A 65,558-nucleotide genomic window follows, 5' to 3' on the forward strand; every position below is an offset into this window, starting at 1 on the left:
GAAAGGCACTAATCTAAATAACTTTGGAAATGAGTGGAGAGGGTAAGATTAAAGGCACAGGGACCTGGACATCAACACTGTTCTCTGCTGGGTGAAGTTTCCTGGGGACTATGGGTAATGATTCTGTACAAACATGCTGAAATTGAACAGCTGAGTCCACAGATGGTGAGTAGTAGGGGCCACCATTCTCCCTGTTGAAGTAGGAGGGTACAGAAGCAAGGGAAGGATGCTGGAATGATCTATGGGTGATGGATTTGAGTTGGAGGCACCTGTGTGAACTCATGGTTCACTTACTATATAGAGATACTAACAATTATAGTAGAAGTATTTAGAGAAACATGGATATACACTGGTTAGTATACCTGCATGCATTTCCCTGCTCTGTCATCTTCTCTGGTTGGTAGTCTGGGTTTTTGGAGCCTGGGTTGGCCCTTCATATCTGAGGATGAGCCTGCAACTGGCCTTCTGTGGGCCAGCTGCCTGCAGGGCCAGGGGTGGATATAAATAGAAATAGGCATTTGCTTTTGAGGGCTTGGGGGTCCTGCCACTGAACTGGCAGTCACTTAGGCTCCTGGATTCACCAGGGACTTCCAGAGTGAAACAGTACATTCATGAGCTTCCCGGAGTAGTGATGATGATAATAACCCTGAAAGAATACCTCACCTTTGTATTGTGCTGTATAATTTCCATATTTAATTTTCTCATTTGATCTTCCTAATCATCCTCTGATACAGGATGGGTTTGAAGTCGTCTTGCTTTAGGAGAGTTTCCAGGTGTCTCCTGGGGGAGTCAATGGCTGAATTTTGCATAGTAACCCAACCCTTAATAACTGAGTTTAAGATAATCATGGAGATAGATATGACATATGTTTTAGTTTAGATTCGGTTGTCATAGTTCACATCATGCTCCCTATTATTACAGTTTCTTTCGCTATATGCTACATTTTCTTATCTGGGGGGAAGCGACACTTGGAAACGCCTAAAACAAGGTGACTTCAAAAGTTGAAAATTAAAGACAAAGGTAGACTGAGAAAGACAGAAATAAACAAAAGCAAAGGTTACCGTCTTAATTTTAAACAAGGTGGAATAATACCAAACTATCCAACCCATAGTGAAGATGTAAACATTGAGTACATCTGCATCACATAATGTGGAGAAGTCATTCATAAAGCAAAAACTGTGAGAACTGAAGGGGGAAATAGATCAAAACATATTATTACTAACAAAGCTCACTTCAGTCACTGACAGAGCAAGGAAGCAAAGAGTGAGCCATTACAGAAGTTCTAAATAATACATTTAAAATGTATAAATTGAGGGAGTTCCTGCTGTGGCGCAGTGGAAACGAATCCAGCTAGTATCCATGAGGATGCTGCTTCAATCCCTGGCCTCACTCAGTGGGTTGGGGATCCAGCATTGCTGTGAGCTGTGGTGTAGGTTGCAGACTCAGATGCATTTCCACTGAGCCACGATGGGAACACCTAGACATTCTAAGTGGGTATGTAGTGGAATTTGATTACGGTTTTAATCAACATGCCTCTGGGCATCAGTGTTTTACTAGCAGAAATTTGGAAACCACCTCTATCTCCATTCATGGAGTCTCATTAAATGAACTATGGTCATCTGTACAATGGAATATTATGCAACCGTGAAATAGAATAAAACAACTACATGTGCATATACATATATCACTAAATATTTAATTAAAAAAACAGCTTTATAGATAGTGATATGGAGTGATCCTCCAAAGGTCTTGTGGATGGTGAAAAAAATAATGTATAAGATAATGTATATAGAATGTTGCCATTGTGTTTAAAAAAATAAGAGACTACTCTGATCTACTTTTCTTTTTTAAATTATTTTTTTAAATTTTAAATGATTTTTATTTTTTCCGTTATAGCTGGTTTACAGTGTTCCGTCAAATTTCTACTGTACAGAAAGCTGCCCCAAATCACACATACATATATATATTCTTTACTTTTATTTTCATAGTCTATCTTTGAAGGGACGAGTGAGAAACTGATGAGACTGGTGTCTTCAGCCAGGGTAGCTGGCTGGTATCTTTGGAGCATTGCGAAATTTTGTACTATTGTGTGTATTTCTTGTTTAGAACAATAAATTAAGCCATTTCTTTCTTTCTTTTTTTATCTTTTTGCCTTTTCTAGGGCTGCTCCTGTGGCATATGGAGGTTCCCAGGCTAGGGGTCTAATCGGAGCTGCAGCTGCTGGCCCATGCTAGAGCCACAGCAACACGGGATCCGAGCCGTGTCTGCAATCTACACCACAGCTCACAGCAATGCCGGATCCTTAACCCACTGAGCAAGGCCAGGGATCAAACCTGCAACCTCAGGGTTCCTAGTCAGATTGGTTAACCACTGAGCCACGACGGGAACTCCTAAGCCATTTCTTTAACAGTAAACAAAGTGCCACTCCCACGACCTCCTGGGTGGTCTGATGCCATTCTGCACTCCTGGGTCGCTCTGACTTATAAGGACTTCTTGGCATCCATTTCCCCGTGGACAGTGTGACTATGGGGGTCCTATGTCACTCATCCCAGTACAGGGTGTAGATTCAAAACATAGGTTTTAGAGCCAGACTCTCTGGGTCTACCTCCAGCTCTGTGACCTTAGGGAGGTAACCAAACCTTTCTGCACCTCAATTTCCCATCTTTAAAGTGGGAATAGGAGTTCCCATTGTGGCTCAGGGGTAACAAACCCAATTAGCATCCATGAGGACGTAGGTTCCATCCCTGGCTTTGCTCAGTGGGTTAAGGATCTGGCATTGCCATGAGCTGTGGTGTAGCTGCAGATGCAGCTCGGCTCGGATCTGGCATTGCTGTGGCTGTGGCCTGGGCTGGCAGCTACAGTTCCGATTGGACCCCTAGCCTGGGAACTTCCATCTGCTGTGGGTGCAGGCCCCCCCAAACAAATTAAAGTGTGGATAATAGCATTTACCCACCTTATAGGGTTCTCGTAAGGATTAAGTAAGGTAACTCTCAGAACTGACACCTGGCATAATAAGCTCTGAATGACTATCGGCTCATGGTAACGTTTGTTTTCAGGCACAGGTAATAATATAATAATAGAGGGCCTGGCCCATCTTGGCACTTGGTGTGCATCTATTTATTCCTTGGCATTTTCAAGGAATAAATAGATGCACACCTCCCTGGGTGCTAACAAAGCTGTCTTTCGTTTTGCTTAGCTGGCATATAATTCTGGATGATTCAAGTTGTCTGTTAATGTGACATTCCTGACATGATAAAGGAGCTGGTTATTTCAGTAGAAACCAGGAGGCATGCCCGTTTGTGCCAACCCTAAAAATATTTTTGTTTATCTCAGGGATCCAGATAGCTCCAGGGAAATAATGGGATCTCAGAACGAGGCTTAGTTACCAGACTTTCAGATGGAGAGGCCAGCCTTTATCTGATCACAAAATAGCACCTGAAATGCCAGCAACCCAAATGCAGCATAAATGGATTTTTCTTAAGTACCCTTCACCATGGAGTTTCCCTTCATTGAACTCCTCTTTGTCAGGAAATATTATTTTGGTATGCTGAATTGAAATCCAACTTCTTGCTGAAATCCAGTCTAGTGGAGAAAATGTTAGATCAGCATTAGAGAATTCCTACTTTCTGGGTGACCTTGGTGAAGTCATTTCATTCATAGTGCTGCGGTTTTGTTCTGCCCTCTGTCAAGTCATGAGAAAACCACAAACATATAAACCAAACCTGTACTCCCTGACATCACAAGGGTATTGTGAGGTTAAGTCAAGGTTGGGCTGGAAACTGCCCAGATAAAACCGCTGTGAGAGGAGTTCCCGCTGTGGTGCAGGGTTAAGGGCCTGGTGTTGTCTTGGCAGTTTGAGTCATTGCTGAGGCTTGGGTTTTATCCCTGGCCTGGGAACGTCCACATGCCACAAGTGTGGGAAAAAACAAAAGAAAACAACAACAACAACAAAACACTGTAGAAATGTAGAGCTAATTCTACGAACAGGCCGAGTACCTACTATGTGCCATGGCTTATACTTGCATCTGGGGACTTAAAAGTGAATGAGAATCATGTTAAATAATTTTTGCAAGAACATCTAAGTCATTTGACAAATATTGACAGAGCCCCCAGCTATGTTTCAGGCACTGTTTTAGGGCTTGGTTTATATCAATGATGAGACTCCACCAGTGTTCATTCTTTTGCTTTCCAGGTAACTTGGATGCTGGCGGATTCTTGGGGACTGTCAAAAAGAAACAGAAGAAAGGGAGTTCCCATTGTGGCACAGTGGAAATGAATCTGACTAGTATCCATGAGGTTGAGGGTTTGATCCCCGGCCTCATTCAGTGGGTCAGGGATCCGGCATTTGTCATGAGCTGTGGTGTAGGTCACAGCTGCAGCTTCGATCCCACATTGCTGTGTCTGTGGTGTAGTTCGGCAGCTGAAGCTTGGATTCAACCTCTAGCCTAGGAACTTCCATATGCCATGGGTGAGGACCTAAAAAGAAAGAAAAAAAAGAAAAAGAAAAAAAAGAAATAGAAGAAAGCCTGAGTTCTTTCTTTCTGAGACTCAGGTTTCAAGTTTCTCATCTTCTAACATAGGCAATAACATCTATGCATTGTATCAACATTATTGTGTAATTCTGGAAAGAAAGAAGCAGGGTTTTTCTGTAACAATGTATGACTCTGCTCTCATCTGGACCCTGCAAATCAATCAGCAATTAGGAGGCACTGTGTTCCTCAGACGGCAGTGCCCCAAAGTTAGTGATTTCCCCACTCACCCTTGTCCCAGAGCAGCTCATTTCACTCCCCTCCCACCTAACACAATGAAATGAAAACCCCCAAACTATGGACAAAACCCATTTTCCCTTCCCACCACCTTTCTCTCTCATCTCTCCATCCTAGCAACTCGTCCCGGAAGCCTCACCCATTGGGAGGTAAAAGCTAGCCGCTAGGATAGTATTCGTGCATCCTTGCAAGCATCTCGTGCACCAGGTGAGGAAGCAGAGGCCCAGAGAGTAGAGTGCCTTGCCTAGGTGACACAGCCAGAGAGGAGAGAGGAGGGCCTGAACCCCATTGGCCTGCCTGACAGGTAGGTGCCACCCCCAGTAGCTCACATTTTGTCCACCATGGCCCCGTGTCCCTCCTGGAAAAGGGAGCTGCAGGAAGCACTCGTTGCCCGGTGAATTCAGCTCTGCTGTGGCTGGGCACTCTGAGCTGGACCCCATCTGGGTCTCCTGTCTGGGATTTCCAGGGTAGGAGAATTTCGAAGAGTGGAAAGTCAGTTTCTCATTGCCAGTCAGGACTCGGGGTTGCCAGCCTCAGACCCAGACTCTGGTCTACATGGGCAAGAAAGAATTTATCAGAAGGATCTCAGGAGCTGCCTGAATCAGTGGGAAGACCAGAGAATCAGGCTTGGAAAATGCACTGGGGGAAATGGGGGGTGGGATGAAACTGGAATCACGGTCAAGGCCCAGGCTGGTGAACCCTTGATGCACTACCACTAGGGGTGGTGCAATCTCCAGACTGCCACCAGATTCTTTTGCACCATCGCTGGCTTTGGATTCATAACATCAGGCAAGAGCCCGGCGTTGGCCAAACTTTGGCCACACGCCCTATCTGCCAGGGCTTGGGAGGAGAGGGAGGAAATGTCAGCTTCCTCTGAAATAAGAAAAGAATTCAGAATCTGGGCAGCTCCCCAAATGAACAAATATCCTTTGCCTCTGTTAAACATACCATCACGACAGATTCCACTTGGAAAAGGTACATGCAAAGCGTAGAACCTAAGGTTTCATATTCAGCTGGGGTATGTCCAGCCTGGGGATACTGATAGGCTCATCTTGGTCTGAAGAGGGCCCTGCTCTCCAGCCTGAATCAGGGAAGCTCCCAGGCAGCATGGGGGTCCTTGAACCCCACATCCCTGGCAGCATTTCAGAAAATCGGGGCAGCAGCCCACTGTGAGCATCGGGCTAGGACTCACAGGACCTTGGTCCTAGTTTCAGATCGGTTCCTAATTCACAACTTGGCTTTGACGTTTCATGGGCCTCATTTCATGATTGGCGATCTGCCACCAGTCTCTATGCACAGAACTCACAGCTAAGTAACTGGGGTTGGGGAGCGGCTCTGGATGCCACTGCCACCTCCAGTTTGTCTCCTAAGTCTATGACTGTACCTGAAATCCCTGCCACTGCTGCAGTTGCCTGGGAACAGAGTCTATATCACAAAGGCTTTCCTTGGGGGGTAAAGTAGAGAGGAGAGGCTACTGTTTTCCTCCAGCTTGAAACCAGTGTCTGAAATGATCTCTGAGATTTATTTCTGCTTGATGCATACCTTTTAAGTCCTCAGATCTGATACGGGACAAGTGAGGTTTAATAGGATGGGGTGGAGGAAACCTCAGGTTCAGAGTGAGGTCTATTCAGTGCTGTACTGGCAGGGGACAAGCCTGGGATACATGGGAACAGCAGGGATATTGGATTCTCAGGCTGCTCAGAGGACAGCTAGAGAGTGAAGTGCAAACCTCTTGTTATGGGGTATCCATACCAGGTGCTTTTATTTATTTATTTATTTTTTGTCTTTTTGCCATTTCTTGGGCCACTCCCACGGCACATGGAGCTTCCCAGGCTAGGTTCGAATTGGAGCTGTAGCTGCTAGCCTACGCCAGAACCAGAGCAACGCAGGATCCGAGCCACGTCTGCGACCCACACCACAGCTCATGGCAATGCCGGATCGTTAACCCACTGAGCAAGGCCAGGGATTGAACCCGCAACCTCATGGTTCCTAGTCGGATTCGTTAACTACTGCGCCACTACGGGAACTCCTTTTTTTTTTTTTTTTCAATTGTGCTGCTTACCATTTTGTCAGGGCAGCAAAGCAACATCTCCTCTTGGAATCTAGAAGCAGATTACGGCTCAGCTTTTCAGCCCAGAGGAAGGAACAGTTTCCCTCTGCTTCCATCTCTTGGTCACCGGTACCATCAAGCTTTTGCTGAGATGCCTGAGATGCAAGGCCTCCCCCCCTTCCCCTTCCTTCCTTCCTTCCTTCCTCTTTCTTTCTCTCTTTCCCTCTCTTTTTTTTTAACTTGTCATCTCAAAAGCCACAAACATCTGCTGAGTGCCTACAGTAAGACATACGCTGTGTGTTTAATCTTGTATTCAATATTCCCAGCGACCCTATGAAGGTTCCTATTCCACGTATGGAAATGATGAAACAGAAGCTCAGAAAAGGTTAAGAGACTGGGTCAAGTCAGCAGGTGAGCTGGAGACAAAAATCTTTGTCTAACGACACCATATCCAGTGCCCTTTTCTAATACTTCAATATTCTTAAAATGTACCTGTGGAGATCTAATTAAGATGGGCCAAAAGTATTAATGTGTGAATATTCACAGCCTTCTCCCCTACCTCTATCACTGAAGAGAATTCTTCTTTTGAACAGGGAAAGAAGCAGAAGGATGTGTGCCATGTATTTAGAGAGGTTTGGTGGCATATTGGCCAGAAAGAGACTGAAACAGCTGAGGTAAGAAGGAATCAAAGAAGACAGAGAGGAAGATGCTAGTCCCAGAGAAATTCAAAAGATTTGATGACTGATAATTTTTTTTTTTTTGGCTGCTGGACTATATGTCATTGCCTAGGACATTTTATTGAGACTGGATCACATGGATCCTCATAGATTTACTAAGCTTTCATAATCAAGGTCAGATTCGGTCAGAGGGAAACCATGTTTCTCAGCCCAAATATTAAACTTAAGTAAAATCTGGAGTTCCGTCGTGGCTCAGTGGAAACTAATTTGACTAGCATCCACGAGGATGCAGGTTTGATCCCTGGCCTTTCTCAGTGGGTTGGGGATCCACTGTTGCCATGAGCTGTGGTGTAGGTTGCAGACAGGCTCAGGTCCCTTGTTGCTGTGGCTGTGGCCTAGGCCGGCAGCTGCAGCTCCGATTCGACCCTTAGCCTGGGAACCTCCATATGCCTTGAGTGCGGCCCTGAAAAGCAAGGGGAAAAAAAAAAAGCAAGTAAAATCCAACATTTCAAGCATTAAGGGATTGAAGACCAGCAATGTAATTTGTTCATGTAGGTAGTTTATGTCGTTTAACAGATGTCTACAATCAGATCTTCAGATTCCAAATTCAGTGCTGTTTCTCTTAGTCCATGATGGGTTTTCACATCTTTACCAATGATATTATGAAGTGAGATGTGGGGGTCTGGGAAGGACTCCACGAGAAATGGGGACAAAGTCGAGGGTGGATGATTTCTGGTGAGGATTCCATTTCTGTCTGGTCTGGTGCCCGGTCCCCATCTCACCCTCTGTCTCCTTCTGTTTCCCAGAGCAAAAAATCAAACACAACCACCCCCACCGCCTCCCCCACACTTTCCTTATCCTGGGAGAAGAATGCCCTGAACTGGTATCATTTTTCCCCAGCTTTATGCTTTGGGTCCACAGAAAGATGCTTTATGCCTTGGTATCATTCTGGCACAGTGAATGATGCAGAGAAAGGACCTTGCATCTTCCCCAGGAGCGCAAGATGGGGTGGGTACAACGATGGCCACTGTGTCTCCAGAAAAATCAAGTGGGTCATAGAATTCCAGCCTCTGCTGAAAGAGTAATGCCAAAATAGGTAGCCCACCAGAAAGTGAGAGGAGGACCTCCCAAGCCTTCTGGGACAAGCTTAGGGAAAGGGGGCTCCAGGAGGGGGAAGGGCAACCAGGTGAGTCCTTTGTAACTATGAGTGCAACTGGCCAACCTCTGGCTAGACTCCAGTGGTGTTAGGGTCGGAGATCTACACTCCGCCTGTTCATTTTATGCTGCTTTAAATTCAGAACGTTGGTTTCCAAACTTTTTTTTTAATTAAATAAATCTCTAGGCTGCCTCAGCTGACCTAAAGGAGAAAATCAGATTTTTGTCCATTCTGAGCATTATGAAGTTCTGGTTTTTCCTCCTGGTACTTAGTCTCTGGGGTGGTATTTTATGGAGAAATGGGAGAAAGAACAAGAAAAAAGCAGAACTTGGGGTGTGGGGGGGAAGGCAGGTATTGCCCAGCCTGCAGCCCCAAGTATTCCAAATGGTTTTCACCATGTCTCTCCCTCTCAGTTGTTTAGGTCTCAAATAATTGTCTTCTGAACTCAAAGGGCAGTGAGGCCCCTGAGAGGCTCAGGATGGCTTTAGCTGTCACTAGTCTTCTTGCCATGACACCCCTATTCCTTGGGCTTATGCTTCTCTTTGCCAAAACCAATATTGGGACAAAAGACAGAGGCAATACTATTTACGATTTTTAAATTTCCAGGGGCAAGGTAGAATGAATCAAACAAACTCTGCTCCCATTTTACCCTTTTGAATCCTTTTACCCTCTTTGTAGAAGGGGTTTGAACTTGCCTCACGATAAGACTCTTAAAGGTAAATGGATTTTAAAACTCAGAGAAGAGCTCTGAGAAAGTCAAGTAGTCAACAGTTATCACCCTGATCAGACATTATTTAAAGTATCCATTTATTAGCAGGTTCACTTTTAGAGCGCTGTCGCAAGCCACATTCAGGTAGCGCGTGGAGGGGTGCTGAGACAGATCTGCGTTCCCCCTGGGGGCGGGCACTCAGACCACAGGTAGCAAACGCTGGAGCTGGTATCCTGGCTGAAGTGGGGAAAAGCCACGGATCGCGGCCCTGGGAGAGGGCTGCGATCTCCCAGCCGAGGTACGCGCCTCAGCAGTTAGGGTCTGCGACTCAGTTGGGGGTTGGGGGGTTGGGGGGTGGGGCTTGGCTTTCCTTTTGCAATGGGATTCCTGGGTTCGGTAACTACATGCTTTTTGCACAGTTCTTGACGAGGGGACCCAAAGTGCTGTTAATGGGAGCTTCCCCAGCCGCACGGATAGGGTATGTATCAATGGTGGCACCCGGGGCAGTTGGTGCGTTTCAGACCCCCTGCAGCGCACCGGGCGACTCTTGAAAGGCCTCCAGTTCTGGTGATCGTATCCAATTTGATTTTTGGAAACCCACCACAGTTTCATTAGGCTTGGGGTGTGTGTGTGGTGTGTGTGTTTTCGTGCGTGTTTTGGGAGGGGTGGTCATGTGACTGTCAGTCGCTCCTATCTAGGTATCAATTAAACCCAGGCCAGCCAAGACGTAAAATCAATGAGCGAAGCGACCACGCTGCCCTGGCCTTGCAAAAGACTGCAGAGTCGGAGGCCAGGGAACTGTGAGCCCAGCGCACCAGGGAAAGAGAGGCGAGAACGCCTTTCGCCCCTGCTCGGCCACTGGGGGACGCAGTCACCTTCAGCGTAGGGGAGCGGGGAGACCAGAACCCCGCTAGCGGCTCTGGCCGCCTGGCTCCCTCCAGCGCGCAGCCTCCGCTCGTTCTCCCCGAGAGCTGCACCCGGACCCGGCACCTCGCCGAGGTCGCCCTTCCCGAGCTCTGGCGGCGCCCCCATCCCGCTCTCCCCGGCTGCAGCCTCCAGCTCGGCACCCCCTCTGCGCCTCTGCCGCGCCCCTCGCGGACCCGCCCCCTCCGTCCTCCTGGTGCGCGCAGTCGCTGCCCGTGCGCCCTGCCTCCTTGCGCGCCCCGGGCGAGCAACGATGGGGAAGCCGAACCCAATTCTCCGCCGCCGGCTTCCCGGCCCGCGTTGCTTACTGCCCGCCAGCCCGTGACGCCGCGGTGCTGGCCGAGACACAAAGACCGTGGCTGGGGCCGCCGGGGGGCCGAGGCCTCGTCCGGGGGCCGCTGCGAGTCTGAGCGCCATGCGAGCCAGTGCCAGCTGCCCGCTGCCCAGGAGGAGCCCGAGCGCCCGCCTCCTCCGGCTTGCGCTGGCCGGAGCTCTGGCTGCATCCTGGTGGGCGCCGCTCAAGTGAGGGCAGAGCCCGACCCGGAGCGGCCAAGGCCACAACCGCTCCAGCCCCCGGGGTGCAGCCGGGAGCTCGGACCCCGGGTTTCTCTGGAGGCGGGGACTGGCGGGCTCCTGAGCCTTCCCGAGGCGCGGTATTGGAGGCCGTGAGGACCACAGCCGGAACGGAGCGGGAACCGCGCGGAGCAGCGTGGACCCGGCGGCCGGGAAGCCTTGGAGGTAACTTCGGAGAGCCTGGGACAGGCGGGGGGAGGGGGGGCGGGAGCGCACGTGTGCCTGTGTGTGCCAGTGCGAGGTGTGTGCTCCGTGTGCCAGTGGCCCGCCGCACACGCGCGCAGGGTGTGAAGTCTAGGGCTGCGGGCGCGCCTCCCTGCTTCCCCTCGGCTCCGGAGCAGTGGGGGCCGCCCCGGCGCCGGGTGTCGGGGGGCGCCGTCCTCGGGGCTTTGATGGAGAAAGGTGTGTGTGTGGTGCTGGGCTGGACCAAAGCTAGTAGAGAGATCGGGGATTCTTGAAGCGAATCAAGGGGAAAGGACCATGCAGTTTGGGGCAAGTTTTCATGGCTGAAAATTCCCTTGTAGATCACAAAAACGGTCTTTGGAGGGTTAATTATGCGAACTCTGTGTGCCGAAAGCCTGACACACCAGAGGCGCAAAGTGAGCTGGAAAGCTGGACAAACCCCAGCTGGACCGCCCAGTGCATCCAATTCTTAAATTGAGATTTCCAGTCACATTGACGTGGAAGGGGATTGTTGTTCCTCCGAGGAGAAAAGGATTGTTCAACTCCACCTGCCAGGAAACACAGAAGCCAGGCCTGGCGGGCGCGGACATGCGCTCACACGCTGTCTAACTCCTGCATATGCAGCCTTCCCTACCTGTTCCGCCATCCCTCCTAAGCGAGTATTCCTCTGGGCTACCGCATCCAGCCAGAGTTAATCATTCGTCTGCTCTCCCGGAGGCGTCCCAAGCTTCCGGCGGCATTTGAGCTGCTTAACAGTAACGGAGACCAATCCAGCATTGTTTTGCAGCCTTGTTAAACAGTTGTGTACCCGGTGGGGAAGATGGTTGTATTCAGGCACTTCTTTCAATGGGAATGAAGTATCGTTTGCTGAAGACCTAAGGTGGGGGGTCCAGAGTCTCTGCGATAAACAATAGAGGTCTATCTCAGAGGCTTCCAACCCATTTCTCTTGTGAATGAGGCATTTCATTTGGGAGCAGAGACCATGCTGCTGCCCTCATGGCCTCCATCGGGGAGCTTCAGTGCCCCAGCCGGCTGTGATGTTATACACAGCAGGAAGAGTTGCCAGGAGGAGTTTGGGAGCAGTTTATGGGGTCAGCTGTGCACCCCTTTCTCCAGCAAACAAGCTGTCAACCACCACCTCTCCCAGATGGAGATGGTGGGTAAATGATCCTGCCTTCCCACCTCTGTGAGCACCAGCATCACTGGAGTATGCTCTGCAGGTAGAAGCCAGCAGACTGCTGTGGCCATAGGATGTCTTTTGGAATGAGGCCCTGGCAGCAGTATTTTGAGGACAGTTGAAATAAGAGAAGGAGGTTGAAGAGCGTGGGGTGCCTGATGCTGGAGGGAGAGTCATAAGGCCCCCTTTTCTGGCCTTTCTTCCTGTATTTCAGAGGGAGGAGGAGCAGGAGAGGGAAGGCAGAGTCTGCAGAAAGAGCAAATGTAGAGATTTTCTTAGATTTGGAGCCTGGAAGGAAAACCTTGAATGCCTGGTAAATATAAGTCTGATGTTTGTATGTGTTTGTGCGTGTCTGAGAGGTTTGTATAAATCTGAGACTGTGTGCAAAGAAATGTCAAATTGCAGCGGAAATCATAGATCAGTTTATTTGCATTTCTGATGAGTTTGGTGAGGAAGTATTGTAGACCACCTAATACGTAGAAGACCGACAAAGGTTTCTTTGTTGGCGATGTGTTCGTTTTGAAGTTTACATATATAATGCCGTTTTTTTCCTCCTGGCCAATGCTAGAGGCAAAATTGATGTGACTTTCCAGCTTCCAAAAGCCTTTGTAGCTATTATCTCTCTGATAGTCCCTCTGAAACAGTCAGTTGCTCCCAAGAGGTTAAGATGTCTGTCCTGCCTCTGTCTATCATACACAGATGGGTCTGGGGGGCTTCTCACTCAGGATTTCCAAAATCAGCCCTTTCTCAAATCCTGACAAATGCGAAGCAGAGACCAGTGTTGCAGCTCTGGCTCCGTGCCTGCTGGGCAGGGATCTGATGACCAGGAGAAGGAAGGGGAAGGCCCTGCTCTCTGTTCCTGCCAAGTGGTGATGTGTGTTCTCAAACTAGCTGGGAAAGGTTCCAGGTTCCTCTGTGGCTATGCTGCTAAAGCCCACTGATTAGCTTTCCCAGTGACATTTGGAGCTTACCTGCAGACTTGGTGTAAATTAGGATTTAAAAAAAGAGAGGGGCGTTCCCATTGTGGTTCAGCGGAAATGAACACGACTAGTATCCATGAGGACGAGGGTTCGATCCCTGGCCTCGCTCAGTGGGCTGCGGACGTAGCTCAGATCCGGTGTTGCTGTGGCTGTGGTGTAGGACCCCTAGCCTGGGAACTTCCATAGGTCTCGGGTGAGCCCTAAAAAGACAAAAAAGAAAAAGAAAAAAAAAAAAGGGAGGGGTATGGAGTTTAGGGATAGGTAGAGGTTGTTGTTGGTTAGCCTCAGGCATCCTTCTAACTCATGACGTGACCTCACTAATTTACTTAACTTTCTGCATGTTTATATAAAATGAGAACATCGGGCTAGATCATTCATTCCCCCCCCACCCCATCTCTCTCCAAGAGTAGGACTCTTTAAGTTGAATCTTATATAAAAGTTAAGTATATGGCGTTCCCGTCGTGGATCAGTGGTTAACGAATCCGACTAGGAACCATGAGGTTGTGAGTTCGATCCCTGGCCTTGCTCAGTGGGTTAAGGATCTTGCGTTGCCGTGAGCTGTGATGTAGGTGGCAGATGCAGCTCGATTCTGGTGTTGCTGTGGCTGTGGCGTAGGCCGGTGGCTACAGCTCCGATTAGACCCTTAGCCTGGGAACCTCCTTATGCCACGGGATCGGCCCAAGAAATGGCAAAAAGACAAAAAAAAAAAAAAAAAAGTTAAGTATATGAAGCAGACTAAAGGTAAGGGAGGGGCAAGGGCAGCCTGTTTCACTCCCAGGGCAACTTCTGAAGCCGCCTTTCAGCTGCCCAGAACATGGCGTGAGAAGCCCTGGAAAGCTCTTCTCTAGAATGTGTGTTTGAAATGAAATATTGGGGTTGCCTAGTTCTGTGTTAGACATGTGTCACACCCCTTTCACTGGCATCTGATCCCTCTTGATGGCTGGCTGACCTCCTCCAGTGAGGGCTCCAGGAGGACCATGACTTCTTCGGCCCTGAATCTCCTAAATCTGCCAGTGACTGGCAGGTCGGTCGGTCCTTAGTAAATGCTTGCTGAACGAATGAGGAAATGAGGGAGTAAAGGTATTTTGACCAAACAGGGACTGATGGGGGGAAGCACGACAGTGTAAATCTTAGGAGGCCAGGGACTTGGATTTATCTGTTGTTATATCTCCACTGCCTAGAACACTGCATGCAACTGGCAGATTCTGACTCACTTTGCAAGAAAACCCTTTGAACTCATTAAAGTTGTTAACCTGGAAGCCATTGCTCCAAGAAGTAATCAGCAACATGTCTATGGTGGCTATTAATCCTGTTCATGAAGATTCTGACTCTTTCTTTTTCCTTCGAACATAGAGAATTGCATTTCCCTGATCACTAGAGATTGGATGTGGCCTTGTGCCTTGCTGGGCTGGGAACTTTCAGAGTTAGCAACGGCCTCACTTTTGTGTCCTCCCTTTTCCTCTGCTCCAAGGACAGTTAAGGCTCCAGAAGGACAAGTCACGGCTCCCCTCAGCCTGGGTCCTGGACGGAAGGTGCTGTGGAGCAGAGCCCCTGGCTGACATGTTTACGTGGATAAGAAATAAACCATCGGTGTTTTAAGTGACTGGAATCTGGGGACTGTCTTGCTGCAGCATAACTGAGCCCATCCTGATAGATGCCACGTGGAAAGAGCTTAAAGTAGGGCTGATTTGGGATCAGAACACCCCAGGATAGCAGGAAAATCAGAAGTTCCTGAGATAGGGCTTCATGGGGATTGGGACCTGGGTGTGATCACCACAGTGAAGCGTGTGGTTGTCAGTGTTGCTGGTTGGAGGGTTCACTTGGGAACTCCTTTAGAGAAGGACGCATGATAACCGAAGCCTTGATGCATGAGCCATAAAATGCTGGTTTAGTAGTTCACTGGGAAGAACGTGGATCTGATAAATGCACTCACGGATCAGGGAGTAATACCTATTAGAAGCCAGAGAATAAAAAGTTATTTTGTGAGCTTGGAATTCAACGTGGGCGCATTCGTGGAGTGAGCTGATGGCCAGCATCATCTGACTGTGCTGTGCTGAGGTTTTCTTCTTTATCCAAGTTCAGGACCTACCTGCTGAACGCACTCTATACAGACACATGCTTGCCTTTTAGGACCAAGCACTTGATTTGCTGGGCAGTGTTACTGTAGGATTTTTCTGCTGCTCTGTTAGCCCATGTTCTCAGCCAGTGGGGCCTTTCATGGCAGCCTTTTCTACTGGCTTGGCCTGTGAGAACAGGGTCCTGAAAATCTCTCAGCCAAGCTGCCCTTGACCACCCGCTGTGCCTTGAATGTTCCCCTGTGTGCCTTCTGTCTGCTCTGCCCATTCTTCCTGCCTTTCCCTTCGTGTCCTGGGGAGTGGTTTTGACTTCCAGGGGCTGCGTGCTGTGATTACTCCTCTTCTGCCTCTATAGCATCCCTGGGATTTCAAGAAAGGAAAATTTTATGTAGGATGCTAAACATGCAAGTTTTATGGTGACTTAAGGAGACTTCAAGTAAACAGCTGAGAAAACAAACCAAACAAGGTCAATAGGCCAGTAGGAATGGATGGGAGTCCTTTGAGTGTGAAGGGCTTTGGAACATCATGGAAGCCTGAGGACTGACAACAGTTGTGAGAAGGCCAACCAAGGGAGACAGGGACTGGGGGCCTGTCTCCTCCGGACTTGAAGAAAATGAAAAGCCATTGGGCTTTGTGGCACAGGATGGGAAGCAGGTAGCGAGTGGGTGGAGGTGGGGTGGGTAGTTGGTGGGGGTGGGGGTGGGGGAAGGTGAATAGTGAGGGGGGGTGGGGGTGGGTTGGGATGGGTCGTGAGTGGGTGGGGATGGGGTGGGGGGTGAGTAGTGAGTAGGGGGTGGGTGGAGGTGAATAGTGAGGGGCTGGGGGTGGGGTGGGGGTGGGGTGGGTGGTGAGTGGGGATGGGTAGTGAGTGGGTGGGGATGGGTGGGTGGGGGTGAGTAGTGAGTGGGTGGGGAGGGGGTGGGGTGGGGTGGGTGGTGGGTGGGGATGGGTAGTGAGTGGGTGGAGGTGAATAGTGAGGGGGTGGGGGTGGGGTGGGTGGTGAGTGGGGATGGGTAGAGATGAATAGTGGCGGGGGTGAGTGGGGATGGGTAGTGAGTGGGTGGGGGTGGGGTTGGGGGTGGGGTGGGATGAGTAATGACTGGGGATGGGTAGGGTGAGCAATGAGTGGGTGGGGGTGGATGGGGTGCCCTCTTGTCACTCCATGGCCTGCAGACAAGCCTGCCTTCACTGGTTGCCTCCTATGCAATCTACAATGCCTGGCACAGTTTTTTTCTTAAATACAGGTGAATAGGAGCAGATACTCATCCACAGGTGATATTTTTTCATCACGTTTTATTTCTCACAGCTCCTCGTAGTTCCAGAAGGAAGGTCCACTTGGATGTCCCAGGCCACTTCAAATACACCATGTACAAAATCAGTATTACCTCCTTCCCAAAACAGTGCGGACGGGGTGGAGAGTGGGTGGTTGTGGGCAGTGGGTGAGGTGGGTAGCTGGCTATGGTCTCTCCTCTGTCCCACTGCCATGGGCTCACTTCCTGCACCGTGTTGTGACAGACCCCGTGCTGGTCTCCCTCTCCCACTGATCTGTGAGCCCCTGGAGGACGGGGGCAGTGTTGTGTTCCCAATCTTGTTCCAGTGACTGGCACAGAGCTGGCACGGGCTGGGCAGGGCCATAAGGCTGCCGTGTGAAGGAGGGAACGAGTATAGCGTGGATGATTCAGAGGGCACCCATTCTGCAGGGACGGGATGGGGGTGGCCTGGCTCTGTAGCTGCTGCCTGATGAAAAAAATTTAATGATTCAGTCCCCCATAACCTCCATCTGAGTCAGCACTATGGCCACTGGAAGGATCCTTAGCTGAAAGACAGCGTCCGGAGCTAGGGAGGGACCTTCTGTTATTTCCTGTACTTCAGTATAGGAAGGCTTAACTTGAGAAGCCCATGAGACTGTTGGATGTTATTTAAACTACCAGGGATCATCAATGCCAAGATACATCCATCTAGAATTCCCAAGCCTCTGTCAAGGCATTGACCCTACCAAAGCCTCTGGGTGATCTTTATAAATGCAGGTGTCCAGGCCCTGCCTCAGATCTGCTGAGTCAGAATGGCTGTGTCTGAGTCCGGAGCCTTCTTGTCCCCCGACATTTGCAAGAAGGTGCTTGAGGAAGGGGAGATCCCTGGCAGAGACCACGCCCCCATCCACAGGAAGGATTCAGGTCCTGGAGTGAATGGTTGGAGGACCTAGGTCAGACCGGTCCCCAGGGGCAGGGCTAAGGCCAGTGGGAATGAGCAAGAGGCTGCCTTGGGAGCTGGTGACTGTTCCATGTCTTGGGGCTTTGGTGCCCTTGAAGGCGTAGGTCAGGGCTGCTGTGAGCTCTGAGGATGAGGACATGACAGTGTGGGCTTCCATGTGTCCAGGATGTTAGAACATGTTTCAGGATTACAGTACAGGAGAGTCATTATTCAGTCACCAGTTATCATTCTCAGATGGCTAGAGGGGTCTAGCTGATAGGCTGGCAAAGCAGATCTTACTGTTATCAACGAGAGCAAAGCGTTTGCTTTCTGAGAAGGGCTGCAGCCTTTCCAGCTATGAAAAACCTTCCTTCCTTCCCTGCATGCACTGGTCGTCTGGGATCTGGACCCTCTGATAAAGATGTAGCACCCCCCCCAAGATGTCCATGTCCTAATTCCCAGAACCTGTAAATATATTGCTTTACATGGCCAAAGAGACCTTGCAGGTGTAAGGTCAGATCTTGAGATGAGGGGGTTATGCTGGGGTGTCCAGGTTGACTCAAGTAATCACAAGAGTCTATAAATGGAGAAGAGGAGACAGAAGAGTTAGAGATTAAGATGTGACCACTGGAGCAGAGCTCAGAATGATGTAATTGCTGGCTTTAAAGATGGAGATTTCCTTTAAAGATTTCCTTGATGATGAGTCAAGGAAAGCAGGCAGCCTCCTGGAGCTGGAAAATGCAAAGAAACAGATTCGCCCCTAGAGCCTCTAGAAGGAAGGCAGCCTGGCTGATGCCCTGATTTTAAAAACCCATTTAGACTTCTGGCCTCTCGAACTCTAAGATGATAAAACTGTGTGCTTTTAAGCCACTGTGTTCACAGTGATTTGTTGTAGCAGCAATAAGAAGCTAATACAGGACAATCTCTGAGATGATCCGTATTTGCCTCCTACCTGTCAGGAAGCAGCACAACTTTGAGGCACCAGAGGCATAACTGCCTGACTTCTTCTGGTGGCAGTGGACTTTCTGGGAAATTTGATCACATCTTCACCTTGGTTGGTGTTCCTTGAATTCTAAAACTCTACCCTCTCTAAAATGAACCCATGGAGCCCAAGTTCCCATCGACTGCAGTTTTGGAAATACAGTAATAAAAGTTCTAAACTGTCCGCAAAGGGCAAATAGTCACTGCGACCACATAGCCATAGCCAGTTATAAGGTGGTCACACAAAGGATCTAAACTATGCATTTACATCTATCGCTGAGATAAAAACAGTTAAAACAACACATAGAAAAATGGCATACCATTTCCCCAAATGGCATATATAGGAAGGCAAGGAGAGTTGGAAAAACTTTCCTAAATGAGAAAATGAATCGGCGGATTCTCCTTTTTCCCCTGCCTTGAACAAGAGGGTTCTTACACTCTGAGCAAACATTTCAGCTTCCCCAAAATGGTGTCTTTCTGTACCTTTACATCCAAATGGTCATTGTCATCTGGTCCAGGGCCACACCTCTTCCTGGCAAGTCAAAGGACAGGAGGGGTGATTTTAGGTGGAAAGAGGGGAAGTTGAGGGAACTCCCAGATCTCATTATTAGTTCACTCTAAAAATGGAACATGAGCAGTGCCTGAACATTAGAGAGCTATTTTTTGGATATATTTTGATAAATAACAATCATTTTGGAGCCAAATATTGTATCAGAGATGGTACACTAATAAGCAGTGTTTATTTGCACATCATATTGTGTGCAGTGCCTTCCTGGCTGGCCAAACCTGTCAGTCATGCTTTAACCTCAGGCCTTTGCACTTGCTGTTCCTTCTGCCTGGGATGCTTGCCTTCTTCCTTAGGAAAGGCAAGTAGGCACATAATTTGCTCCATTACCAATCTAGGAACTTCATTCAAATGCAGTCTTTCCCCTGAAGGCTTCTTTGAACATCTTATTTAAAATTGCACCACCTGCCCCTGGCCCCATATTTTTCTACCCCCCCATTTTTCTCCATAGCACTTTCCATCATCTACGGTACTATCCATTTTACTTGTTATTTTGCATATTATCTGTCTCCGCACTGGACTATTAGCTCATGAGGGTAGGTTTTTTTGTTTGTTTGTTTTCTTTAATATCCTGCTGTTTCTCGTAAGTAAAACTATGGCTGACACATGCCAGTTACAAAATAAATGTTTTTGAAGGAATAAATGGAAGTCTCATTTGACCTCATTAGTAATCCCAGGAGGACTTGATCTATTCCTCTTCCAGATGAGAAAACCGAAGATCAGAGATGATAATTCACTTCCCCGAGTTTCCACCGCTGGGATTTGCCTGCACATCCTTTCTCTTTTATTTTTTATTAGAAAATCACATATTCTAAACATTTAAGTAATACAGACCTAAAACAAAGGAATGGAAAAAGCACCGCAGGATAATTTTTATTTATATGAAGTATTTATATAGATAATCTTATATCATATTACAGTATGCCATTTAGTAGAATGCTTTTTCACTTAAAAACACATAATTAAAAATTGAACATGTCAATACGTGTATTTCTGCCACATGGCTTATTGATGGCTGCATGATATTTCATCGTGTTGCTGGACTACAGTTTTATGTAGCCAATTGTTAGCTACAATTTTTTTTGATAAGCAACATTAAAGAGAATGTATTCCTAGTGCTTTTTTTTTACACATGTGATTATTTCCTTTAGATAAATACATAGAAGTGTGTATATGTTATATTTAAAGAATATGCGTATTTTCAAGTTGTTATGCAAATTACTTCCTGTAAAGATCACACAAATTTCTCTCTCTCCAACAATGCCTGGGAAAACTTATTTTCCTACGTTCTCTCCAATGGTGCGTGAGTCTTCCTATGGGTTTTCAGTAGGCAAAAAACCCATAGCATTTTAGTGTTTCTTTACCTCAGAAAGAAAATAGTATTTTTATTTTTTTTCCATGTGTTCATTATAGAACAGTCAAACAAACTGCAGTTTGAATTTGCTTTCTTGGTTTTTCAGATGTTGCACTTTTTTTTTTTCTTTGACTACTGCCCCTTTGTCTCTGGGGCTGTTTATTCTTTCTCACTAGCATTTAGAGATTTCTATAAGATGCAAAAAAGTTATGCATTTTTTTTTCAATTTTTGTGATGTTTATTGACAAAGTTAAGTCATTTTCATTTATCCAAGTTAATCAATCTTTTTCTTCACAATTTCAACATTTGGACTCTTGCGTGGAAAATCTTTTTACAACCTCAGACTATCTTGCTCCTGGCTCAGATTTTCTTTTCATTTAATTTCTTATTTACTCCTGTATATGGCAAGGAATGAGAGCAAACTCAGTTTTTTACCAGTTGGTTAACCAGTTATTCTAATGATACTTAACTACTGACACACTTAAGTTTTACTGAATAAACTATTATTTTCTCATCGACTTGAAATGCCACTTTCACCATAGAGTGAATCATTTCACCTCATATAGAGAAGCATTTGGGTATGCTTCTGGTCTTTTTATTCCGTTCCATTGATTTATCTGCCAAATTATAATTATAGGAACTTTGGAGTAAGCGTTAACATTTGTCTCTCCTGATAGATTGCCATTTTGACCCAGAACTTTTAACTAATTGACATAAAACAAATAACTATTTAGAGTGTCCCTCTAACACACAGACCTCTTACCATAGAAAGGCAAAAAGGACAAAACAAAATCAACAACAAAAATCTGTCTTTTCTGTTTTCTTTGTAGTTACTCACCTTTTAGGGTCTTAGTGATGCCGGAAAGATGTGACCGGAGTCCAGGTGCTTCCGGTTCATGGCAGTCAAAGAATGACTCCTCGAACCCACGCAGGCAAAGTCTTTTTTAAAGAAAAGCAGGAGTTCCCATCGTGGCGCAGTGGTTAACGAATCCGACTAGGAACCATGAGGTTGCGGGTTGGATCCCTGCCCTTGCTCAGTGGGTTAACGATCCGGCGTTGCCGCGAGCTGTAGTGTAGGTTGCAGATGCAGCTTGGATCCTGCATTGCTGTGGCTCTGGTGTAGGCTGGTGGCTACAGCTCCGATTCGACCCCTACCCTGGGAACCTCCATATGACGCGGGAACAGCCCAAGAAATGACGAAAAGACAAAAAAAAAAAAATAATAATGATAATAAAGAAAAGCAAATAGCTCCCAGGGCTGCTGGGAGTGGGGAGAAGAGCCCCCTTCTCTATTGTCCTATAGGGGTTTTTATTCCTTAAAAATGGAGGGGTACCAACATGGGGTCCAGAAAGATGTGGTTTTCTCCCATTGGCTTGGCTCATTACCTCTCTCGGTCTTTGTCCAATAGGGTTTTGGGGGTGGAACTGTCCCGTAAGTTTGATGATTTCTTTGTCCTTCTCTTCCTTTAGACTAAGTCACCATTCCTCTCATTCCTTTTCTATTAGTTGAGGAGTGGGTTAGAGATTAAGGTCTAGGGGGGAGGTACATTTTCTACAGTAAACAGGCCTGTGGGGAATTACTTTTTTTTTTTTTTTTTTTTGGTCTTTTTGCCTTTTCTAGGGCCGCTTCCGCGGCATATGGAGGTTCCCAGACTAGGGGTCCAATCGGAGCTATAGCCCCCAGCCTACGCCAGAACCACAGCAATATGGGATTCGAGCCACATCTGAAACCTACACCACAGCTCAGGGCAACGCCAGATCCTTAACCCACTGAGCAAGGCCAGGGACCGAACCGGCAACCTCATGGTTCCTAGTCGGATTCGTTAACCACTGTGCCACGAACTCTGGGAATTACTTTTAATATAATAAAACAACGTCTGTGGGGAATTATTCTCTGAGGCCCTTAAACCATAAATGCTAATCAATAGCCATATCAAAGGATGCATCGAAGCCTATGCTCCTACACTGACTACCTGAGTTAATATTCTGCCTCGTTATTTATAAAATTTTTCTTTTGACTCCATTTTTGACAGGTCTAAGTGGGAACTCATTTTTCTAGTTTTTAACTTTCACCTTCATTTTTAATTATTACATATTTTTAAAAATGCAGAAAATACAGAAAATAACTTGAGATGTCCATGTACCACTGAGATTAAATAAGTGTTAACATTTTGTCATTTGTGCTTCAGCTTTTTTTTTTTAAAGAAAAGAATATTCTTTTAACAAAACAGGACTTTATGCCCATATCTTTCTCTATTTTTATTCTTTAAAAAAATATATTTTTAGTTTTACTCTTTTCCAGGTATTTCATTCACCGCCTTCCCATTTTAAAGCTTTCTTTTTGCTTCTGGTATTCTTCAGTTTCAATATGATATGTTTTGGTGACTATGGCTGAATTCGTTTTTCTGTGTCTTATTTGAGATTGATGTTGCTTTTTGAATTTGAGGGTTCATGTTTTTAATTCTGGAACATTCCTCAACATTATCCCTTTAATTATTGATTTTCTACCATTCTCTCTTATCTTTCCTTGAACTCCTATTAGATGTTTGTTAAAACTCCCTTGCTCTATGTCTCTTAACCTTGATCCCAATTTTTTCCTTTTTTCTTTCTTCCTTCCTTCCTTCCTTCCTTCCTTCCTTCTTTCCTTCCTTCCTTCCTTCCTTCCTTCCCTCCTTCCTTCCTTCCTTCCTTCCTTTCTTTTTTTCTTTCTTCCTTCTTTCTTCCTTCCTTCCTTCCTTTCTTCTTTCTTCCTTCCTTCCTTCCTTCTTTCCTTTCTTCCTTCCTTCCTTCCTTCCTTCCTTCCTTCCTTCCTTCCTTCCTTCCCTCCTTCCTTCCTTCCTTCCTTTCTTTCTTTTTTTCTTTCTTTTTTCTGCCATGGAGTACAGTGGCTTGATGTGGGATCTCAGTTCCCAGACAGGGATTGAACCCAAGCCACAGCAGTGTAAGTGCTGATTTCTAACCACTAGACCACCAGAGAACTCCCCTAATCTCATACTTTTAAAATCTTTTCATTTTTCTGCAGTGCATCATGCTAAATTCCCTTAAATGTGTCTTCCAGTTCACCAGTGTTCTCTTCACTTGTGTCTAACGTATTATTTGATCTGTCTGTTGTGATTTTTTACTTCCATGGTAATGTTTAATTTCTAGACGCACTATTTGGTTCTTTACCATATGTGTGTTCATTTTTCAACAGTATTCTTTAAGTTGAATCTCCAACATTTTAAAATATCTTTACCGATTTAAAATGTACTTACAGCTTTTTGAAGATTGCTGTTTCATTTTGTGTTATTCCTGAAGTTCCAATCTCCCTGACTATTTTGGGTCACTGTTGAATATTTCTTCTTGTGTGTTGTCATTTTTTAAAAATAGCATTCAAGATTATTGTGGCTTCTTTCCTCTGTAGGGTACCTTTAATTGTCCAGAGCAGTTTTGCTCTTGTTTTGCTTGTATCCAGGGATGTCACCAACATGGAACCTATTTTCGCATTAATTTCTTTTTAAAAAATTTTTCATTAAGTTGATAAGTTGACTTCCTTAAATTTCTGCTGTACAGCAAAGTGACCTTGCCAGTCATACACACACGTTCTTTTTCATTAATTTCTTAACTCTCGAGTTCTTGAACCATCTGGCAACATAAATTGAGCCCTCGCGTATTTCAGGCACTGGCCCTGTTTTGCATTCTAAGGGGGCAACTTTTTACTTCATTTAATCAAGAGCCCAGGCAGAGGCTGACAAGTCTCCTTGTTTCCTGTGCTCATGAGCAGATTTTTTTTCTCCATTTCCTACTTTCACTTAGAGAATAGTCCTGTAAAGCCCCCACCTTTATGTAGACATCCTTTCCACACCACCTCTTCTGTTCTAACTCGGTAGAAACTTCCTGCCCCAACTCCCCTGGAGCAGCTCCATGACCAGCTCTTCTGCTTACCTCTGTGATTCTCAATCCTTTCTCTGTTTCTGGCACCTGGACATTTACCTTGCTCTCTTGCAAGCTAAGCTGCACACATTATGGAAAAAAAAAAGTCATATTTTATCCAGCATTTCTAGGTGTTCCTAATGGGCGTCTTGTCCCATTTTCTAAGCTTGCCTTCTTGCCAAGTCTGGGAAATGCTGCCTGTCTTGACTTCTTAATCAAGGGCTTTGCACTAGGGTTGAGCTCTGTGGGGGATACATCTTAGCAAACAGGAGCAAAGCCCCTTCCCACCTGCCCTCTTTAGCAGTTTTCTGGAGGAAAATTGCTGTTAAGAGAGAAAAGGGTCTCCTTTCGGTTCGAAATTTATTACAGGTGACACAAAGGATGTAGAAATTCCCAGCCATAAATGTTAGATTCATAGGAGAATGCCTTCTTTTTATAGTTTCATTGAATCCATAGTTTTCACGGAATCACAGGAGCAGGCACCATCCTGGGGGAAAAAAAATCCAAAACACCAAGTCAGGCCAATACCCAGGCTGAAATTACACAAATGCTGCAGAGAAATGCTCTTCAGTCTGCTTTTCCTGAGCATGAAGTGGGAACATTGTGTCCGTACTCCGTCTCGGCACATTATTTCAGAGTTGGAAAGATCGCTCTATTATGGCATACGGGAAAGCTTTAATAGGAACACTTTATAACCGAGTTTTGCTAATCCAGTTCGAGGTTTGTTATCATTTGTTCTCATCAGATTTTGGAGTTGTTGGCGGAAGGGAAGATGAAACCTTGAAGGGGGTTGGTGGAAATGAAATTCATAGAGCTTGTCTTCTGTCCAGAGATGCATGCATGCAGCAATCCTGAAAGTTAAACCCCTAAATCGTATCTTTTTTTTTTTCTGCTCTGTTTTGATCAATATCAGATGGCCACACTTTGAGCAGTTAAAAATGCATAAGGTTATGAACATGTGGACATTCCCTTTGGCCTCATAGACTGGACAGCTACATTTGTCATGGCTGAGCATGGCATGAGAGGGACACAGAAGTGTCATGAGGTAGGGGGAAAAAACAATTCAGCATCCAGTTCCTGCCCTTCCCTAAGCTATAGACTCCTGTGCCGTGGAATCAGCCATGGCCCTGGAGCTAGAGGGGGCCAGGGTTCTCCTCCTGGCTGTGTGTATGCAGGACGTGTTGCAGAGGGAAGAGAGTGTGGATCCCAGGCTGTGCATCCTGTAGGCGAGATGCCCACCTGAGCCTCAGGCTTGGCTCCTTCGGCACCTGCTGTGTTGGTGCTCCCAGCTCCCACTTCCTGCAGAGCTGAGTCCAGATGCCTAGCCCAGATTCAGCGCCCTGCCTTCTCCAGATGCCCTCTGCTTGCCCAGCCCACCTCCCTCTCTTCATCTCCGCTCCGCTGCACCTTCACCCCTCCTGCCCTTCACTCTGGAATTGGCCTCTGCTTCCTTCCTCCAGACCATTAAACACCCTCCTGCTCTTTAGCCTTTGAGGCCATTGCAGATGATGCCTCCTTTGCAAAGCTGGCTTTTCCCATTCCCTGGGGCTCACAGTCATCTTTCTCTCCCCTGGGTTCCCATCTGCTTCTCTGGCACCTGTCAGTCACTTTGCACAGACACTTGTAAAGACAGGTTAGGCGTCAGGAGCCCTGTGTCTGGGGCCGATTCTGCCACTAACTTTCCATGTGGCTTTGAAAAGTTATGGCACTCGACCTTGTTTTTCCAGTTGGTTAAATTGAGGTGCTTGGCCTGGGTACTCCTTATGGTCTCATTGGCCCTGACCCTAATGAGTGTTTTCTTCTCCCAGACTGTGGGCTCTGCCAGGGCAGCACCCGCATCTTTTGCTGTGATACCTTGCATAATGTCCTGTGCACACCAGGGCTCAGATGACTTGTGTGGGGCTGAATCCCTGCAGAAGCGTCAGTGCCTGCAGAATGCCTGCAGAGACACGAGACACATGCACAGGATGGGTGTCAGGTAGGTGACAGGGAGGGGCCAGTCTGGGCTGAGAGGAATGTGTGATAAGGGACCTCAGAGGACACCCCCATTAAGTCTGAGTGGACAATTCCAACCTCTGGCCTTCAGGGCGTCCTCATGGAATCAGTTTATAAACTTTCCTTTTATTTAAAAAAGAGATGAATAATGAACTCTGCAAACCACTTGCTATTTTCCTTCTGAGGCATAATCCAGGCAGAGGCAGGAACTCCTGGATTTAATGAGGACCCCTGAAAGCATGTGATTGAGGACAGAGTTTTCTACAGTGGGAAGCTAAAAGTCTTTGAGGAGATTGGAAATGTAAAAGTAGAGAGGCCAAAATGCTGCTTTAGGCACCACGGTGTCTTGTCCTGTAGAATGGAGTCATTAAAAAAAAAAAAAAAAAAAAGCTTTTGTAGTCCTCCTTCATCACCTCTAGGAGGCGCTGTGAGGAATCAACCGGCAGACCACAGACTAACAGATTCCCACTGCCACAGCTGTTCTGAAAGTGACAGCTGTCATTTGGGAGACACTTCATTCAATGCTGTGCATGAGCTTGCTAGCTGACCCATTGTTACAGGTGAGGAAGGTGAGTTTGGGGGCTGTAGGTAACCTCCCGGAGGTCTCGGAGTTAGTGATGGGCGGGGCTGGAATCGGTGTGCCCCCATCACCCAGCTCAACCTCTCGCAAAACCCAGCCCCTTTGCTTTCTTTTTTACCCCTTTTTTAAAAAAATGTAAGTATAGTTGATTCACAGTGTTGTGTTTCAGGTGTACAGCAAAGTGATTCAGTCATAGATACATATATGTATACATATATATTCATATCCATGCATGTGTATATATATATTAGTTTCCAGATTCTTTTCTCTTATAGGTTATCACAAAATGTTGAGTAGATTTCCCTGTGCTATACAGTAGGCCCTTGCTGGATATCTTTTATTTTTTTGTCTTTTTAGGGCCGTACCTGCAGCAGCAGATGGAAGTTCCCAGGCTAGGGGTCGAATCAGAGCTGTAGTCGCCAGCCTGTACCACAGCCATGGCAGCACAGGATACGAACCTCATCTTCCACCCACACCACAGCTCACGGCAATGCTGGATCCTTAACCCACTGAGCGAGGCCAGGGATCGAGCCCATGTCCTCATGGATACCAGTCAGGTTTGTTAACTGCTGAGCTACGACGGGAACTCCTGGTTGTCTATTTTATACATAGCAGTGTGGATGTGTTAATCCCGAACTTGTAATGTAACCCTCGCCCCAGTTCCCCCCTTGGTAACCACAAGTTTATTTTCTATGTCTGTGTGTCTATTTCTTTTTTGTACATAAGTCCATTTATATCATTCTTAAAAAAAATTCCACATATAAGCAATATCATGGGATATTTGTCTTTCTCTGTGCAGCTCACTTCACTTAGCATCATAATCTCTTGGTCCCTCCACGTTGCTGCAAATGCTGACCCTTTACTTTCCAAAGCGGGCTTTTCAACCCCTCAGTCTGAAGGCCCACGTTTCAGAAATACCTGGGTGGTTTAAAAAAACCCTGAGATTCTAGGCTTGTTCCCAGGAATGCTGATTTAATTGATCTGGGATTGGGAGGCCAGATCTCAATATTTTTTAAACCATCCAAGGCAAGCCTCTCCTGTGTAAGAAATACTATAACCAAGGCACAGCCAGAGGCTTGCAGAGCACAGAAAAGGGAACAACTAATTCAAACTCTGGGATCCGTGGGAGGCTGGGGGGAAGAGGGCTGTTTGAGGAGGGCCCTAGAGGGGAACAGGATTTCCAGAGTGTGGGCAGTGAGAGGGCACAGGCCTCTCTGTGGGAAGCAGAAGGGACATAGGAGATGCAGGTAGGGGAGGCCTGGCCCAGGCCGTGGGGCTGAGCTGGGCGGTTGGCTGGGGACTGCTGGGGTCCCAGTGAGGTCCTGAGGGGTCTGAATTCCATGTGCCCAGCTGCCCATGAGCTCCCTGGACGGTCTCTCTGGCCCTGGGGGCCGTGGCTATTACTCAGCAGGTAGCTCCCGGGTGAGTGGGGTGGGCCGCGCCGTCCGCCTCTCGGAACTCTGTGGGGCTTTTCCTGCCCCCAGGAGGGGCTGCAGCCCTGTGTATGGTGCTGCCACCTCCAGGTAGATCCTGTGATTCAGGAGAAACCCGCTGCTTCCAGACGATGTGCTGGGGCTGGGCCTTCCAACACCAGGGCGGGTGGTTATGCTGGCACCTGGGGCTTTCGCCAAATATGTATCAGTTTGAGCGGGGAGCTTAAGGATATTCAGGGCTCTCACGGCTGAGAGCCCCATGGGAGAAGCGGTGTGGATGAGAGAGTGTGTGTATTTGCATGTGTCGGGAGGGGGGTGGGGAGTGGGAGCACGTGTACGTGTGTGAGTTGTGGGAGCGAGGATGTGTGACGGAGAGTTGTGTGTGTGATTGTGGGTCTGCGGTGTGTCTGTGTGAGTGTGTGTGTGTGAGTGCCTTTGTGTAAGGATGTGTCTCTGTGTCCATGTGAATATGTCTGAGTGGATGAGTGTGTTGTGTGAGTGTGAGTCTGTGTGTGTCTCTGCATACTTGCACCTACACGTTCCATGGCAGCTACACTCAGCCCCCAGACGTTTCGTGCTACTACTTCTTTCTTCTCTTGTCACTGAGAAAAGAGCTTGGGCTTCGGCTCTCACCAGATTTGGCTTCAGATGGGGCATCTCTCTCGCTCTCAGTGTCATTCTTCCAGCCTCATTTTCCTCATGTCGCCTCTATAGGTTGAAGAGCCTCTCTGCAGGCTGCTGTGGACCTTCTCTGGAAAGCCCCAGTGCACACAGTAGGTGGTCAGGCTGTAGTGCCTGCCCCACTCAGCCTCCCCTACCAATGCATTTCTTTCACTTGGCGGCGATGCTTTCCCTCCTCCTGGGAAACAGCTGGGTGCTCCTTCCACAGCATCCTTAGCCTGGGCTGTCGTCTACTTGGGCTCCTCCCCCAGGATCAGACCCCAGGCAGTGGATGTCACCCTCTGGATTGTGCAGTTATGTCCCTTCTCCGTTCCCCAGTTTTTTTCATCTGTAAAACAGGAGTGCCCTTCCTACACCACAGCGCTGTTTGTGTGGCCAAAAGAGCTGGCCCGCCAGAGGTCGTGTGCTAGGGGCTGGAGCCCATTACATGGCTAGAGGCCCTGGAGATCTGCTTTTCCATTGAACCTTCCCCTTTTGCTCCTTATTCCTCTCTGCCTTTTACTGGCAATTGTTGAAAATCTACATGGAGTTTCGCTACGGTGATTAATCGTCATATGCACACGTGCCAGGCATGTGTCGTGCATCCATTTGTCCCGGGGACATGGGGGAGGCACACGCCTACCCCCCAGCATTCATAATCCCCTAAATTTTGGTCCTTATAAAAAAATGGCTCGGGTTTAGCACATCGCTTATATTTCCTTTATTCACTTCAGGAAACACGGGGCTTGGTTTTTCCAAGTCCTTTTTGGACCTGGGATTGATAAAATTTTAGCCATGCCACATAGTGTCGAAAGATGAGACAGGAAAGTGGTGTCTTGGTTTGGGGGAGGCGTGGGGGGCGGGGCACAGCGTGGGGTGGGGCTGCAAATCCAGTTCTGCTTCTCGTTGCTGCCTTCAGTTCTCCAAGGCTGTTTCCCCATCTGTTGGAGAGCAATAGTAAGACTGTTAATAAGAATTCCAGAAGAGTACCTCCGAAAGGGCTTTGTTTCACCAAAACTGCAAAATAGGATGTGCATGAGTTGGAGTGGCTCTTCCCTTAATTACATTCATTTGTCCTCCACTCTGCTTTCTGTGCCTGTTTATTTCCTTGAAGATCAAGTGTGGCAGGTTGTCCCCACCTTCAATAAATCAGAACATCCTGACACACAGTGCTTCCATCTGCCGGATCGGGCGGCTGGGGCAGGGCAGGGAGAGCTGTGTGGGGAAATGTGGGCTTCCTGGTGACTTGTTCTGGGTGGGAACAGAGCCTCCTGGGGCTCCATTGCCCTTTCCACACAAGAACCTCCAAACCACTGGTCTCTGCATGTCCCTGCCGCAGACATTTGCAGAGAGACCTCATTAGTGCGTTCAGATGCCCGTTGGGAGGGCTCCCCTCAGGATGGAGAGCGAACTCATGGTCCAGAGCAGCTGAAATTTAACCCAAAGAAAAGAGACTGTTTCCCTCGAAAACAGGCTGGCTGTATGCGGGCTGAGTCGGCTTTGAAATCAATAAGTCAATCGTCAAAATGCCTTTTCTAAGCAGGCGTGACGGGGGAGGCTAACGTGTAATTGGAGGTTTCCTTATAAACCCCAGAACCTGGGTGCACGTTTATCCATGATGAGATTAACTTTTTCTTGTGAAACTGTTAAGCTTTTGGTTTGATGTTTTTAATTTTCCCATCCAGGGGTCATTAATGTAGGTTTTTCTTTCCATTTCAAAATAAGGTTAATTATTGTTTGGTGATGACAAAATAACATGTGCTCATGGTAGGAATTTTGGGAGAGAAGGGAAATTATAAAGAAAATATTAAAGTTGCCTATAAAAAATGAGAACTGTAGTTGAATAGGAAGGGGCAAGAAGGAGTTTTCTGGGGCAGGGGAACATTCTAGATCTTCGTAGGGGTTTGGGGTGTAACACAGGCATATGCATTTGCCAGAACTTCAGCAAATGCACACTTAGGTTTTGTGCATTTCACTATATATAAATCTGACATTAAAAGAGAAACTCTAAGCAATTGTTGAACTTGAGTTATTTATACGCATGGTGAAATCTTTAGGGGAAAGTGTACAGATGTTTGCAGTTTAATTTGAAATGCATTAAAAATAAGATGGCTTGATGAAAGATAGATGGATAGATATGAAATAAAGCAAATATAGTAAAATGTTAATGGTGAAATCCAGATGGTGGCTATGTGAGTGTTCACTATAAAACTCTTTGAACTTTGCTGTGTGTTTGAAAATTTGCACCATAAAATATTGAGAAACAAAGATTACTAATTCAGAAAGAAAAATCCCAATTTACACTCCAAACCTAACCACCATTAACATTTTGGTGGATTTCATTTTCTTTCCGTTTCATTTCCAAAAAATATATACTTTTATATTAAGATCTTACTATGTATACAGATTTATTTTCATATTTTCTTCATGCAGTATTGTACCACTGTTTTCTTTTGTCACAGAGTCTTCAATGTGTCATTTGATACCCAAGGTACAATTTACATGGAGTAAACTTTACACATTTTAGTGCTCAGTTCTCTGAGTTTTGACAAATGCCTACACGCACGTAACCACCATTCCCATCAAGATGTGGATGAGTTCCGTCATCCAGAACAATTTCTCTGTGTCCTTTTGCCAACACCTTGCCTTCCATCCAGCCCCTGGCAGCCGCAGGTCTGTTTTCCAGAATACCATAAAAGTGGAACCATAAAAGGTAGCCTTTTAAGTCTGGCTTCTTTCACTCAAGCGCAAACATTTGAGATTCATTCAGGTCATTGTATGTACTAGTCATTTGTTACTTTTTTTTTTGTCTTTTGTCTTTTTAGGGCCTCACCCATGGCATATGGTGTATGGAGGTTCCCAGGCTAGGAGTCAAATGGGAGCTACAGCTGCCAACCTACACCACAGCCACAGCCACGCCAGATCCGAGCTGCATCTGTTACCTACACCACAGCTCACAGCAATGCCGGATCCTTAACCCACTGAGCAGGGCCAGGGATCGAACCCACAACCTCATGGTTCCTAGTCAGATTCATTTCCGCCGCGCCACGACAGGAACTCCTCATTTTGTTCCTTTTTATTGATGAGCAGTATTCCATTGTAAAGACATACGTTAACATAACTTTAATGTGCGTAAGAAGTCATCGTATATCATAACCCATTTTATTTATTTATTCTCCTCTTATTTGTATATTTAAGATCCCCCCCGACTGTTATAAATGCCATTGTAATGAACATCTTGATGCAAAACCATTGTCATTAATAATTTCTTATTGATCCCTGGGAAAGGAATGACAGTGTTGTAAGTATTTTTAAAGCATTTACTATATTTTAAGCATTTAAAAGTTTTTCCTTGCATATCTTTACGTGGTTCATAAGCAGCCTGACTTCAAACTCCGGTGTGTTGATAATCGTCTTTTCTCCCTCTCTCTCTCTTTCAATCTCGTCACCCCATAGAACTGACTCGAAGGGTTAGTATCATCAGTGAGCCTTTGACACTCTAAATCATGGAGACCAGTCAGGACACTTCCCTCTTCTTGGTGAAGATCTTAGAGGAGCTGGACAGCAAACAAAATACAGTTTCCTACCAGGACCTGTGCAAATCCCTGTGCGCCCGCTTTGACCTGTCCCAGCTCGCCAAACTGAGAAGCGTGCTCTTCTACACGGCTTGCCTCGACCCCAATTTCCCAGCCACGTTGTTCAAAGACAAGATGAAATGCACCGTCAACAACCAGCAATCGAAGAAGATCATGGTGGCGGCAGATATCGTGACGATATTCAACCTGATCCAGATGAATGGGGGCGCCGCCAAGGAGAAGCTGCCCAGCGGCCGGCAGAAGGCGCGCAAGAAGGAGGCGTCCTTTGACTCGTGCCGCTCGGACACGGAGATCTGCGGCGCCGCCGAGTGTGAGGCCCTGGACTGCGAAATGAACGACAGGCCCTTCAGCCGGGGCTACCCGCCCCGCCAGTCGTCCAAGTGCCGGAAGATGGACTGCAAGGACTGCCCGCAGTTCGTACCTGCCTCCGAGCCCAACTTCCTGCTGGGGGTGAGCAAAGAGGGGAAGCACCGGGCGGCTTCCCTGGACAGGCTGCAGGCTCTGGCCCCGTACTCGGTGGCCAGCCCTCAGCCGTGCGAGATGCAGAGAACGTACTTCCCCATGAACATCGAGAACGAATCCATGTCCGATCAGGACTCCCTGCCCCTCGCCCAGGGCATCAAGGAGACTTTCATTGCTAACGAGGAGCCCTTCGTGGTCCAGTCCTGTGTCCAGAAAAGGAACATCTTCAAAGAGGATTTTCACAACCTGATGGCCGTGTCCCCGGGGTTGGCCGGCCCCGCTACCAAGGCAGAGGGCGAGCACGGGGAACCCCAGGGCCGCAAGGAGGCCCACAAAACGCCCTTCCCTAATCACAGCTTCGAGATGCCCTACAACAGCCAGTACCTGAATCCTGTGTACTCCCCTGTTCCTGACAAGAGGCGGGCAAAGCACGAAAGCTTAGATGACCTTCAAGCCTCCACGTATTTTGGACCCACTCCAGTGATGGGGACCCAAGAGGCCAGGCGCTGTCCAGGAAGGCCCAGCAAGCAGACTCCCTGGCCGGCTAAAAGCTGGAGCCTAAACACGGAAGAAGTCCCTGACTTTGAACGGTCCTTCTTCAATAGGAATCCCTCCGAGGAGAAGCTCCGCTATCCAAATTCCAGCAGCCAGACCCCCAGTTTCCCAACCCCAGACAGGCGCCCAGCTTACCTCACGCCACAGGACCAACAGCCAATTCTCCCTGTCGGCTATGCGGCCAAACCAAACGGACTCAAGTCTAAAGAGATCTCGTCCCCCGTTGACCTGGAGAAGCATGAACCGGTCAAAAAGTTTAAAGACAAGAGCATTAGCTGTACCAGCGGACAGCTCAGCTCAGACACCAGTAGCGTGGGCACCCAGACCGAGCAGCATGTGCTGGAGCCCAAGAAATGCAAGGACTTGTGCGCCTCCGGGCAGGGCAAGTTCAGCGACAGGCACACCATGAAGCAGTCAGATGACGATTCAGAAGTCGTCAGCGATGACATCAGCGACATTTTCCGGTTTCTCGATGACATGAGCATCAGTGGCTCGACGGGAGTGATACAGTCATCCTGCTACAACAGCACAGGGTCCTTGTCTCAGCTTCACAAGTCGGACTGTGACAGTTCACCAGAGCACAACCGAGCCAAAATCGCCAACGGGCTCCCCAGCAGCAAAGGAGAAAAGGGCAACCGGCCTGAAAATGGCCACCACTCAGAAGAGGAGTTGAAGACCAGTGTGTGCAAACTGGTGCTCAGGATTGGCGAAATTGAACGGAAGCTCGAATCGCTCTCTGGTGTCCGCGAGGAAATCTCCCAGGTCCTGGGCAAGCTCAATAAATTGGATCAGAAAATGCAGCAGCCTGAGAAGGTGAGTGTGCAGATAGATCTGAATTCCTTGACCAGCGAGGCTCCCTCCGATGAGAGCGCCTCTCCTCGGATGTTCCGGGCACACAATGGCCCCCACGGACCCAAACTGGAGAACAGTGCCGACTGGTGCTGCTCGGATGCCAGCGGAAGCAACAGTGAAAGCCTTCGTGTCCAGGCCTTAAAAAAAAGCCTCTTCACCAGGCCCTCCTCCAGGTCCCTGACGGAGGAGAACAGTGCCACGGAATCCAAAATCGCCAGCATCTCCAACTCGCCCAGGGACTGGCGCACCATCACGTACCCCAACCGTGTGGGCGTCGGCGAGGAGGAGATCAAGGACAGAGGCCCCGGAGACAGTACGGACTGGCATCGAAAATCTAAAGAGGTAATGATGTAAGCCAAGGCCGAAACCGTGCTGTAGCCCTGCTCTCTTCCAAGTGTTGAAGCAAGAGGCCTTCCCTCCGTGGGCCCGCGTTGTCAGGCTTCTCACATTAGCGCAGAAAGGACAGCAGGTGCTGGTTGTTGGTTTCGCCCAGCTGTCAGTCAGCTGGGAGGAGCCTGTGCTCCTGGGTTGCCACGGACAGGGGAAAGTGTGGTTCAGATACTGGACAGGTGGTGGAGACCCGATTTTCCTAGAATCAGGAGAGGGTCAGAGCAGACAAGTATCACGATCCAGCCTTTCTGAAAGAGCAGGATGCAGGCAAAAAGATGAGGGATGACTTGAAAGCAAGCTTCTATGTTCCTTTCACATGATTCGTGGCAAGGGGATGCTCCTTTTTAAAAGTTCAAGTCTTTTTTTTTTTTTTTTTTTTTCCTTTTAAGATCCAGAGATGATTAGTAAGAAAAGCAGATAAATCAGGAAATTGTTCACAGTTCCACCACCCCAGGATGGCAGCTCTTAATATGACGTCTTCCTTTGCTTTTGAGTTTTTTGGTACATAGTTGGGTGGGAGCTTGAGCGTTTTTGTATCTCTGTAGCCAGCATCTTTCTGTCGCTGCCAGAGTGAGTGTACACACGTGTGCTCACGGTCTTATGTCCCCCTGCAGCAAGGAGGACTGTTGCAGTAGTACTGGTGGCTTCTTTTCTTCACTCGAAGTAGGTTACAGTGAACCCTTTCTGGCCAAAGTGTTGCCATTTCAATTTGTTGCTCATCTCAATTCCCTTCTCTGACTCCAAAGGTCAGCAGACAGATTGGGGCCTCCTGAGGTCTCAGAGGACCAGTCATCAGAGGGCGTGAAGAGGGTGTGGCTGCAGACAAACACTCAGAGCCAGAGCAGGAGGCTGAGTCCCTTGAATGATGCCAAGGAGGAAAACCTTGGGAAATGGGGCCCTAAGAAAGTTGTCATGGTCCAAAGCAGGGGAAAAGGGTAACTCAGATGTGATTTTTTTTTTCTGGTTCCCATGGAACTTCTGGTACCCAGGCCAGCCACCAGTCTCTTCTCTAGTCACTTACAACACGTGGTGTTGGACAGAAACCCGGGTCAAATGTGTGCTGATGCTCAGACGAGATGCCTGGCTGTGGGCTCTCTGTTCTGGCTCCACTGTTATGTCTCTTAGCTGCCAGAGTCTCATCAGGTTTTTGGAACCAGGGTCTTAGGTAGTTTTGAAAAGTGGCTGTTTAGAGCACCCTGGTGGTTTGGGACTTCTATAGAAATATCAAGTTTTAAGGCATTCCCACTGTCACATAGTGGGATTGGTGGTGTCTCTGTAGCACCAGGACGCAGATTTGATCCCCGGTCCTGCGCAGTGGGTTAAAGGATCCGGTGTGTTGCAGCTGAGGCAAAGTTTTGGATGTGATCCCTGGTCTGGGAACTTCCTTATGCCATGGGGTGGCCAAGGAAGAAAGAAAGAAAAAAGAAATATCGACTTAAACGGAACTAGCCATGCGTTCAATCTATAAAAGGTCAAAGCCTCTAGAAACCAACAGAAATAGCCAAAAGCTTGAGAAATATCCCTTGAGATGGGCAGCTCAAAGTTCCTGGTGTTTGGGGTGAGCTGTCTTCATTTCGTCTCCTTCTGGGACCCTGTTTCTCCTTCCCGGCGTCTGGCCCTCGCCCCCTCCCGGCCGATGTGCCCCATGGTGGTGACCAACCCTGGTCCCCTCCCGAGCTTCGCTCCCAGATGTCACACTGCCGAAGGCCAGCTCCCCCAGCTGTGGCCACGTGCTGAAATTGATAGACTTTCTGTTCCTTCAAAGCCAGTCTTCCCTCTCTTGACCCCATTCTGGGGTCACCATCCTGGCGATGCTCCAAACTGGGGCCCCTCTCATCTTTGAGTTCCCTCATTGGCCCTCACCTCTGGTGTGGTTCCTCGACCCCGCGGATGTATCTTTGGTGTATGTTTCTTTCCATTTAGATCCATCCTCCCGGTCCCCCCAGTCCATCCTCCTAACACCTCCTGCTTTGGATTTGGGGGCACACTGTAACCGCTTTCTTTCTCTTACCCCCCCACCCCCCCCACCCCCAACCACTTCCATCTCATCTCCTCGACTGGACCGCTGCTACGTCCACTGTCCTAAAACTCCACCCTGGCGGTGCCCGGTACCTCCTGGCCCCAGTTCCTCCTGGGCTCTGGGGCTCAGCCCAAAGTTTCAAAAAGTTCCTCAGCCTGCCCCGTCAAGCCCTATGAACGTCATGTGCTTGTCCCCAACAGGAGGGCTCAGTGCACCCAGACTGGGTCCTGCTCCAACCTGATATGTCTCCCCATTTATCCTAAAAATACCATCCTTGGCTCCTGGTCATGCATTCAGCAAACACTGATGGAGCGTCTGGGATGGCCAGGCCCCCTCCCTCTATCAAACCTTTCTTCACGGGATTTCTCCATCACGAGTGCTTGTCCACCTCCTTTGTGTTGATCTAGGCCCCGTGTCTCCTTCCAAGGCCTCTTAACTCCTGAGCCTCCAAAAGCTTCCTGAGGAATTATTACTGGTCTCCCAGTCTTTAATCTTCTGTTCAGATACAAACTTTTATTTGAAAAATACCTTAGGAGTTCCTGCCGTGGCGCAGCGGAAATGAATCCGACAGGGAACCATGAGGTTGTAGGTTCAGTCCCTGGCCTCGCTCAGTGGGTTAAGGATCCGCCGTTGCCGTGAGCTGTGGTGTAGGTTGCAGACGTGGCTCAGATCTGGCGTGGCTGTGACTGCGGTATAAGCCGGCGGCTACAGCTCTGATTAGACCCCCTAGCCTGGGAACCTCTGTATGTTGAGGGTGCAGCCCCAGAAAAGACAAAGGACCAAAAAAATAAAATAAAAATAAAAATGAAAATAAAAATACCTTGGGTAAACATACCTACTGCCTTGCTACAACACGTACACCTCCATGGTAGGAACAGAGAGGCAGGCGTGCACAGCAGGTCCCTTTCCATCTCAGAAGCAAGAACAAGTTTAAATCCTGGCTCCACCACTTCCTGGCTGTGGGACATGGGGCTGGTCTCTTAACTTCTTGGACCTGAGTTTCCACATCCGCAGTGGGGATGATAATGTTACAAACTTGCAGTGTTCTGGAGAAGCTGAAATGAGATATCATGTGTTCAGCACTGAGCAGAGCAGTGGACACACAGTCTGCCCTCGATTAGTGGTAGTGATGCTGCCCTGTCGTTTGTATTGACGGTGCGGGCCCTGTGTGCTGCGGGAGACTCTGAGTGTTGGCAGAGGTGAGGAGCCAAATGAGTAAAATCGGTGATGCCTTTGAGAAGACACTTGGGTTTGATGGGCTAGAAAATAAGAGGGAGACTCACTTTCTCTCCTCCCCCCCTTTTTTCTTTTCTTTTGCTTTTAAGGGCTGCACCTGTGGTTTATGAAAGTTCCCAGGCTAAGAGTCGAATCAGAACTACAGCTGCCGGCCTACACCACAGCCGAAGCAACGCCAGATCCGAGCCACATCTGAGATCTACACCACAGCTCACGTCAACACCAGACCCTTTAACCCACGAAGCGAGGCCAGGGATCAAACCCACATCCTCATGGGTACTAGTTGGATTAGTTTCTGCTGTGCCATGATGGGAAGTCCTGAGCCTCACTTTCTTATTTGGGTTTGGCCAAGCTGACCGCACTTCCTCTGTGTCCGTATCTGCAGTCTTGATGGTTTGGAAGCGCTAAATGTTACCCTGTATTTGGGCAAGAGCTGACGGGTGGGGTTTGCCAGTGGGCGAGCAGAGGGTGGTGCTTCTACTCCCTAGGTCCACCCTCACCCTCACCCTCACGCAGGTTAGCTCACCAGGTGCTCTCACAGACACGCTGAGCTCACTCTCCTGACACCGAACTCAGAACTCACTCTCCTCTTGACTTATCGATACTCACCTCCCCTCCTCGTGTGCCCTTTTCCTCTCTCTCTGGCTCACACCCATGACTCCTTCTGCCCTCTGCATCACGTACGTGATCATGGCCTTGGTGTCCATCCCTTTGATGAATGTTGGAACGCCTCCTACTTGGCAGCATGACTTTTCTGGAGTGGGGGATCCAAAGGCGGTCACCGCAGTCTGGACCTTTGAGGAACTCACAGTCCAGTGAAGGAGACAGACAGACGGATGGATAGGCAGTTACAGTTCGGTGGTACAGTGCTGGCTGTGGGCTTTGCACATGGTCTGAAGGGGTGCCCTAGCTGGGCGCTGACCCAGTCTTGGTGGGTGAAGGAGTGCTTCCTGGAGGAAGTGACACCTATGGGGAGATGTGAGGGCCTGGTTCGAAAGGATCAGGAGTTCCCAGTTGTATCTGGGTGCACGTCCCCAGAGAGCCTCCTGGTTCGGAACTCAAGGGCCGAGACTGTAAATCCTGGCCAGCTCTGCTGGGCACCTTCCCGTCTGGTGTCCAGACCGTTCCCTTGTCTTGAAGGCCATGCACATGTCTCTGAAAATCACCAGAGGCTCCCAATACATATTCTGGGGCTTGGCCTCCTCCCTCTTGGAAAGCAGCATGGCCTCAGTGCTTTCAGCCTCTCCTTGGGGAAAAGATTCATATCTTTCACTCCTCAGTATGAGGTACAAAGTGGCAAGAGTAAGAGAGGGCAGCAGCAGGCGGTGTTTAGGCAAAGACTCTCTGAAGCCAGATGATCCGGTTTAAATTCAAGCTCCACCGGGTAGCAGCTCTGCCCCCTGGGGTAAATGACAGTCTTTCCGGGCGCCGTTTCCTTACCTGAACACTGAGTGTTAATCATAGTAGTACTGGTGCGGGGATTAGATAAAATAATCTCTTCCTGGCACAGAAGTGGTGGGTCGCATTAGTGCTATTAAGAGCGCACGCTTTTCCTAGAGAATTTCCCCCAGTGCAGATAAACTTTCTCCATGCTCGTGAATAGCTGTATTTTGCTCCCTGGGCAGAGCCTAGCGGTAAAAAGCTGGTGTCTACCCCGTGGCGCTGTGACATCCTATGGCATCTGGGCTGCTTTCCGGACTTCTCTGTGCCCCTCTGCAGGCAGACAGGCAGTACGACCTCCCCCCACAGCACCGGCTGCCCAAGCAGCCCCAAGACGGCTTCCTGGTGGAGCAGGTGTTCAGCCCACACCCCTACCCCGCCTCCCTCAAGGCCCACATGAAGAACAACCCCCTGTACACGGACATGCGGCTGACGGAGCTGGCAGAGGTGAAGCGGGGCCAGCCTTCCTGGACCATCGAGGAGTACGCACGCAATGCCGGTGACAAGGGCAAGCTGACGGCTTTGGACCTGCAGGTGAGACTCACTGCCCTGGGCGCGGGGGTGCCGGGGGCGGGGGGGGGGGGAGCCCAGCCACACCCTTGGCAGATGCAGGCCTGGATGGCAGATGCCCTAGACCAGCCCACCCCCTCACCCTTCAGCTCCCTGGGTCCCCACCATGGAATTCTGAACCTGAATACATCGTAGGGCAGAGATTTTTAACAAGGGGATGACCCTTCAGCTTGCTGGTTCGTGAACACTGAGCAGTGGGAATGCTTCACTGATTGATCGCCTTTGGCCCCCTGATTTGCTAAGGATGCGTTTAAGACTCCGTACCAAGTACAGATTCTCGTATTTGCTCACAAGACCTGAGCCCAACTGTTTAATGAAATACAAGCTGATCTCTCCTTCCATATGTAGCACGTGGGATAAGCATATTTGTGGGAGCCAAGCTATGGATTATGTTTCCATATGGAGCAGTCCCAGGTAAGCGCCACCCCCGGAAGCCCTGTGAATTACAGTTGTGGCTGGAGGGTGTGTTTGCTGTTCGACCGCAGGCAGGGCTGGGTTTTGGCCGCACTTTCTTTTTGGTGGGCGGCGCCACCTGGTTCCATTCATACTGCATCCATCTGTGTCTGTATCACCTCTGGAGCATGGGGAGCAGCCTGTACCCCCACCTGCTGGTTAGCTTTGAGGGCAGTGAGGCCCTTATCCTAACACCGCCGGTTATGTACTGGTCCCAGAATGTCGGCACCACTTAGAGGGCAGGAAGAGAGATATCAGTGGGAGCTGGCATGGCTGTGGCCTTGCTCTAAAGTGGAGGGAGGTGCAAGGCAGTGGTGAGAAAAGAAATGCGTTTTCCTGCAGTGCAGGGTTCTACTCCAGGGCTCCTTTAGCTGTTCCTTGGCCTGGAACATTCACCTGTTTGAGCTTTGATTCCTTCATCTGTTAAATGGCCATCGTAATATCTAACTTGCAGTGTCATTGTGAGAGATGAAAATAATGAATTTAAAAGTCCCTGGCCTTAGACTTCCTGCTGTGGCTCAGCGTGTCACAAGCCCGACGAGTATCCAGGAGGATGCGGGTTCGATCCCTGGCCTCTCTCAGTGGGTTAAAGATGTGGCTGTGGCGTGGGCCGGCAGCTGCAGGTCTGATTCGACCCCTAACCTGGGAACTTCCATATGTGGCAGGTGCAGGCTTAAAAAACAATAAATAAATAAATAAATAAAGTCCCTGACATTAATTACACACTGAAAAGGCATTTGGGGGCTGATGAAATGATGCTGGAAGCAGTCAACTCTGCACCGTGATTTTGACAGCACTCTCTCCTATGAGGCACCGTGGCCTGCCGGCAGGAGTTATGATGTTTATTTAAAGTTTACGAATGAGAAAAACCGAAGCTCCAAGAAGCCCAGTGACCTGCCCGGGGTCCAACAAGTCTAAATTCACATTGGTCTTTCCGGCAATGTCTCGTGTTCTTCCTCTTCTGTTGCCTTTCCACCGTTTCATTTTTCTGCTGATGAGAATATAGTGGAGCTTCTTGTCACAAAAAAGGATGGCAATGACATTTGCTTATGCTGGGCCCTCCATGCCAGCTGTTACGGGAAGGGCAGCTCTGGCCAGATCCTGAGTCAGCTTTCTAGGTGATATTGGCACCACCCCAGAGGTTCTCCTGGCCCCTGCCTGCCTTGTCCCCATGCCTACTCCATGCCCCTTCCTCTCCAGTCATCGTCCTGCTGGCAGGCAGGCTAGATGAGGATTTGCTTCTCCTGCGGGTGGGTCCCGTGCTTTGCCGTGGGTGCCCCACTGCGATCTGCGGGTATTAAGATGCTATGAGCTGCAGGCGGGTCAGAAAAGGCCTGGAGGTGTGAATGGCTCAACTGGTGAATAATCTGTACTTCACCAATATCATAGGATGACCTTGACAGGGTCAGATTAATTGAATAAGTCATAGATTGGGAAACTTTTTTTTTTTTTTTTTTTTTTAGGGCTGCACCTGCGGCATATGGAGGTTCCCAGGCTAGGGGTCCAATTGGAGCTGTAGCCGCCGGCCTACACCACAGCCACAGCAACACCAGATCCCAGCTGAGTCTGCGACCTACACCACAGCTCACAGCCATGCCAGATCCTTAACCCACTGAGTGAGGCCAGGGATCGAACCTGCAACGTCATGGATGCTAGTCAGATTTGTCTCCACTGAGCCACGACAGGAACCCCCTGGAGAAACATCTTTTTAAAGGAGTTCCTCCTGGGGTGCTGTGGTTTGAGGGTCCAGTGTTGCTGCAGCTGTGGCATGGTTTGCAGCTGAGTCGCAGATTTTGATCCCTGGCCCAGGAACTTCCATGTGCTGTGAGTATGGCCAAAAAAAGAAAAAAAAAAGTTTGGGAGGCAGAGCCTGGGAGGTAACACGTGACTTCAAAGTGCCAGTGTTTATAAGCATAAAGTCTAAGTTGTTAAAAAATAAAAAAGTAGATCTTTGGATTAGAGAGCTTTAGGTGACGTCCCTTAAAAATGCAAAGGGAGTATAACTTGTCACACACACAAATATAACACAGCAGCGAGTTTGATAGTCTTGGGAGGGGGTTTGCAGCAAAGCAGAACAGGCATGAGGAGCTTGATAAAGGCAGAGAGGCCCCACCTATGTGTTGTCACTGCTTTGCAGAGACCCAGGTAGAGCTTAGGGCAGCTTCAGACTCTGGACCATTTTCTTGGGGTCCCTTGGTGTCAAGATATAAATTCACCATGACAGTCATGAGAGGCTACTGCAAAGGTGTTTTCATTGCCAATGTTCAGCAGGCGTAGTTAACAACCCAGGATGCTCTCTACGTCCCTTGAAACTTCGGTATCACCTCTCTGTTCCTGGGTGTCATTAGAGCTTGCAGTTATTGAAAAAAACTAATTAAAAATAGTTTATTTCACAGGCGGAATCCAAGCCCATAAAGCATATATGCTCATGAAAGGAAGCCAATTTCCTTCTGTCTGATGAGCTAGAGGGAACGAGACAAAATCTGATGTGTCTTTTACACAGTTTACCTGCTCACTGAGAAGAAGTGGCTGCTTCAGCCTCCCTGGTCAGAGCCTGTCTCCAAGGTACCTGGGCAGTGAAAGCTGCTCCTTCAGCCTTCTACCTCTGTGACCAGTCCCCCAGCTAAATATGCCCATCTTGGCTGCCTCCCCGCCCCCCTTCTTGAGTGCCCCTTAAATTGCTGAAGCGCTTTCAGGCCCAGGGGAGCAGACTGCTCCCATGTGCCCAGAGAGGGCAAAGCTCTGTTGGGGAGGAAGCTGCAGCCCCAGCATGGGGACACACGCCCTAATTACTGGAGCTGGGCAGCAGCGGAAGTGCTCTGGGCAGCTCAGGGAGAGTGTGGGCCCTGGGACTTAGCAGAGGTGCTGGAGGAGGAGTTTCTTGCAAAGGCTGAACAGAGCATTCATGGAGCATGTCCTTTTTCTCAAGACGGGAGGCCTAGGGGGCCAGCACTGCCTACTGCCCCTCCAGATGACATGAGCAATTTGTCAACAGTCTTTAAATATTATGCTTCATTGGGAGAATTGCAGGGATCCTTATGTCCCGTTCTCTTTTCATTCTGCAACATTGTGCATAATACACTAGAACAGGGGTTGGCAAGCTCTCCTCTAAAGGGCCAGAGAGTAACTACCTTAGGCCGTGCAAGGCTTACAGTCTCCATCCCAGCTGCTCGACTCTGCCGATTACTGTCTTAAGCAGCCCTGGGCAAATTGTAAATGGCTGGACATGGCTGTGTTTTGATAAAACCTTATCGTGGGATGCTGAGATGTGAATGTCAGATGATTTTCACCTATCACTGACTATTGTTTTCCTTTGATTTTTTTTTCCCATTTAAAAATGTGAGGACCATTCTTAACTTGTAGGCTGTACCAAGACAGGTGTTGGGCTGGATTTGGCCCCTGGGCTGAAGTCTGCCAACCCCGGTACTAGAAGACCATTAGCGATAGGAGAGCAATAAAGTCACCAGAGGTGTCCACCCGCTTGAGTCGTCAGCATCCCAGCAGGAAGCAGATGGCATACTCAGGGGGTGGTGGGAGAGTGGTGGTGGGGGGACTGGTGGTGGTGGTGGTGTAGGCGGGGTCTAGAGCCGTGAAACACCCAAGGATCAGGGCCAGTGAAAAGCTGTTGCTGCCCTTGGGTCTGAAGGCCAAGGGAAGGGGGCTGTTTCTGAAACCCGCCAAGACCCAGAGAAGGTGCCTGATAAAACTGCAGATGAACAGGGAGGAAGTGGTGGGGGGTGGGGGGGAGTGATACCCCACTGATTAAACCTACCTGGGGTGCATCCATATGGGCCAGTTTCCTGGGGGCCCTGAGCCTGGCGGAGAAGAACAGAGGATGGATCTGGGGGAAGAGGTAGAGACTGACTAACCGTGGGTTAGAATCCTCAATAGTCCAATAACATGGTACAACTGAGTGGGGAATTTTTGGGGTTTTTTTGTTTAAGTTTTGGAAGCATCTGTTTTGCATACTCTGTGTGTGTATATGTGATTTGTACCGTGCCCATCTTTATGAGCATTAAACAATCTGAGAAAATTTTCAAAAACAGGTATTTGGCTTGTGCTTCAGAGATTTAGGTGACCTCCTGCAGAATTGCATGGTGTCGTTGCTTTTATGTGACACTTACATTATTAAATGCTTGCTATAAAATGAGAACACTGCCTTTCTTTACGGAAATAGATTATAGCCATCCATGGGGAATGGGATTCATGGTCAATACAGGTTAAATATAACATTTTGCCTGCAAACAGTTTATTAATCTCAGAGAGACAACAGCCGGAGGGGGGCTCGCCCCCTGGGGACACTGCACGTGGCATGGGGCTGGTCTGCTAGGGGTCTGCAGACCTTACCTTTGAGCAGTGGTCTGACCTGCTCGGAGAGATGTTGGAAACTGAAATATTTTATGTTTTGTTTGAACTGCTTATCTGGGAGGTGCCTTTGATTTTTCCATAGGGGCTTCTCTGAGGAACAGGGAACTGAATCAGTGTGATACTATAGCCTTGCTTCAAACAGCTCTGCTCTTAGGAACTGTTGGTGGATAACATATTTCAGTGACTTTCCCTGCTTCCCCTCCAGCAGGGCCAGCCTGTTCTCAGCTGTGTGCCCTTGATGCTTAAGAGTCTTGTTTGCCTCAGCCCTATTTTGCTTGCTCCTAGAAGACCCCTGGGTTTTCCTGGGCCAAAACCATCGTGATCTTTGTAGTGAGGGCAGGTGCAACCTGTGCTGTGGGGGAGCCCGAGTCTTTGGGGCTCCATCTCAGCAAGGGCTGGTGGGCAGTACTGGACACCTTGGTCGTCTCTCCCTGCCGGCGGCAGACAACTCTTAGATGCCTCAGGAATGGTGACTGTCTTTAACCTGTTGCAAGTGTCCGCCGTATTTCTAACTCTTCTCTTCACTTTTAGACGCAAGAATCTTTAAACCCAAACAACTTAGAATATTGGATGGAAGATATTTACACGCCAGGCTACGACTCATTACTAAAACGTAAAGAAGCCGAGTTCAGACGAGCCAAGGTCTGCAAGATAGCTGCTCTGATCGCTGCGGCCGCGTGTACGGTCATTCTTGTCATCGTTGTGCCCATCTGCACCATGAAATCGTGAGCCCAGGGACTCAATGTTGTGGACGGCTGGTGACGCCCGATGTCTCCCTCTGTAGTTTAAGACCATGCAGCGGTCTGGCCACAGGCTGGGGGGAGAGAGATGAAATCGTGGAGGCTTTTCTGCACCTGCTGACCATGGTCTTCAGAAAGTATATATTCGAGAGAGATCTACCTTACCTGTTAGCTTTGATTTAATCACACACGGATGAATTTTAAGAAGTGCAATATCTTTTCCTACCAGAAGAATGTAATGGACTACCAGTAGATACACACTGAATTCCAAGCAAAAAAGTAAAAATAGAGAGAGAGAGAGAAGAAAGATTAATTGGTTGGATTCTTTCCATTTTGATGAAATTTCATGGCGGGGGATATGGTATAGAGGAAATATTTAATACATGCCTCTTTGAGGGAAGCTAAGGGAGATAAGATCCCTTAAGGGATCTCATCTCCTTAATGTCGTTGACCATTGCAGGTGAAGTAACAGGGTGTGTATTCAGAAAGGGGGTTACTTCTCTGCTGACTTTTATCAAGGGCTACCGACTTTTCATTCTTGCCCTTCTGTCATCATTATGATCTTCGTGGCAGATCTTCATGGAGACATTCTGGACCTTCTTCCTTGGGCCCAGGGTAGGAAGGTGCCAATCAGGCTTGACATGAGGTGTGCTCTCTGCTTAATAGGCCAAGGTATTGAGGTCAGGAGACCTTCCTGTGCCCACTCCACAGGGTGGGAGAGCTGCTTGCTAGCCATGTCCAATCTATATCTGAAAATCATGGCATCCCAAAGCATCATCCAGTCTTGGTTTGGTGTGTGGTCCCTCCCCCTAAGCTTTGCCTCCTGGTGGCACCAGATATGCGGCTTCTCACACTTGGGTTGAAGAATATGGAACTTGTCCTTGTGCCTTGAAGAGTAGAGACAATGGCTAAACTTTGACCTTCGAACTCTAAACCATGGTTTCCATGCACCACTGATACCAGCCATTTCAGTGGCTTTAAAGGGATTTTTGAAAGCTTGTCAATAATATGATAAAGGCACTGATGTGTACTCAACTACCCCAACACCTACTCCAGAGTTTTGAATACTTGTCAGCAGTGCAAAAAAACTATTATCTATTTAACCGTCTATCTATCTGTATGTCTATCTAAATACTTTGGGTTTATTGTCTTCTCTGTTGACCAACCTGAGAGCAAGGTTTCTCTAGTGTAAGGAAGCCATTGTAATTTCATTAGAATTTGATCTCAGTTTCCCCCTGTTGAATGGTGCTTTGACACGACTGGACAGACAGACTCCTTTTCAACATTTGATTCTAATGTCTTGTTGCAGATTAAAAAGAACCGATTGACAGCAACTAGCTACCTGAATTCTTCTGAGAATAAGGTGGGATAAAAATAAATGTTCGTAGTAAGAATAAGCACTCTGGATAATATAATAAATTTCAGAAAGAGAGGTTTGGGAAGCATCTCTGATTTTAAAGCAATAGGCGTTCAGCATCCATCCTAAAAACTTCCACTAATGCTTAGCTTGCTGTGTCTAATGCTACTGTTGCCCATAAAGGGTAATCAGAACATTTCATGTTGTTGACATGTAAGGGGTGGATGCTTTCATCTGTAGTGAACCTTCATTTGTACAGATCTTCATGTAATCTATTTCTAGTCTCATGTTTATGTCTGCATTTTCAACCAAGTGACTGCAACTTAAGCCTTAGTATGGAAAACTGAAGATTTATAATTGAAAATGAAAAAAATATATATATATAACCATCTATTGTCAGAATTTTAGTCTCTTGGTGCTCTGTTTGGGTTGGGCACATTAAATAAGATTATTTCTTTCACCCCAAAGGGGATTGACTGGTATGGCTCTGGAACACGTCCCAGTCCCCCCACTCTCCCCTTGATCACAGATTAAGTAAGCCACAAGAGCATCAGAGAGAGGTAGTTCCCAGCCTCTTGCTCTATAATTTGCAGAGACCATGGAGATGCAGTTACCCAGCATAAGAAAAATTTGTCCAATCCCAATCTGACTGCTTTATTTGCCAGGTGGGATCATGGTGGATGGACCAAACCACTCTCACCACTGCCCTTGGGTGAATCTATTCCTAATGGGCCCTGCTTGGGCCACGTGCCTCTGCTACCTAGAGAGGGTGTGGCTGTCAGCCCCACCCCATGCAAAGAAGTGAAGGGACTCTGTAGGATTTTCTTCTACTCTTTTCATATCTGGAGAGGTAGTTGAAGAAATTTAGTCTTGCTCTGAGTCCAGTGTAGCTTCAGAATTCAGCTCCACATCATTGTCACATAAAGGAAACATCCAAACCTGATAATACCCCTGGGCAACCAGACAGTGAAGACCCCAAGGCAAGGTGGCTTCCTCTGGAAAGGGGTTACCCTTAGCCTGGTCGCTCTGAGTCTGGTGTTGGCTTGAAGGGAATGGATGCTTGGAGTCTTGGGATCGAGATAAGGTGAAGTTCACAATTGGGTCCTTTCTCTCTGTTGACCCCAAGCTTGTTACACTTTCTTTCCCTGGACCCTAGACTCCTCAGTTCTTCCATCCCTCTATTTGCAGAAGGTGGCAAGACCAGAGTCTGACTGGGAAGGAACTTCTACCATTCCCTCTAAAATTTGCCTCTCATCTCCTGCTGCTGTGAGCTCCCAGCAGGTTACATAGGGACTGGCCTATTTTCTGTACTGGGTGCCAAGTTCTACCACACTCTCTGGCATTTCCACCCGAAGTATAATTTCTTGTGCCTAAACCTAAAATCACTCCACTATCAGAATTCACTTCATTTCTCTTGCATTTAAACAATGAACAAGCAGATGTTATTAAGGGATTATTTTGAGCTTAAGTATCTTTCGCCAATAATTAAAATTGGAATCATTTCATCCTCATTCTTAGTCTGAATTTGCTTTGAACACAGCCTTGCAGAAAAGCCGAAAAAAAAAAAAATTCCCACTCACATTTTTCAGATTCTTTACACCAGTACTCTCTTCTTTAAACTGAAAATAACAGTAAAGCAAATCGTACTTATATTACCCATTTCTAGCCGATCATAAATTGTTAGTATTTTAGGGCATGCAGCTGTGTGATTGCTATCTGCAAGGCTAGCTTAATAGATGGGCTGAATTCACTGTTCTGAATGTGCCATAAGTTCTGATACCCTTATTGGAATCAGGGCAGTGCTGGTTTTGTTTACAGTTTATTAATATAAGAGCAATGGCACCTCATTTTTCTTAATGAAAAAAGCTCTGCCAATAGCAAACGATCCTGTTAAGCGGTATGAAAATTTGTGAATGTTGAAATTCAACATGCTTCATATTATAACCAACCTGCAAGAATACTGTGGTCAGTTGTGTGAATACCAAATGAGTATAACTGTATATTGTACTATGGAAATTTGTATTTAAAGGCAAAGATATTAGTAATTGTTGATATACTTGGAGAAAAGGGTATTAGATATTTATTAAGTAACAATGAGAAATGCAACAAACTTCCTTATTTATGCCTTATGAATAAAGGGGTGTGAAATATTAAGGTGAAGTTTTAGGCGCAAGACTCTAAAGAAAGGAGTATCCTTGAGGGCAGGGACTTGTCTTTTCTATGTTTGTTCTGTAACGCTCTCAGCACACTCTTGGTGCTTGATCACTGTTATATAATACCAATAACTAAGCACATTTTTAGATCTTTTTCCAAATGGCTTGTGTAAAATGTATTTCATGTATAATGGTTGGTTTGAAGCTATCATGTAAAATCTGCCTCTTCAAATATAATCGAAAATAAACTGAAAAATTATAAAATATCCTACTGATGGATTTTATTCCATGCCTAAATTATAAATGGTCAGTTTCATGTACAAATCATATGTGTCCAGCGTGATGCTTTCTCACAGATGGAACACAACCAGATCAAAAACAACATTCGAACACTCCAGAAGCCTCCCGTCTGCCTCCTTCCAGTGAAAACCCGTTAAAGAAAAACAACTGCGCTGACTTTTAAGGGTATATGTCAGTTTTGCATGTTTTTAAGCTTCATGTAAATGTGTTCATGCAGTATGTACTCTGGTATCACTCAACATGATGTTGTGGAAAATATCCATGCTGTTGTGTGTGGTTGTAGTTTTCTCATTCTCATTGCACTAATTGATTGTGACTACAGCACAATTTACTTATTCATTCCCATGTTGATGGCCATTTGGGTAGCTGCCTGTTTGGGGCTATGAAGATGCTTATATGTGTCTTTTGGTGAATAAATGTGTGCATTTCTATAAGGCACCAGGAGTAAAACTGCTGAATCATGAGATGTGCTTATGCTCTGCTTTAGCAACACTGCCAAAAAGTTTTCTTTTTTTTACTTTTAAATATATGTTTTTTTAATATTATGATTTTTATTCTTTTTTCATTATAGCTGGTTTACAGTGTTCTGTCAATTTTCTACTGTACAGCATGGTGACCCAGTTACACATACATGTATAGATTCTTTTTTCTCACATTATCATGCTCCATCATAAGTGACTAGACATGGTTCCCACTGCTATACAGCAGGATCTCATTGCTAATCCATTCCAAAGGCAATCCATCCTGCTCCCTCCTCCTCCCCCTTGGCAACCACGAGTCTATTCTCCAAGTCCATGATTTTCTTTTCTGTGGAAAGGTTCATTTGTGCCATATATTAGATTCCAGATATAAGTGATATAATGTGGTATTTGTCTTTCTCTTTCTGACTTACTTCACTTAGTGTGAGAGTCTCTAGTTCCATCTATGTTGCTGCAAATGGCATTATTTTGTCCTTTTTTATGGCTGAGTGGTATTCCATTGTGTATATGTACCACATCTTCCTAATCCGATCATCTGTCGATGGACATTTAGGTTGTTTCCATGTCTTGGCTATTGTTAATAGTGTTGCAATGAACATGAGGGTGCATGTGTCTTTTTCAAGGAAAGTTTTGACCAGATATATGCTCAAGAGTGGGATAGCTGGGTCACATGGTAGTTCTATGTATAGTTTTCTAAGGTATCTCCATATTGTTTTCCATAGTGGTTGTACCAACTTACATTCCCACCAAAAAAGTTTTCTAATATGGTTCTACCAACTTACACTCCCATCAGCAATATTTATGGGAGTTCCAGTTGCTCTACATCTGACTCAACAATTGGCATCATCTGTCTTTCTTTTTTTTTTTTTTTCCTGCTTTTTAGGGCCATACCAACAGCATATGGAGGTTCCCAGGCTAGGGGTTGAATCAGAGCTATAGCCGCCAGGCTATGCCACAGCCACATCAATGCCAGATCCAAGCCGAGTCTGTGACCTACACCACAGCTCACAGCAATGCTGGATTCTTAAGCCACTGAGTGAGGCCAGGGATTGAACCCGCATCCTCATGGATCCTAGTCGGGTTCATTAACGACTGAGCCACAAGGGGACATTGGGCGTTGTCTGTCTTTCATTGGCGCCATTTTGTTTGGTGTATAGTAGTATCTCCTTGTGTGTTTAATTTGCATTTTTTCAGTCACTAATAAGATTTGCTACCTTTTTGTATGTTTACTGACCATCTTTCATCCTATTTCACGGTGTGCTTGTCCACATTTTTGCCAGTGTCTATTAGGTTTTTTCTCTTTCGTATTAGTTTGTAGACCTTCTTTACATATTCTGGAAGTGGGTCATTTGTCGGATATACATTATGCCAATGATTTTCCATTCTGTGAGCTGCATTTTCTACTCTGTTAATGGTATCTGTTTGATCAATGGAAGTTCTTTATTTTAATGCAGAAATGAATCTATCATTTTCTTCTGTTATGCTTGGCAATTTGAGTCCAGTTTGAGAAATCTTTACAGACCTCAAGGTCTTAAAGATGCTGAATGTTTTTTTTAAAGAAGCTTCCTTGTTTTACTCTTCATGGTTATATCTGTACTCCTTTTGGAATTGATATTTATCGCTGGTATGAGGTAGGGGGTTAAGATAAATTTTTTGCCCATTCGTATATCTGTTGATCAGCACCATTCATTAGAAAGATCATCTTTCCCCATTTGATATGTCTGTTGAAAAAGTCTATAGGTTTTCTAGACTTTTTATTCTGCTCCATTTGTCTAGTCATAAGTTCTGGTGTAAGCACAACATTGACATAATTTTTCATCCTAGAGACATTAGGCATTCTTCACTATGAAGTAAATGAATAATAGCTGACTTGGCCAGAAGCCTTAGCACATTTCTTGCTTGTGAAATCATATTATGGAGGATGGTAAAGCGAGAATTCATCTAGCTTCTTTTATCTCATTCTGCCATTCATAAATGTCACTGAGATCCCTGCTTGAGTCATTAAAGAAAAGTGATTAAACAAGAGTCACAGCACTTTGGAAAAAGCAATTAATATCATGACACCTAAGCACAGAAAGAAGTCTCTGACGAGATCTTGGAGAATGTGAGGGCAGCTATACAATGCTGAGTATAAGAATGCTTTTTGGTTTTATAATAAAATATTCATTCAGAGCCACGAATCCAAAGTTTGCATATAGATTGACCAGACTTGGATTGAATTTTGCCTAAGAGCTCTGAAAAAGTGAATGAAGAAAATAATATAAGTAATCTTGGCAGGAAAAAATGTTTATCCTCCCTAAGAGGACAAATCAATTGCAATATGCTATTGTAAGGCATTTTAATCTGTCATTAATTTAGATTTCTCTCCCAAGTACTAGCAAAAGTCAATACTTGGTTAACTTACTTTACATTATTGAATGTACCTTTGTAAAAAGCATACACCACTTCCTAGTGCTCTAGAATTCAGGCTTTGCAGTGGCTCCCGTTGGCTTTTTCTATGGTGAGCCTGAATTATGGAGATTTTGCTGTACCTGGATTTGGTTTATGTCTTTGTTTTTTCTTTTAACAGCCCAGCTTGAAGCAACGCCTGATTCTTAACCTGCTGAGCAAGGCCAGGGATCGAACCCACATCCCCAGGGACACTTTGTTGGCTTCTTAACTCACTGAGCCACAACAGGAACTCCAGATTTGGTTTATGTCTTGACTAGCCCTTGTGGTGGAAAGAGGGGGAGAAGGTACACATGATTTTACACCGACATAATATTGTGTTACGTGAAAAATATACCAGTGTCTGAAAACAGGAAAACATTGGCCTTTCTGGCTGGAACCAGGTACTGCATTTCAACCCATGCAAACTGTCTCTTTGCTGTTTCAGAATTGACTTCAACTTGCAGCAGGTTTTGAAATTCCTGAAAGATTCATTAAATGTTGGACATAAAATTATTGCTAAAAATCAGCTGTGCGAGAGTGGTTAATTACAAATACACTGTCCTTTCATTTGTCGAGAACACACTTAATAAATTATTCCTAATAAGTTGCTGCGTAGGTACCCTGCTAACAGAAGAAATGTACATGTGATTTTCATGCTGGTGACTCACAGGCATGTTCTACATTTTAATGATTCTTGTATAATTTCAGAAGTCCCAGGGAGGGAGACTTTCCTAGCTCATTTTCTCTGGGACCAATGCTGTTTGATCTGGATGCCTCAGCTAGTCTAAATTAGCATTTTGTTGCTTTATTATTAAAGTTCAGTTTTCTCATTAGCAATGTATATGTGGCCTATATACTTTTTTCTGATCCAATTATTTCCCTATCCTTCACTTTATTCATTATCTAGTCCACTGATATTTATTAAGCGACTTGAATGTGCAAGGTGGTGGCTCGCGGCTGAAATACTGTCCCCAGGAGCAACGATGTCTTATACAGACTACATGCTTGATAAATATTTGTTGAGTGAATGAGTAAACGAATGAACGGATCAGAGCCTTAGATCTGAAGACTTGGAATTTCCATTCTCATGAATGTGCAGATAGCAATCAAATAAGCAAACAAATAAAATAATTTCAAAGAGCAATGGGGTAATGAAGAATGATTTTCAACTTGGAGAGAAGTGGAAGCACTGCTTGAGTTAGGGTAGCACCATGAAAGGCTTCCTGGAGGATGTAGTGTGTGGACAACTGAGGATGAGCGTTTCTGACAGAGGGGACTCGCAGTGCAAAGATTTTGAGGTAGGAATGAGGACTAGGAAGGCCAGGGTGGCTTGAACTTAGTGAACTAGACCAGGGAATTCACTATGAGGAGAGATCAGTGAAGTAGGAAGGGGCTAGATTATGTAGGGACTTATTGGCCATGGTGAGGAGGTTAGGTTTTATTTTCAATATAATGGGAAGACTTTGGAAGGCAGGGAGATGCCATCGTTCATAATTTGATTCATATTTTTAAGAGATCACTCTGGCTGCAGTGTAGAGAATAAACTAAAGGGAAGCGAGGCTGGAAGCAGGGAGATGGGTCAGTCGTTGCAGTGATTCCAGCGGGAGATGGTGGTGGCCAGGCCAGGGCGAGGCAGAGGAGGTGGAAAGGACTGAACCTGCATTTGTATGTGCAGCCAACTAGACTTGCTGCTGAGGGGAATGACAGAATAACACAAGCTGATGAGAGATGTTCAGATTTTTGGTTTGAGGAATGGGTAAGTGGGGTACTGTTTAATTTCTTGGAGAAGGGTTTAGAAAGAACAGTTTGGGGATAGGGAATGGTATCTAAGGTTCTGTTTTAGACATATTCCCTTTGAGTTTTTTTTGTTTGTTTTTGTTTGTTTGTTTGTTTGTTTGTTTTTTTGATCTGGTCTCTACAAGATGAAATTTGACATGTGAGGGTCAATGGTTTGGCTCCTGCCTACCTCTCCCACCACTGTCTATACTAAAGTATTTTATGCCCTAGATACCCCACATAGCCTGCTGTCTCAAACCCCTTCCTCTTCTCTGCCTAAACGATGTGGCTTTAAGACTCTATTCCACATTATTTTCTTTAGGAAAGCTGTATCAGTCAGATTAGGCTATGATATGCTGCACTAACGAGCAATCCTCAAACCTCAGTTGCCCGTAACAACAAAGATTTGTTTATTTCCCCTGTTGTACATTCATCATGAATCAGTGCAGCTGGATTTCAAGTCTTCTTTATTCCAGGAACCAGGCTAAATGAGCAGCCCCATATCCAGGACATACTTGTCACCTGATAGAGGGGAAGAGAAAAATGGCAGGAGCACATAATGGCTCTTAGGGTTTCTGCTCCAAAGTGACACACAATCCCTGCATTTACATTTCATTGCCAAGTCACAGGCCCAGACTGATGCCAATGGGGTGGAAAACAGAGTTCTCACTCATGGAAAACCTGAGGAGGAAGGAGTTTGGTAGCAAAGGGCCGTGGTTATTTTTCTAAAAAATAACTAATAGGAGCTCCCATTGTGGCTCAGTGGAAACGAATCTGACTAGCATCCACAAGGATGCAGGTTAGATACCTGGCCTTGCCCAGTGGGTTAAGGGTCCCATATTGCTATGGCTGTGGCATAGGCTGGCAGCTATAGCTCTGATTTGACCCCTAGCCTAGGAACTTCCATATGCTGCAGGTGTGGCCCAAAAAACAAACAAAAACCCCCCAAAAACAAAAAACAAAAACTAACAAACACTAATTATCATAGGAGCAGGTTAGATATGCAAATTCTTAGGCCCCACCCTAGATCTATTGCATCAGAAAATTCAGAGATGGGAGGAAGATGGAAGCCCAGTAAACTATGACTCAACCAGGCCTCCAACGGATTTTAATTCATGCTCAAGTATGAGAATTGCTGACTTCACCCACCTTCTCTGACTCTTCTTCCACCCACTAGGTCAAGGGCTGTTCCCCAATGGACTTCTACTTCTTTCGCTGTTGTTGCTGCATCATTTGGAAGATCAAGCCTTTTCAATATCAAGACTGACATATGGTGGGCATGTAAGAAATATTTGTAGAACTATAAAACTAAACTGTCACTTGACCCACAGGAACAATGCAGCATTTGCCATCCTAGCCCAGCTCTGGAGTCCAGTCCAAAATGCTCTTGGGACCGTGTTTTATACAGGGTCCAGGAGTAGCTGAATTCCTAGAAGTCACTATCTACACCCACCACTTGCCTTAGTTCATCTAAGGAACTTATTGTTATGCAGACATAATTATTTATTTTTAATACCAGAACGGAGTCTCCATAAATGCTGCATTTTCAACACCCAGAACAGTGCTAAGCCCAGAGGACTTCAGTGAATATTTGTAGAAAGAAGGAATGGAGTATTTCTTAATATTTGTATTAAAAGTGAAAAAGCATACAAGTTGCCGTTTTTTAAAAGAAATGTTGCCTACTGTAGAAAGCATGTTATTAATGTGGGGTTGGACTACTCAGTGAACTTACAAATTCCTGAGGCTAAACTTCTGTAAATTAGCTGGAACGTTCTCCATTTGTAATAAAAAGAGCGTGAGACAAGATTTTTAAAAGCGATACATGTAATGATGATAAAGTTCCTTTACATAAGCACAGCAAAGTCTGCAAGACACATTGTTGTTCCAACAGTTTTCTCTTTCAAGGCTAAGATTTTAGTTTGAGGAGGTGTCTTTGGTTAGAATCTCCAGGAAAAAGATGATGCAGCAGAGATTTTTTTTTACTGGAGTTTATGGGGAAGTGACCGCAGGATGAGCAGCCTGGAGGAAAGAAGAGGTAGGACTGACAGCGGGAGGAGCTGGACCACTGTGCAGCTGCAGCAGAGGCTTGGGCCCAGCTCACAGGAGCTCTGGAGCTATTGTCCAATGTGGGCTTTTTTGCCTTTGCAGTGTTCAGAGGCACTGCCTCTGGGGAGATGGTGTGGCTTTGGGAGGGCAGCCTTCCTTCAGCTGAAAGCAATTCCCAGAGAGCAGCTCATCTGAGGGTTATCAGCCACCACCTCTCCAGCAGCTGAGGGACTGGAGCCAGCGAGGATCTGGGCAGCACAGCCCAGCACCCTCTACAGAGCAGCATCACTGGCAAATTTGTTAGAACTTCACAGCCCCCTCAGACGATGCCAATGCACCCTCAGGCTAGAAAACCACTGGGTTGGAGGGTCTGAAGAGGGTTTTGGCCCCTTCAGAGGACGTTAAGACTCACTTGCTTCTCGTTCTATAGGATGCCACTTGAAAACGGATGATTTTCCCTTCAGGGACGCAAATGTAAGATTAGCTTTGCTCTCAAGTTCCTGGGCCACCCCTGGAGTTGATTTGTAATGGAAATTAAAATGTAGAAAAAGGAAATGAATCGCTTTTTCCTGGTGTTCAACAGTTTTCAAAGAAAGAAAGCTAGGAAATCAAGGGAAGAGATATGAATGTGTATGTGTGTAGGAACTGGATTTCCTGAGGTGTAGATAAGCAAAGAATCAGTTGGGGAAGAAATAGTGGGGATGGCCTTCTGCTTCTAGGTGGCACTGTTAACACAAGACAGCTTTGTTGTCCAGCGTCACAGTGGAGTGGGAACGCGTTCCCTGTAGGTCAAGTGTGTTTACTAGGTAATTATTTATGACTCAGGGAGTAGTTAACACAAATTTAGAGAAATTTGCAATATGCAGCATATATGTTCCGTGCACTAATTTTTCATGAAAGCCTCCAAGCTGCACTATACTAAAATCTTTCCTCTTTTTTCCTACGTTCTAAGAAAAATTAAATTAATCTTTATAACTACCATAATTACCATTGTACATCGCATTTGTGCACCACTGGAAAGTTTTAACAATCATATTATGTGAAGAATGCCCAGTGCAGAAATTGTGTCTACTATGCTACTATTTGTATAAAAACAAAGGGGCTGAAAAGAATATATCATTGTGTTGTTATCTATATACAGGAAACATTGTTAGAAGGATAACTAACTAATGACAGTGATTACACTTTGTAGAGGGATGGGATTTGGAGGTTAGGGAATAGAAAGGGAGAAAGTTTTCACTACATATCTTTTGTACTTTTTTTTTTTTTTGTCTTTTTAGGGCCATACCTGTGGCATATAGAGGTTACTGGGATAGGGGTCCAATTGGAGCTGTAGCTGCTGGCCTACACTCCAGCCACAACAACACCAGATCTGAGCCGCATCTGTGCCCTACACCACAGCTCACGGCAACACACCAGCTCCTTAACCCACCAATCGAGGCTAGGGATCGAACCTGGTCCTCATGGATACTAGTCATTTGTTTCTGCTGAACCATGATGGGAACACCTCCTTTGGTATTTTTTTGAAGTTCCAACTACATGAATGCATTACTATTTAAAAAATTTTTAAGAAAAAATTTAGAGTGTTTTCCTGTATCCTCAGGAACCATGAGAAATAAGTGTTAGCATTTTCATTTTACAAAGAGCCATGCACTTACAAAAGATGAGAACTTAACCTTAGGCTTCTCATTTCTGCCACATGCTTTTTCCATAAACAACTGTGCTTTGCTATTCACAATAGCCAAGACATGGAAACAACCCAAATGTCCATTGACAGATGATTGGATTAGGAAGATGTGGTATATATACACAATGGAATCCTACTCAGCCATAAAAAAGAATGACATAATGCCATTTGCAGCAACATGGATGGAACTAGAGACTCTCATACTGAGTGAAATGAGTCAGAAAGACAAAGACAAATACCATATGATATCACTTATAACTGGAATCTAATATACAGCACGAATGAACCTTTCCACAGAAAAGAAAATCATGGACTTGGAGAAGAGACTTGTGGCTGCCCCGGGGGAGAGGGAGGAAGTGGGAGGGATCAGGAGCTTGGGGTTATTGGATACAACTTGGAATGGATTTACGAGGAGATGAGGAGATCCTGTTGAGTAGCATCGAGGAACTATGTCTAGATACCTATATCGTAACAGAACGAAGGGTGGGGGAAACATGTATACATGTAAGAGTAACTTGGTCCCCATGCTGTAAAGCGGAAAAAAATTAAAATAATAAAACAAGAAAAAAAATAAAACAAACAAACAAACAAAAAAACAATTGTGCTTTGAATTTTACTTACATCTGAAAGTGCTGAGGTGCAGTATCATATCTCGGAAGACATTTGTACTTCTCAGAACTAAAACCCAAGCTCACTGAGGCAACGTGCGTTTTTTACATTATTTTTATGGAACTAAAAGTCTGTTTCTTCAGAGAAAGTCAAAGTAATATCCGATTCAGAGGCAAAGGACAAATTTCCTTGAAATTATCTTTTGTTATCTGAGGAAGATTGCAGTAAACCATGAAATTTACTAGGTTATGAAATACAGAGCTGCTTTTTTGGTTTGAAGAGTCCTTGTAGTTGCCTAAAGGAAATATGGTCTAAAAGTTTAGTTTTCTTTTCAAGGATGAGTGTTTTTTTTTTTTTTTTTTTAAAAGACACCTGCATAAGCTTGCACTCTGGGGCATGGCTCCATCAGGTTTTCTTGTAGAGGCACTTATGGAAGAGTCTGTCTTATCTTCTGTTTCTAGAAATGGGGTCTCTTCAGAATTTAGTTACCATGTGTGCCTACCTAGTAAGCATGGCAGGTAAAGAGGAGAGGAGGGTGATGCAGGGGGGCAAGGAGGGAGCTTAGCTGTCAAATAAGGTCACTCTTTTCATCAGTTGAATTCAACTCAGGAATTCATCCGAGCGAATTTACCACCTTGAGAAAGTCATCGAAACTCCTTACAAATCTGTAAAATGGGAATCATTCCTACTTAGGGTCACTGGAACAATTAAAATGGGAAGGTAACCGGTATAGTGCCTGGAGAAAAGTATGTTTAAAGAGCTATGGTAGGAGTTCCCATTGTGTCACAGCAGAAATGAATCTGACTAGTAACTATGAGGTTATCAGTTCGATCCCTGGCCTCGCTCAGTGGGTTAAGGTTTTGGCATTGTCATGAGCTGTGGATCCTGCAGACACTGCTTTGCTGTGGCTGTGGCATAGGCTGGCAGCTGGAGCTCTGATTCGACCCCTAGCCTGGGAACCTCCATATGTAGCAGGCACGGCCCTAAAAAGCAATAAAATAAAATAAATAAAATAGCCATTGTTCCAGGTGTGAAGCTTCAGGGCTGGGGTTCGCTGCCTCTCCATTCCCCTCCCTCCACCCATCTGTGAGATGGGAGCAATGCCGGACTGCCATGAGAGCTGACAATGGTAATTCTTGGTAATGCTTCTGGAGGAAGGTCCCCCTTTCTCTTGCCCTAGCAGCAGCCGTCTCCTCAGCAGGTCTCCCATTTCCAGTCCTGTTCCTTCCAGAGACTCTTAGCAAGAAGAGCCTGATCATCGGCTCCCTGCTCAAAGACCAAAGACAGCAATCTAAACCCAGGCAGTGGGAGCCCCTTCTAGGTAGAGATGTGCAAAAACAGCTGCCCAGACCTGGGACCTTGGAGAGGCCCTGAGGCCAGAGGCATGGAGGTGACGTCACCACCTGAGAGGCAAGGACAGTGGTGGCTGTGGAAGGGGTAAGGTTTTCCCGCACACACCCTGAAGCCCGAAGATAGAGCCCTGCAGAGGATTCACATTGGGGACCGTGAAGGACGTCCTGAGGAGGACCAGGGAAGGTCGCAGGTTCGAGGTTCTGGGGAGGAGAAAATTTGAAGAGTCAAAGTAAGAGATAATGGCATGTCCCTTGTGGCGAGGCAGGTTAAGGATCTGGCTTTGTCACTGCAGTGGCACAGGTTTGCTCTCTGGCCCTGGAACTTGTACGTGCCTCCAGTGAGGCTTTAAAAAAAACACAGAGATAATGATGGAGCACTGGTTACATGGGAAAACACCCAGCACGCATCACCACATAGCTCTCACAACCATCACCCCGTCAGGTGGGTGATCCTTGAAGCCCCGCTTCATAGATGATGTAACTGAGGCTTGGAGAGGGAATGTGACTCACCCAGGGTGGCACAGCTGGGGAGGGGCTGATCTGGGCTTTGAAGTCAGGCCTCTGCTCTGGCCACCCCTCCACTCCTGCCCCTACTGAAGGGGCGGCACTGGCACCAGAACTGGGAGGCACTGAGGGGATGCAAGTGACCTGGGCATGGAGGACCCTGCCAAAGCCATGCTCGAGTGTCGTTTAAAGAGGCCGGAGGTAGAGCAGGTTGAAAGTTCACTGTGAGGTGCAGGAGAGGAGGAGGTTGGAGATGAAGAGTAATACTATAAATATTGTATGAATATCATAAGTAAAGAGAAGGGGGTGGGCGATGGAGGGGCATTGTCAGCGGAGGCTTTCTTTTTTTTAATTGTTATTTCCCCAACACAATTTTTTTTCCCCACTGTACAGCATGGTGACCCAGTTACACATACAGGTGTACATTCTATTTTCTCCCAATATCATGCTCCGTCATAAGTGACTAGACATAGTGCCCAGTGCTACACAGCAGGATCTCATTGCTAATCTATTCCAAAAGCAATAGTTTTCATCCATTAACCCCAAGCTCCCAATCCATCCCACTCCCTCCCCCTCCCCCCAGGCAACCTATTCTCCAAGTCCATGATTTTTCTTTCTGTGGAAAGGTTCATTTGTGCTATATATTAGATACCAGATATAAGTGATATCATATGGTATTTGTCTTTCTCTTTCTGACTTACTTCACCCAAGATGAGAGTCTTTAGTTCCATCCATGTTGCTGCAAATGGCATTATGTCATTCTTTTTTATGGCTGAGTAGTATTCCATTGTGTATATATACCACATCTTCTTAATCTAATCGTCTGTCAATGGACATTTGGGTTGAGGCTTTCTTTGGGAAGCAGAAGGTTTTGCCCTCGTTACTGGTCAAGTGGCAGAAGCCCAAGCAGAGAGAAAGGTTGGTGTTTTGAAGGAGAGGGACCCAGGCCCAGATGGAGGGCATGGCTTGGGGAAGAACAAGCATAGAGAAGTGGACAGGTATGGAGTGCCCGCTGAGGCTCCCCCACTCCTTACCTCATTTATTTACTTATCCCAGACTCAAGGGATCGCGTGCTTTGGATGAGGAAATTCAAGATCGGAACAGACTGAGGGACCTGTCCACATTCCCAGACAGAAAGCGAGCAGGCTGGAGCCAGACCCGCGTCTGCGGACCCTGGAGCCTGTGTGTGCACTTCCTGCCTGCTGGCTGTGCTGCCGCTACCTCTGCGAGTTGAGGGAGGCGGAAGACATGAGGGGACAAGGAGGCGAGGGGGCTTGTTGCTGGGAGAGACAAAGAAGAGCTGGGGAGGGCAGCTCGGGAGCGGCTGGTATGGGAGATTTTCCACCGGCAGGCGCCTGGGGAGCCTGGCCAAGGCACTCAAGGCCAGGCTGACCAGGAGCAGGGCTCAGAGCCCAGCCAGGAACAGGGGCCGCACACGTGGGGCTGGAGGTGAGAGGCCGGGACACTGCCTGGTCTCTTCTCTCAGTCAGGTCAGGATGATGACGTGTGCGTTTCTAAGGATGCACGTGACTATGTACCTAAAAGGTGTGTGGGTTTCTGTGTTGGGGGAGCGAGAGTGTTCGTGTGTGGGTGTATGTGTGAGCGGATGTGACTGTGTGTATGTGTGTGACTGAGCACACGGAAGGCATGTGAATATGTGTGCGAGTGAGCCAGGGATGGCGAGTCCGTGGTGGGGCAGCGTGAGCGCGTGTAAGCTGTGTGGGGTGCATGCATGTGCTTGGTAAGTGGGGAGGAACAAGTCATCACCCCTTTGGCACATGCACGTAGGAGAGGAAGATGCCCTGGGATCTTGTAAGAAAAGGCTCTTAGTCCTGGGGTTGGGGGCAGTGATAAGGGCTTTCAATGAAGCACTTCCTGGACGTGAGCATCACCTTTGTGCCCTCCTGGTGCCCACCTCAGTGTGGGACACTGTGCCTTTAAGGAGGCCTCACCCACAGGGAAGGACCCTCCCCTAGCCCTGCCCCAGGAGTGGAACTGCTGGGAGCCTCAGGCCCAAGTTGGGGTACACAGGCCTGACACCAGTCCAGGCCCCAGGTCTCACCTTTTATCACTCCACTTGGCCATGACCTTCAATGCTCATTCAAACCCCCTGGGATTTGATGATTCCAGCTGTGCTATGCCCCTTCCTCACGCTAGCTTACCCCATCTGGAGCCAGCTAATAACAGCGGACTCTTACAATGAGCCACACATAGTTCTAAGCATCACACTCACATTCACCACAACTCTTAGGAGTGGGTGCTACTGTTATTGCCAGCCCAGTTCTACAGTCGAGGAGACAGAGGCACAGAAGGGTCAAGTAATTTACCCAAGGTTAGATAGCGGGAGAGCTGGGATTTAAACCCATGCATTCCAGAATCGGAGTCCACGTTCTTATCTATCTGCTATGTTGCCTTTCAAAGCAAAAATCTCACTTGGCTTCACAGATGTCAAGACAGATTCCTTCACCATTCACTGCATTTTTGAAAGCCACCATACTTTCAGAGCTTACTATAGATACACAGTAATATATATATATCTTATCTATATATAAGATGAATATATATTTATATGTACACACACACACACACACACTTACCTTTCATCTTTTTAGGGCTGCACCCTCAGCATATGGAAGTTCCCAGGCTAGGGGTCGAATCAGAGCTGTAGCTGCCAGTGCAGGATCCAAGCTGTGCCTTTGACTTACCCCCACAGCTCACGGCAACGCTGGATCTTTAACCCACAGAATGAGGCCAGGGATTGAACCTGCGTCCTCATGGATACTAGTTAGATTTGTCTCTGCTGAGCCACAGTGGAACTCTTGAGATCTTGCTATATAATGACACTGTTAAAGCCTTTACTCATCAAACCAATTTTTATAAAGTGCCAACTATGGGCTAGAGAGGGTCCTAGGTGTTGAGAAGACAGTAGTGAACAAAATACACAATTTTTCTACCCTAGTTATAACTGAGTGGGGATGCACATGATATATAATGAAGCCAATAAATATATAATATAATATTAGATGGCGATAAATGGTATTTGTCTCACTTGATACTTACCCTGTCTTTAAGTATTAGGTATTATTATGCCTATTATTTTTATAGATGCAGAAACAGAGGCTCAGAGAGATTAGTAAATATAGCTAAAGTCACAAAGTTAGCAAATTTGAACTTGGACTTGGTTTTGGATTCAAATCCAGGTATCTTCAGCTCTGAAGCTAAAATTCTTAGCCATCACGTATTCAGGCCATTGTCAAAGAATGAAAAACTACTTTCATTTATCTTTATCTCCTCTCTCTTTTCTTCCGTCAACCCTGCTTTGACAAAAAAAGCAGGGGGGGGGGTCCTAGAATCTGAGGACTGGTGGGACAATACCCTGGGTCAGCTCCTGAGGTCACCTGGCCATTCTCCTATCCTGGGGAGGGGCTATCCTTCTACTTAGGTAGAAACTGTCTTGTCCCATTCTGAACGAGAAAGTCATGCAGAACCGCATCAATAAGAGGTCTCTCTGACATGAGAACTTCTTTTGTTTATTTTTCGTTCCTCCTCTTGGACTGACAAATGCATTCACGTAAAGACAGAAAAGAGAGCTGAGCCATTTGTCACAGTAATATCTTCCCTTCTGGCCTTCATAATGAATTGTGGAAGTTAAGGTTAATCAATCATTTCCATAACAGTTTCTATGGAGGCTTCTTTTTCAAAGGGCCCCAAACTGGATGCTTGAATGGACTGTTTCCAGGGACCATACGCGCACACATGCAAACCCCAGTGCTCCTCGGCTGTGGGAGAGAATCACATTGACTAAGCGTCCATGTCAGGCACCAAGCTGGCTGCTTTAGATATGTTCTCCCATCTTCTCCCAGTGATGTTCCCACATCCTGGGAGGTTGGGTTTCCTCCCCTTTACAGGTGACCCTGTGGGGATGCAACTGGATGAGGTCCATCGGGTGTGGGGACAGGACTTTGATGTGAACCTAAGATCTGCAGAACTTCCACATGCACCTTCTGAGTTCTAGTTAGTATGACAACCCCGCTCCTAAAGATGCACTCCATGTCCTTCCCAGACAGATGTTTACAGGTTCTGTCTCCAGGGTATACACATACGACGCTGTTCTCTGAATCGCCAGATCCTAATTTTTGGCATTTGGCTTTGTCTTTACGAAGGGGAATCTAACAACTCTTCTTATTGTGCAAGGCATTCAAAGCACAGATTCCATCAGCTCCGAGGCCTCTCAAGAGCCTTCATACTGCAAAGCTTCCCGGGTTCCCCTCCCCAGGAGGTAGTGAGAAACTCATAAAGACTTGAAAAAATTCAGCTATATGACATATATTAATTCATCATGATGCTGCTGCTGTTGAGAGATGCTATTGAGTAGTCATGCTATAAAACTAGCAAGTGTTTTAAAGACTTGATGAAATTATTTGTGTTTAGCACTTTCATGACTTGTGCTCAATATCGCAGTGGCCAAAGGGGTTGGAAGAGAACTTAGACGTTGTTTCGGTGTATTTATTCACGTTCACCTGGGCTAAATATTGCCCTTGTATCCACTCCTGACTGGCACAGGGAGCCAAACGGATTGTCACCCATCCCCAGTGAAGGTGGTTTTAATTCTGAGACAAACGGGATCACAGTGAATTTCAATGAACTGTCCAGACTCTTATATTGGAGTTTGCTGGGATGACTGGTGTGTGGCATGAGAGGGCTTTGGCCTGACGCTTGGCCATTGTTTCATCAGGCAAAAATTCTTGTTGCCATAGTGCTCGTTGTAACAGTATAAACTGCATGTCACATTAGCTGTACTAATGAAGATCGGGAGCAGCCAAGAGACGCCAGGTAGAGCGGACCGCAGGCTTTCTTGGAGCTCACAGTTTTTAAATCTCCATCTCTACCACATCTAGAATTTAGCCAAAAAAAAAAAAAAAAAAAAAAAACCATCTTATTTTTCCATGATACCGCCACACCTCCATACCTTACGTGTCTTCATGAGATCAATTTTAGGAATATGTAGAAGGAACTAAAATTATAGAGAAGAGACTGGACTCCTTGATCTTTGAGGTTATTTTAGGTTCCAAAATTCTGAGTTCGTCTAAGATCTTAATGGTTCAGCTAGATAGGAAGATATAGCCCAACTCTTGGCAGAAGTCCAGAATTTCTTATATTTACTTATTCATTCAGTGATTAGGTACATTTCAGAGTAGGCTCTGAAGATGGAGATGAAAAAACTTGGCTGGATGGTCCCTGCCC

The 65,558-nt window shown here is 46.7% G+C and overlaps 1 protein-coding gene across 2 annotated transcripts; it reads left to right on the forward strand.

Moving 5' to 3' along the window:
- KIAA1024 (KIAA1024 ortholog) lies at positions 10,299 to 48,532 on the forward strand. 2 transcript variants are annotated; one of them, XR_001303880.2, is made up of 5 exons: positions 10,515 to 11,020; positions 32,396 to 34,746; positions 39,770 to 40,024; positions 40,409 to 40,474; positions 45,413 to 48,532. XR_001303880.2 is itself a non-coding variant. In XM_013988990.2 (4 exons), exons 2-4 carry the CDS (start codon positions 32,446 to 32,448, stop codon positions 45,608 to 45,610), a joined length of 2,754 nt encoding a protein of 917 aa, XP_013844444.1. In that variant the 5' UTR covers positions 10,299 to 11,020; positions 32,396 to 32,445; the 3' UTR covers positions 45,611 to 48,532. The 2 variants fall into 2 exon arrangements, 1 of the variants encoding a protein (XP_013844444.1); XM_013988990.2 differs by lacking the exon at positions 40,409 to 40,474 and having other exon boundaries at positions 10,299 to 11,020.

The sequence above is a fragment of the Sus scrofa genome, chromosome 7 (assembly GCF_000003025.6).
Source record: "Sus scrofa isolate TJ Tabasco breed Duroc chromosome 7, Sscrofa11.1, whole genome shotgun sequence".
Classification (NCBI taxonomy): Eukaryota; Metazoa; Chordata; class Mammalia; order Artiodactyla; family Suidae; genus Sus; species Sus scrofa.

What these genes read in the sequence shown, in the direction of transcription:
- KIAA1024 (XM_013988990.2), top strand. Translation starts at nt 32,446, where the DNA reads ATGGAGACCAGTCAGGACACTTCCCTCTTCTTGGTGAAGATCTTAGAG. An exon ending in GGCATCGAAAATCTAAAGAG is followed by an intron (nt 34,747 to 39,769) that starts GTAATGATGTAA and finishes GCCCCTCTGCAG; the next exon opens with GCAGACAGGCAGTACGACCT. An exon ending in TGACGGCTTTGGACCTGCAG is followed by an intron (nt 40,025 to 45,412) that starts GTGAGACTCACT and finishes CTTCACTTTTAG; the next exon opens with ACGCAAGAATCTTTAAACCC.